At 45.3% G+C, this 72,089-nt stretch overlaps 3 protein-coding genes across 4 annotated transcripts in view; 1 reads left to right on the top strand and 2 right to left on the bottom strand.

The window, feature by feature from the left end:
* Positions 1-550, bottom strand: part of LOC113575591 (sodium bicarbonate transporter-like protein 11) — a 14,042-nt gene extending 13,492 nt beyond the window's left edge. The window contains exon 1 of the mRNA XM_035534379.1: positions 481-550. The gene's annotated coding sequence lies outside the window, so the exon portion shown is untranslated. The remainder of the gene's footprint in view (positions 1-480) is intronic.
* Positions 551-5,980: 5,430 nt separating this feature from the next.
* LOC113575578 (kyphoscoliosis peptidase-like) lies at positions 5,981-11,830 on the top strand. The gene is made up of 7 exons (XM_035535644.1): positions 5,981-6,043; positions 6,737-7,449; positions 7,701-7,815; positions 8,556-8,673; positions 8,866-9,057; positions 9,393-9,583; positions 10,003-11,830. The coding sequence occupies exons 2-7, from the start codon at positions 6,766-6,768 to the stop codon at positions 11,298-11,300; spliced, it is 2,598 nt and encodes an 865-aa protein (XP_035391537.1). The 5' UTR covers positions 5,981-6,043; positions 6,737-6,765; the 3' UTR covers positions 11,301-11,830.
* Positions 11,831-28,174: 16,344 nt separating this feature from the next.
* On the bottom strand, positions 28,175-62,352 carry gfra4b (GDNF family receptor alpha 4b). Of its 2 annotated transcripts, none has more exons than XM_035535195.1 (8): positions 61,877-62,352; positions 39,352-39,627; positions 39,136-39,216; positions 35,615-35,960; positions 34,583-34,692; positions 32,815-32,949; positions 30,596-30,759; positions 28,175-29,802 (listed from the first exon to the last, which is right to left on the bottom strand). In XM_035535195.1, the coding sequence occupies exons 1-8, from the start codon at positions 61,917-61,919 to the stop codon at positions 29,665-29,667; spliced, it is 1,293 nt and encodes a 430-aa protein (XP_035391088.1). In that variant the 5' UTR covers positions 61,920-62,352; the 3' UTR covers positions 28,175-29,664. The 2 variants fall into 2 exon arrangements, with proteins under 2 accessions (XP_035391088.1, XP_035391089.1); XM_035535196.1 differs by lacking the exon at positions 61,877-62,352 and adding an exon at positions 56,863-56,936.
* Positions 62,353-72,089: the final 9,737 nt, after the last annotated feature.

Raw genomic sequence — 72,089 nt, 5'->3', positions numbered from 1 at the left:
AAAACACAGACTCTGCCCGCGCACTCTGCACTTAAAAATTGTCTTTTTAATCAGATCTGCATGGCTTACATGTTCCTGCTTCATCCTTAAGATCCTATAAAAGTAAAAATATTTCTTTTCTCTTCACCGCATCCAAAGCTCTTTACTGGTACTTTAATGGTTTCCTTGACCCCCACTGATGAAAGGTTGAAGTGTTAACTTACACACTGACATAAGTTATCTGCTATTAAAGAAGCAAAAGAGGAGTATCAGATGCACCGGAGAACGAGACCCCTTCTCAGTGGCCATCCTGCAGTTATGAGCCAGAAAGAAAGCAAGACAAGGGAAGAAGGGGTCTGAACTAACCAGCAGCAAATGTTCTCCCCACACCAGCCATGTGAGGGCTGGGAAATATGGCAACGGCACCCGCCAGACTCCGGCTCTCTTGCGGCCCACAGGACACTGAGAAACCCCACACAGCCCAGCCTGTGCTGAACTTACCTGGTGCCTGTGTCTCCCAGATACTCAGGTGTGGAGCTCCTGCCAGGTCAAGCCATCACTTTTGGGGGAGAGAGAAAGAGAGAGAGAGAGAGAGAGCGAGCAACGACTAATCACGGGCTGACTTTCGCGTACTCCACACACTTCAGCCAACTTTCCTCCACACGGGAAGGGTAAGGAGCGCACTCTCCCCCTGGGTCCTTCTGCCCATCCCTGAAGGATCCACAGGTGTCAGGATCCCAGTTCCAGCCCCAACATAAACGTGTGTTCTGTATAGGAACTTAACCACTGAAGTTGATTGACGGTAGAGAGGAGTTTTAAATGAACGTTAGTGTAATAAATATGGTAGGGCTTTATTTGTCAGAGGCAGTCTGAAATGCAGCTTTGGACCAATAGTAGATGTTGTATTTAAACACAGTGATTGTTAATAAAATATGCACCTGTCAAGTAACTTCCATAAATAACCGATATCAGCACAATTTGCATTCCCCATTTAAACAGCAACAATAGAAACATGAAATACATAATAAATGGCAGTAGAATTAAATGGTAATTATGGTATCAATTATGGTGTCGGGTTCATGCAACCAAAATTAGTAAAAATCTAATATGTTCAGTTTGACAGCTCCGCTGTGAAGGACCTGGGAATATTTCACTAAATATATTTCATTTTGCTCACTTTGACTACACAGTAAGAAAGAATGACTGCAATTTTAGACAAATTTTGAGACCAAAATTTATTTTGCGTGCATAAAAAAATCATTGACAAGTGTTTCAAATGTTGAGAAGTATTAGTATTCAAACTGTTTAAAAAAATTTTTTAGCTTTAAATGAACATCTTACTCAGAGGTGGTGGTTTTCAGAAATGAGACGAATCGAATCGAACTGGACAGAAGTAGAGTATTTGTTAGTGGTGTAGTTTAGATGATACTGGGCGTAGAATAAAGGGAGCTTATGACGGACACCACCGAATGGGCTGGTTAATAATAGTGCAATATAAATAAAGTTTATTTTCTTAAACATAGTTGACAAAGTGCTTTATAGAAAACAGAATGAAGAGGGCAGCAATGAATTTTATTACATCCTGAGATCTAATAAGGAATGAATTTGCCAAAATTAAAAGATAAAGAGAATAAATAAAAAAGGAATTTAATGTAAAGACAACTTAAAACATTCATTAAAAGAGAAGGAAAATAAAATTAAATGTTTTAAAGAATACAATGAGAAATTAAGAGTGAGATTAAAATTAAGACAATTTAAAACAATATGATTGTGTGTGTGTGAGACACACACACGCGCACCCCATCACCCACAAAGCCCATTCACCCTCCTCCAGCCAATCAGACACCTCCAGGCTGTCAAGCACCAGTCCATCCACCAATCATAACACGTAAACACTTCCATGTTCATATTTACTGATGATCATACACACCTGGAGTTCATTCCATTCTCCATCTTTAAGTCCACAGGACCAGCGCTTTGCACTGACCCTCTTCACTTTGAGAATACGTCTCGCTGACCTACAAACCCCAAGATTTATTCGCAGTTTTGTTTTTCATTAAAATCCTTTTTCCCCTCTCACTTGTGCCTTGCTCCTTTGCTCCAATATGTCACAACTAAGTTAATTTGCAGGCAATTAAAGACCAATGAAAAATTAACAGAGATATTAAAGGACTAAGTAGTTTCAAATATGGACAGTTTAAATGTTGATTTATGAATATGTTTATTGAAAGGTCATTAAATTAACCTTAATAGCTAATTTAGGAAAAAAAGGACCGCTTTCCTAAGTACTCCAAGTGATCTATTTCATTTAATGGCACTAAGAAATTTCTAATAAATACTATTTTTGTTCAGGCATATAATTTAAGTCATACTTGTTCATCTACTGTTCTGATTTTACTAACATTGATAAACAATGCCCATGCCCTACACAGACATCACCGCGCTCTGTAAAACTGCCAAAGAGGAAACTCGATAGCGTTCAGAACATCGCCAGAGGGCATGTGAACACATGCCCACATTTGCTGGCTGTGTCCAGATATTCAAACTTCTTGAGAAAATGTGGGGCCTTTAATGTTTTGCTGATGTGTCTCTCAAGGTTTTGTACATCTGTGTTTTGGTTTTGGCAGCATGAAGGAAAGGCTGTTACCAAATGCTGGCTTCAGAGAAACACCCCCAGTGTGGACCTTTTTAGAGAAATTGTCAACTATATTCACTACTAGACATTAATGCTAGAACTCATCTGTAAGGGACTGAACCTGTTTACCTTTTCTAAGTTAAAAAAAACTTTAAAACTCAAGTTTAAAAGAAAAATTGTCAGTGCCAGTACTCTGCTGTGTACCTCTGACACATCTCTACAGAATTCCTTGTCAATACTGCAACCTTTCAAGGCATTAATAATTATATTTGCTCTATATATTTCTCATGTAACCTATCATCAAACAATACTTCAGGCATGCTGTTACATGTTTATCGTAATGAGTTTGACGCAGGTTTGAAATGTCAGACCTAGCAAGACTTCTGGGAGTAAATGTCCTAGCTGGGGGTTTTAGGGCATTAAGCCCTCCCGGTGCTTTATGGTTGATTCTGCTACACCTCCGCCTGTCACCAGAGGGCAGCAAAGACAACGAGCCAGCGAAAACAGTGCAAAAGTCCAGGTTGACTTTAACGACGCCTGTTCTAGAGGGACAAAGTGTCAGATTTGATTTGTCTCTAGGTTAATGAATAGTACGATTTGAGGTCCAGATGTGAGATTTGATACATAACAAACTAACAGAAACTCTGGAGTGGGTATTTTTATTTTGGCCTCAAACATCAACAATTTAAGCAAGCGATCCTGAAATGCAAAACCATACTGTTTTTGGCTGATCATTTGAGCAGCACGAAAAAACAAATCTACGCTAGACGAGATAAAAACAACGAACTCGCCTCAGCGACGCGTACCGACCCTGCTCGGGTTGCTCCTCTGCAATATTTGATGAAATAACAACAGTGCCCTCCATTGCCCATAGACAAAATGACACGCAATAATATCTCAAGCAAGCAAGAAAGAAATACACTCACAATATAATATATCAGATCTGCTTGGTGCACATTTTTAGTTTTAACAGCATGTTTTAAACATGTCCTCAATCATCTATGCAAGTAGTGTTTCAGGTGTCAACCCCACGTCCCCGTTACCACTGGTACAACCATGGTGTTTTACATTTACAGCATTTAGCAGACGCTCTTATCCAGAGCGACTTACAAAAGTGCTTTGTCATTTACTCATAGAATATATCCAAGTACAATATAGTAAGTTAGAATTAAACATACCAATGAAGTAGAATTCTGTAGAATACAGGGATGAATGCTGATACCTAGTGTGTTTTAGCACACACTTTTCTCTTAGTCCCTGTTGTTTTTCCTACATTTCATAGTCCTTCCTTTGAATGTTTCCATCTGTTTTCTGCATCTTATCCACCATCACAATCTGAATATATACGTTTGTAAAGCTATATATACACTGTTGTCACACATCATTGATCGAGACCTGAGACGTAATAGGTTAACACATTCTGGCAGGAATCAAGTGAAACCCTAAACCACTTTGTGTTGAATTCAATTTGATTCAGTGTAGCGTCAAATATACCTAATACTTAATTCAGTTAATAACGTTTGATAAAACGTTAACTAAGCCAGCAGGTAGAAATGTAGAAGGCATTTAGATCTAAAAGACTACGCCGTGGTCTCCGCATTGGTCCTTAAACTCCACTGATTTTAACATTTCCACTTCGAGAAAATCTTTGCTATATACAACGACAGGTAGCAGCTTACCTTATTTCGTTTTCATGCGTTCCTAGCAAGCGAGCTAACGCTAGCTAACCTAACGGCCTCGGGCTACTCGCCCACGTTACGAGATAGTTGTGTCCGATACACACAACCATCTCGTTTTTGAATGTGGACCGAAAAACTTTCAAGCTCGTCTGCATATCGAGCTCTCTGTGAAGTATTGTAAATATGTCTCCGTTTCTGGAAAGCAGGTCACAATGACTTCTGCCATGTCATCTCTCACCTTCTCCTTGGTCTTCATGGTTAGTTACTAACCTGCGGTGCCGCTTGGGCACAAATTGCCCGAAGCGGCGGTTATACTCGAGGGCATGAAATGGATTTGGTCTGGCTATTGGGCCCTGCCGCAGCCGTGCGAAGGGCGAAGAAGTGGCTGAACGCAGCTCACGTAAAGGCCATGAACTGAAGCTGACACCACTCTCGGCCAGATGTTGGAGTGAGCAAAAGAAAGGGGAGGACGGGAGAAACACAGTAAATAATGGCCGAGCCCCTGAGATATCCACTTACTTATCCCATTTGCAGTGAGGCTGTCCTGTGATATCCGTTGCAGTAGGCCTGTATCTGGTGCCTAGACGTGCCAGTGCATTTTACAGGTCTTGCAATTATGGGGCTGTTATTTTGGGGGCAGTGCAAGACATGTTAAAAAGAAGTCAACACTGCAGAGGTAGGAGGAGGGAAGCGTTCAGGGGTGCTCATTAATGGTACTGGGCACCAGACACGCACAGTTCTGCTCAGCACAAATAACTACACCTGGTTTGGTGATTGTTTTAAAACTGATGAAACACACACACCCAGAAATGCTAAAAAAAAAAAAATAATGTGCCATAAGTTTAAATTCTGTAGCATTCCCTTGTGTGCCCTTTAAACCTTCAGCAATCATCTCTCAATGTTTATATGTCTGATACGAGCACACGCTGCCTCACGTTTAAACTCTGCACAGTCAGCGTGACACTTATGGGTGCATTTTGTCCTCTGACCTCGACCTCTAGGGTTGTTGCATGCTGTTGTTACTGTGGAAGCATTGGTTTTTCCATCATGCATTTGTCCATTACAAAAACTGTACTACATGAAAGGAACATTATATCACTGAAAAGAAATCCATTTCCTGCAACATCAAGCTGTTCACCACTCAGGAACTCTGACAAACCCTGGGTGGCCTCCGTTCCTCTCATTCTCTCCCTACAGTCAAGCGGCTGAGGGAAAGTTTTTTAATCCTCTATCTGTCCATCTCTCTCTCTTTCACTCTCATTCTCCAACCATCTCTCTCTTCTTCACTCTCCCCATTTCATTTCTCTCTCTTACCCTTTCCCTCTGTCTCACTCTCTCTTTCTCTTCTCTCTCTCTCTCTCTCTCTCTCACACACTCTCTCTCCCCATTTCTCTCTCTTTCACCCCCCCTCTTGCTCACTCTCCCATTTCATTTCTCTCTCTTTCCCTCTCTCTTTCTCTTTCATCTCTCTCTCTCTCTCCCTCTCTCTTCCCATTTCATTTCTTTCTCTTTCCCTCTCCCTCACTCTCACTTTGGGCATTTCTCACTTTCACTCTTTTCACTCTCTAACCCCCCCCCCCATCTCTCAGATGCTTTGTAGTATTTTTAGGGCTGTCATGCCCTGGGCTTGCCAGCCCTGCACCGTCCTGCCCACTGCACAGAGGCTTTATAACCGCCAGCTCATAGGCCCATGCACACACGCACCACAGCACGGGAGACAAAGACCAAAAAGACCAACACCGGCCACCAGGTAAGAGCTCAGGCGTCCCACCAAATGAGCTTCTCAGGGGCTGTGTTTTTAACGCTGAGAGAGAGCAGAGATGTGCCCACTCCATCTGTCTCCTCTTCTCGACTTTGAGCGTTCCGGGCTCATGCCGTGATTGTTGGATTTAAGCAATTTAAAGAATTAAATGAGCCTCAGAAATGTGTTTTTCTTTTAGAATGTTAGACATCTATCGCTGCCTGTCAAATTATACCATACAGATTACAGGCAGAAATAAGTGCGTTATGTGCTATTCTCATCAGTGTTGATCAAGCACCCTTCACCTACCTGGCCTCTGGTAAATACCCTATTTAGCATTAACTGAAAGAGAATTACCGGTGTGGCCATGTGAAAAGCTGTAATGGCCGAGCGCTGAAATTGTCAAAAGAACATGATTGGCACAAATGTGGGAGCAGGCAGCCTGTGCACTCTCCAGCAGGCCATGGTGAATAACAGGCAGCCAGGGAAATGATTTGCCATCATTTTATATTTTTAACATCGAGCAGCTGTACCGCTCTGAAGTTTACCTGTTCATTAAGTGTATTTTTCTTGACTCGGTCATTGGATAGTTAGTTTTCTTCTCTGACCAATCTGCTCTTCCATCTTGAGCAAGCAGTGTAAATCGGCACGGAGACAGCTTTTGCGGATGTTTCTAAGATATTGGCTGGCATCTCCCCACAGGTGTGATCTCAAACTATCATTAGGCACTGATGGAGATGGCAGTTGTTCTGAACGCTCCTCAACCCCTAAAAGGCCCTGGTCGTCTCCCCTCTAACGCCAGTCACCAGTGGTGGGTCAGCGATGACAATGGTAACAACTTCAATGGCACAGGAGCATCAGTGGAGGCATGTCCTCTTTCCGGGATGAAGAGCCAGACATGCGCCTTCCACGGGGAAAGCAAGAGGGGCCACACTCAGGCCGAAGAAGGCCAAGCTGAAAACGCCCGACCGCAGGATCTTGGTGTCACCGCACAGAGTAAACACGCAAGCGGGCACAGTAGTGACAGGTCAAACAGTAATAAGCAGATGTCCCGAGCAGTCCCAAAGCCCCAAGCCCCTGTGAGCACCAGCCCGACCAAGGGCTCTGTGTTTGAACAGTGGGCATCCATGGATAGTGACGTCCAGACAGCACAGACCAAGAGGCAGCTCTCAGACGAGGACAAAGCCCAAGTCTCCACAGCCATGAAGAAGAACACAGTGGGAGGGGCTGAGCAGGAGGGAGGGGCTGAACAGGAGGCAGGGGTTGAGCAGGAGGGAGGGCCTGACTCTGCAAGGTTGCAGGAGGACAGAGCCAATCAGGGCTGCCCAAAGAGGCCTGGTTCCAGGAAGAAACTGATCTCCAACAGGGATGACTTCCACAGAATAGACACACATACAATCAATGCTGGCAAAGAGGTCAGGGGTGTGTGTGTGTGTGTGTGTGTGTGTGTGTGTGTGTGAGAGAGACAGAGAGAGAGAGAGAGAGAATATTCTGAATATGTCTGAGATCACTGTCTGTTGTTATGTGATCTGATATGTAGTTATTTTGGAGGAGTAAATGTTTATTCCATATGTGAGTGATTTGATATGTTAATGTGCCTGCGGTTTAATAAAAGTTTATGTGTTTGAAATAGAATGTGTGTGTGTGTGTGTGTGTGTGTTTACAGCTAAAGTGCAAGAAGATCTTTTCAGTACAGACGATTGCCCAGACTATCACAGAGGGAGCGTCCACGGATTTAGAAAGACTCCGCGCTATCTGGATCTGGCTCTGTTACAACATCGGTCAGTTTCTCCAAACACACACACACACACGCACGCACACACGCACGCACACACACACACACGCACATATTTTCTCAAACATACACAAAATATCTGACTTGCATCACAATGCCAACACAGAATGAGCTAGACAGGGCAGGCGTGATAAAGCTGACATTAGCTGATCAGTGGACAGCTCCCATTTCTTCCTGAACTGCACACTGGAAAGGGTCATGTTTTTTGAACCAGTTTAAACGTACAGTCCCAGAACAGCTAAGGGACACTGGGATTTCCGAGTTACCAATTTTGGATTATTAAATAAGTCTTCCATAGTTTGACATTCCTGCTGATGTACCAGAGGGCATTATGAGTGATAGCTCTTGGTCTTTTTAAGGCTTGCTCGTGTCAGTTTACAGCACTTATTTTTAAATGCAAGTTAGAGAGAGTGCGTGTTTGTGAGTGTTCATGGTGAGGAGTTGAATGACAGATCCAGTAACCACAGAAATGTGATGAGAATGAGTGTAGTGTTTAACTCCTGAATAAATTATCCCTTAACACCCATTACCAGACAGCTTCACAGGTCAGTCAGCGCTCACCATTTAACTGTTTTGACAGCTAGAACATGTAAAAAATTGTTACATTACATTTAGCACAAATTCTTTCCTGCCTAGACACCAAGGCATGTGTTTTTACTGACACTGCTGTCCATGTGCCTTTAAAAGCCGCGGGGCTCTGAGTGAGCATTCTGTGCACTACGGTAGAGTATGACGTGAGCGGTTACCTGGGTCTGACGGAGGAAGCGTGCTCCCCTGAGCGGGTGGTTGAGACCGGCCGAGGGATTTGCTGTGGATACTCCAGCGTCTGTTTACACATGTGCAAGTAAGAGCAGTGGAGGCTTTGGCCTGACACACGTGATCGCGACCTCCAGCCGACCTCCAGTCGACCTCCAGCCGACCTCTGGCACCTGTGCCTAAGGCTGAGATGTCACTTTAAGCATCCATCCATGTCTAATTAGTTAGCGAGCTGCAATGAAGTTTCACGTGGTTGGGACCTGTGCTCGCCTTTCCCCAGGGCGGTGGGCGTCGAGTGCCGGGAGGTGGCCGGCCACGGAAAGGGCGTGGGATACAGGCAGGGGCGGAGCTACCAGAACACCAAGTCCAATCACAGCTGGAATGCCGTGCGCCTGGAAGGCCATTGGTACCTGCTGGATGCCTGCTGGGGGGCTGGGACAGTGGACATGGACAATAGAGTCTTCATGAAGAGGTGACACAGGGACTGGACTCTGCATGGTAGAAGATCGGTTTAGATATCGCAGATGTTGTGTCATAACTGTAGATTCATGGACACTGGGGAAAAATCAACCATTTAGTAAATTGTTTTGTAGTAATTGTTTAGTAAATTGGATTTTTAGATTAAAAAATGCTTTTTAGTAAATTAATTCACTGTGGGACTTACCTTTGACAAGCTGAGACCTTTTTGAAGTACTTTTACAGTGGCCATCTTTTAAAATGAAATAAAACTATAAACACAAACTCTAGTAGATAGATCCTCCACACCCTGACAAGCACCTCTGGGGTGTTGCTGCTTTTTCACTCCAGGTACAATGAATTCTACTTCCTGACTGATCCGGAGGACTTCATCAACTCCCACTGTCCGGATGAGGAGGAGTGGCAGCTGCTGGAGAACCCTGTGAAGCTGGAGGAGTTTGAGAGGATGGTGCTGAAAACCTCTGCGTTTTACCAGCTACGCCTGACACTCATCCAACCCAGACACTTCTTACTCATCACAGGTTGGTCCCAACACTCTAGCATGTTTTACTAGGCTATGATGAAAATGCCATGGGTGGGACATAATATGAGACTATTGGCTTGTTAAAATTAATAATAATAATAATAATAATAATAATAATAATAATTATAATAATGAATACGTACTTAATCCAGATATACAGTATCATACATCATACATTGTGTGTACGTTATGTAGTATAATGTGTTTTGTATGTATATTATATTAAATTAAAAAATATATATTTTTTATATATATATATATATAAAAACCTCTTATATTAAACTCATATTAAACCTCTTATATTAAACTCTTATATTAAAAGGTTATATTAAAAAACCTCTTATATTAAACTCTAGGACTATTATTGAATTATTAAACTAAAGGCATATTATTCAGTAGCTATCTCTTTGTGTTCAGAAAATGGAGAGGCTTCCATATCTATGGGGTTCCCTCAGCCTGTGGACTTTACGTATCAGATCTTTCAGCGCAGCTGCTGTGAGCAGAAGGAGCTGAGGGGCTCCGTGGGTCTGCTCACTGTAACGCAGACCACCATGAAACTCCGCCTCCTGCCCCCGACCGTGGGCTCCTTTGAGGTCATGATCTTCGCGCGCCTAGGAAACACTTCCGGGATGTTTGGCTGGGTGTGCTCCTTCCAGGTGGAGTGTTCCAAGCCCCAGCCGGCGAAGGATCTCCCTGAGAACCCCTACCTGTGCTGGGGAATGCAGCGAAATGCAGAGGCCCTGGGCCTGGAGCCCCGTGTGTGTGGGAGTGAAGTCGCCGTGCTGGGGGGTGGCACGTTCGAGCTGGTTCTGCACACCGCCAGACCACTCATGATGCTGTGTGAACTGAGCCACAAGGACCTGGATCAGAACCTGGCTAAGAGATGCCTGGCCACCCAGATCGAGGCAGATAAGCTCACCTGTCACGTTCTCTGCCCTTACACTGGTTATTACAGACTGTCCGTGTTTGTCCGGGACTACGAGCTCGCTGGGGACAACTTCAGCAACGCTGGTAACTTTATGCTTTACTGCGCTGGAAACCCGATCAACCTTAACGAACTTTTTCCCCCGGCTCTCAGCAACTGGTGCGGCCCTGGCATCAGTACCGACCTCGCCGGCCTGTCCAAGTTCAGCCACACGGAGGCGATAGTAAGCACACAACAGGGACAGTTGGACATCACCTTCCGGAACCAGCACGACCTGGACATTCATGCAGTTCTGAGCAAAGAACAACGGTCGCGGGCAGGACACGACCTGACCCGCCACATCTTCCTCGCGCATGCCAGGACAGAGGTCATGGTCAGCGTCACCCTCCCCGAGCCTGGTGTCTACAAACTGAGCTTGTACGCCAGTGCAGCACCCGACGAGGACTACGCGCCGCTGTGCGACTTTGTGGTGCGGAACGGTGCCGAGGCCGGGCGGCCGGCGTTCCCCCGCACCTACGCGGCCTGGGGGAAGGGCGACGTGCTCCTGGAGCCCCGCACCGGTCTGTTGGAGCCACACTCCCGGGTGCGGCTGCGTGCGCGGGTGCCCGGAGCCCGCAGGGTCTGCGCGCTGGGGCAGCAAACGGCCGAGCTGCACCTGGATGACAGCGGCGTGTGGGAAGGGGAGGCAGTCACGGGCAGCGGCAGGCAGCTCCGGATCGCCGCCTTCCGGGACCTCACCTCCACCGACATGGACATCCTCGTGTGCTTTGACGTGCGGGATGCAGCGTGAGTGGGGCCAAAGCAAAAAAGCAAAAAAGTTTCTTAAAAGTAAAAGGATAGGAAATTTCCAGCTGCTAAATTAAAAGGTTGAAAAAAAAGGAGAGAACTAGAGTGATAATTGTAAATAGCATTTGTGTGAAAACATTTGGCAGGTTTTGTTTTGTTTGTGTGCGCATGTGTCATATTTCTCTTGCGAGGTGTTATAATGTATAAGGTTTCACAGTATGTAATCAATTACGGGGCTGTAAATGTGATAAACACAGACCTACAACACACGCTAGGTTTGTACCCAGTATAAAACTCATTGCTTGGTTATGTTTCAAAAACAAAAGGTTATGGAGCCTAAATCGTGAAAAATGGTAGCATAACTAACTGATGCTCCTAAAAACATTTCATGGTTCTAACCTTTAATAATATATTCAGCCAAAAAATTTCATATTGTCTCAGTATTTTTTTTCTCTGTAATAAAGTACTTTAAAATGTAAATCCTGTATTATGCTCCAAAATTTAAGTGCTTTAACAATCTGTATAACAAATTTTACAAAAAGAAATCAATACATGGGAATAAAAACAAAATTCTAGAGGATCATTTTGCATTTTATTGAAAGTTTTCTAGCTATTGTGCCACGGACAGTAATGTTTCATACAGATAAACCATTCACTTCAGCATAGCCTGAGATTCTCTTTCCCATCACACCACCTAAGTGTTTAGCTCACAGAGAAGTGTACAGCTCCACACTCGCCCCTTAGTCAGTCTGGGAGCCAGTGCTCGAGAGAAAAGCTGAAGTCTCATGGCCACAGGTCATATGTGACGTTTGGCTACAATCACAGCATCATGTGACCCTGTTCCATCATGTACCGCCGCCCTCTGTTCTCACGCACCTGTGAATCACGGGTTTGTTGACTATAAATGCTGCCAGACACTTAAGGTAGTTAGAAACTACCAAACTACCTTAGTTGTTACAATAATACAGTATCATTTTCTCATGGGAATCTCACAGAAAACTGCTGATATGTACTACACATTTCAATCACGTCTGGTGCACAGAGGTTATTGGTTTCTGGATATATTTCCACCAAAACACACTTTTCAATAAAACATCAAAGAACATTGTTCTCACTCTCTTCCACTGTTTCACTGTGCTTCTCACTCTACTATCACACAAATGAGCTAGTGCAGACCATATTGCACAGAGCTGCCTCCATGCACATGGGACCAGGTCACAGCAGTACAGGCCACTGGGCCCAGGCAGGTGGTCGACATGAAGGCGCTGGCTTTGTTTCTCAGCCCGACACTCGTCGTCGGAGGAGCCGGAGGCGGATCATATGGCTTCACGTTATGTCTCGCTACTGGCAGATGGACCCGCCACACATGTGTGTAACGTGTCTGGTGTGTATATCTGGTACTGTGCAGTCTCTTCATTTCTCTCATGCTGGATTAAGTTATCAGCACACATGAGGAAACTGTAAACTGAGGCTTGAATAATTCATCATTTTACTTTCATTTCCATCTAGCTATAGGTCCCAAGGACACAGGCTATTTATGCATATATGTATTCTAATGCATTTTTTTTAAATTCTTTTTAAGTCTCCTTTTGTCTTTGTGGGGGGAAAAATCTCTGTGGCAAAAAATAGACAACTCACCCAGAAGAATGTTCCAGTCTGCTCCACAAGAGTCAGACATTATCAATATTAATCTGGCTTTAATGTTCGACTGGGCCTGGAGACGGTGATAAGCTGCTTCACATGTTACAGTCTCTGAGCACCGATAGCATGTCCAGCATGCCCAGGGGTCATGTGTTTGCATGCTAATACCTCCCCTGTGTAGTTACATAATGTTGGAATCAGACCAGTTAGACAGTCCAGTTAGATCACGTTGGAATCAGACCAGTTAGACAGCCCAGTTTGATCACGTTAAAATCAGACCATTTTTTGACGGCATAGTTGGATCACATTGGAATCAGACCATTTTGACAGACCAGTTAGATCACATTGGAATCAGACCATTTTGACAGACCAGTTAGATCACATTGGAATCAGACCAGTTAGACAGCCCAGTTAGATCACATTGGAATCAGACCATTTTTACAGACCAGTTTGATCACGTTGGAATCAAGCCATTTTGACAGACCAGTTAGATCACATTGGAATCACACCAGTTAGACAGCCCAGTTAGATCACGTTGGAATCAGACCATTTTGACAGACCAGTTAGATCACGTTGGAATCAAGCCATTTTGACAGACCAGTTAGATCACATTGGAATCACACCAGTTAGACAGCCCAGTTAGATCACATTGGAATCACACCAGTTAGACAGCCCAGTTAGATCACGTTGGAATCAGACCAGTTAGATCACGTTGGAATCTGACCATTTTGACAGACCAGTTAGATCACGTTGGAATCAGACCTTGGGCTTGGTTCGGGATTTTTTTTCTTTACCTTTTTTGTTCACAATATAGGCATTTGGTGTGTTTTTTCTGAAGTAGCTACCTGACTTATGAATGAACTACGGGTTACCTTTGTTACCTTATCCAAGCAAAGCACAGCTCTTTTAAAGATGAAAGTGCTCATGCCAGGTCAGTAAGCTCTAGAAGACAGTAATCTACAAAAACCAGACCCAACTTGGCACTGGAGGAAGTTGGGCACCACTCAGGAAAACATTTTGGTTTTCAACTGTGCCACCAAACTCCCTTGTTACAAACAGCTGGAAAATAATGAAATATAAGTCATTCCGTGTTAAAAGAAAAGCAACTGCAGTAATCAGGCTTGCTAATTGATTCAGTTTCAGTTTCAAGACAACAGCAATTAACACGAAGCAAATGTGCTAGCATCTGGGTGAAATACAAGGTGTCCCAACAGTGTTAAGAATAAGAATAGAATAATGATTTCTGACAAATGATGAAATCTAAACTTTACGTGGTGATGGAGTCAAACTCGCACCGAGAGTGAAAATGGGATGAGCTGATACATACGTTTCAAAACTTAGCATCACGGTACAGCAAAAATGTAAAGTTTTGCTTTAATACTCTGTAATGTTGATTGTAAATCTATTACCTGAGATATTGCACACATGGAGTTTTTATGAAGGTCATGTGCATGTCTCAGAAAAAAAACATGAAATGAAATATTAAGAAAAATTAATACTGCACTACTTAGTATGCGCTGTAGCAGGAGTTATACATACAGGACATTAAACATTCAATATTTCATAATAAGAAGATTCGTAGGTAGTCCAGGCGCAGGAGTGGAGCCTGCCTTCCCCACAGTCTGAGGTGACACTGGAGGTTATTCATTATTCCAGTGTGCTGAAAGGCCATGTGGCGAGCTATGTGTCGAGGTGCCAACCAGTTATATGTGACTTACAAGCAAAACATGGCAGCATTAATTCCATTCTCTTTTCTGTAAAACCTACCGCAGGGCTAATTAATTATTGCCTAGTGCACACTCAGAGGAATAGTACAGACTTAGAAGTGGAAAAGCCCTCCAGAATGTTGCTCAGTTGGTCAAATTATCAGGTGTTTGGTGAAATCAACTGGGTGAAAACAGTCACAGCAGGACTTTTAGGTTTGTAACCCGAATTTATTGTCCTCAGCAGAGCACAGGTACAGTGCTTGTGTTGGTCAAGTATAGGTCAAGTATAACATAATGTATTAATAACCTTTTCCTTCTGATGCAGCCGAGATTATGATACAGTGACTTGGGCCACACACATCTGGCCTGTTTATCTTCAGATTCCACCAGATGTACTTTAAATTACATCAAGATTGGATAACCTCATAAACTCTAAAATTAAAAAACCAAACCAAAAAAACAAAAAAACAAAAACAAAACAAAAAAACCCCACAGATGGTTCCAGACTTATATTCCAGATTTTCATAACTAAACCTTTTAATTAATGTCATGGTGGTTAATGAATAATTCCTAATACGAATAATTCCTTATTAATGTTCATTAATACCATGTTTTTATTAATACCATGTTTTTAAGATTAATAACTGAATAATAGATCTGTGCTTTAATTTGTAGAACAACCAATGGCTGGCCTTGTCGCTTGTAACCTAATTAAACTTAAACACAGATCAAAAGTGACATGTCTGAATATCAAATTAATTTGACCCTCTTTTTTTGTGCGTGCACAGTCTGGGCGGTATAATTATGGCTTCCCATCGTCAGCTCTGGAACACAGATCCACGCAGCCGTGACGGCCGCTGCCTGTTACCGCTTCTCTGCTCTGGGTGAGCGGGCCGGAGAAGCAACCTTACATGCCTCCTCTAATTACATGTCAGCCATGAGCCACAGAACCACACACTTCTGTCTGCAGCTTATAATTGAGTCTGTTTAGCTTCATTAAAAGATCATTAGAGGCTTAAAGGCTTCTGTTATATTATTTTAATTTCCCCACTATGACCTTGATGTAAAAACCAAGGAAAGACAACAGACATCGAAAATAACTATAAGGGTGCCCCTGCTGTAGATGCTCCAAAAAGTCTCATGAACCGCGAAGGTAAACAGCCAAGCAAAATGAAACTTACGGAAAGGTTTGTACAAATGCGTCATGCCTGATGACCTCATCTTTTTTAACAAATAGAAGTTATTGCAGTTTCACTGTTGGTTTATCTGTCACTACAATCGTAGGCTAACCTGAAATGATGAGGTCACCGTTCACCTGAAAATCTCTCCCAACATCCTGACAGATGTCCATGCATCTCAGATTACAGATCCAAAAACTATTGTCAATCAAATAGCTTTGAACTCTTAAAGAATATAGTGTTTTTTATATAATATATCGTTGTTATCATCATTGAATCTATCGTAAAATCTCCACATCTGGAGGGTTAGTTCATAAAACATGGCTGCAAAAATACAAGAATAACCGTGTTCATCGCTAAGCTAAAAGTATTTCAGGGGAAATACCTTGTCATGTTCTGATTCTGAGAAGGTTTGAGTTTGGGGAGGCAGGGAATGATTGAAGTTTATTTGATGCTGTCATGAAGGAAGTTTTGTCTCGAGGGAATAACTCATTTCATTGTCTCGAGGGAATAATTAATTTCTAACTGTTTCATTACAACAAAGGGTGATTTATTTCCTAAAGCCACAACACAGTCACTTTGAATATGTGAATATGTGCCTATTCAAAACTTGTAGCGAAGTGCAGAGTAAAAAACAGATACCTGCAGATGTTGAGTATAGTGGTGTGTTCAACATCTCTCCAGTTCATTCAGCATGTGTGTGGGCACCTCATTGTTCTACATGACGTCTTTGTGCCGTGTGCCACCTTCGTCATAAGAGTTCCGTGCGAGTTGTTTGCAGGACAGCTGTGATGCAGTTTCCAGGACCGGGATAGATAGTGTAGTGAAGGCTTTCAGAGCTGATGAGTTTAAGAGCATGCCTTTGTTGCTGTATGCTCTGAAGGAGAGAGAGAGAGAGAGAGAGGCAGAGAGAGAGAGAGAGAGGGATGGGGGGGGGGCGTGGATCTGGAACTCCGTTGCTGTGGTGTTATCATCATCCCACTATCAACAAGCTGATATGGGTCAAGGCTTCCCAGTGCTGGTCCCGGGTTCCCTCTCTGTGGTGGTCTGCAGCCACAGTGACGTTGTTGCTCTCAGTGATGGGCATGGAGTGATGGGCTTGCGTGGAATATCAGTAACAAACACGAGCTGTCTGCCGGGAGACGTGTCCCGTAATTATCCAAGACAAGAAAAAATCTCCTAGCATGTTGTTGTTATGAGCTGATCAGAAACGCGAATTTGTTTATTTAGTTCAATTAAAGAAGCCATGGTAACCAGCCACAACCATCTGGTCGGAATTATCATCAGATCAGACTCTTATGTTGGGAGAAAAGTTCAGATTTCCTACCAAGTGAAATGCCTCGTGGATAAAACCCACTCTCTGTTGGAGCAGGTGTGTTGTAGCACCACCAACTCTGTGTATGACAGGTATGTATTTCCTGGTGAACTTAACTAGACCTCTGATGCCTCCAGAGCCATAGAGAGCAGTCTGGCATGTCCTGCCCTCAGAGAGGCTCGGAGGACCCGTCTTCAGGACTGACAGCAAGTCAGTGTAACCGGCGGTAACAGCCCGAGAAAATAGAGTCTAGCATTAAGGTCATGAGTGGAATTTTCTCAAATACAGCACTGAGGGTAATGGAAGATATTAGAAGATTCTGACACAACAGAAAAAAAATGTTATCTGCTTAGTTTTTTAGACTACAGAAGAAGCAAAGGTGATACAAAGATGTTCCTTTTTTGTCTTCACATTATTTTCAAGTTAGGTGTTAGGTGTTGGGAAAGGCGGTAGATTGTTTTGTCTGTGCGCTCCTAAACCAGAGCTGCAGCAGCTCTCCTGTACCCTCGCCTGACGTCCTGCTCACGGCTGCGGAGGGCCGGGAGCGCCCACGTCACCGCAGTGGAAGCGGCTCCGGTGCATGGCGTGCCTGAGCCCTGCCGGGCACGCGAGGGCTGCAGGGATCGGGAACCTTAAAGCAAACAAGAAAGTCTACCTACAGTCTCCAGTTTCCACAGAGTAATTCCATGTGACAGGTTAAGCAAATGCAACTTGATCGAGAAGCTTTATTTTCAACAATAGTAGCCCCTTGCTTCATGGAAATTACAAAAGAGCTTTGGGAACACTTTGCATATATTTGTGTCTGTGTTTAAACTGATTTAAATTGAGCGTGTATCCATTTTCTGGGGAATTTGTATTATTAAGAATTGACTGAGGGGGTGTATGCTGTGTTATCATCTATCAGTAGAGGATTGGAGGTGATCATACCAGTTATTCAGTAAAGTTTATAATATATCTTACTGACTGTCATTATTTGTCATTTAGATTAATAAACTTCACATTGCTGAATGTTTTTGAATGTAATTTTCCAAAACATTCTAGTTTTTATTAGATGTAATATTCACACAATTCAATTTGGTCTTAAATTTCAATTTTCCCAGCTTGGTACTGATAGACCTTTACTGCTTCCTTACAGCCGTCCTGTAACGTGGGCTTTAGCTCTAGAAAATAAAATAAGATCACTAAATTTGAACAGTAAATTAACACTGAGTTTTACTAAACACTCTGCGCGTTAGCTTACGGTTAAAATGAAACAGCCATATTTCCTGTGGGTAACAGGCTTTTGACGTCATTGTAAAATAGGTGAAACTTTATTTTCAGGCAAAGTAGTAGTGCCTCAGTGAGGGGGAACTATCGGAGAGGTCAGAGGGAAAGATTGATTTCTCCCAACACCCAGTGTGAAACGAGTGATAAACCCAATAAATCCCATCTGACTAACCTCACTATGAGCATCTTAAGAGCAAACATTTGTATGAATACCATGTAAGATAAACAACATCATGTCATGTGAACGTTTCACTGAACAATCCCAAAGTGCAGGGACACAGGGTCCAGTCAGCATGTGTGCCATGTCTGAGCCACAGAAGATCAGCATCACGAGAGCCACGCGACGTGCCCTCGGGGTGCGTTTCAATCGTCACACTGATTGGATAGGGAAGCGATCTGAGTCGATGTGGTAACTGTAAGATGGTAACTGTAACATGGTAATGCACGCGACAGGAGCTTTTCCCAGAGGGTAACTCGCGGCTAGCACCGTGGCACACGCGATGCCTCACCGGCAGCAGAAGCAGCTCCAGCTGTGAGCACGTGTGACGGCCACTTCGACCACGTGTGATCTCCACCCCCTTTGCCAAATAGATGATTCAGCAGCACCATTGTGCTCCGTCAGCTCCGTCATATACAAAACATGACACATTTTTTCTTGTGATTAAAAAACCCCAAAAAACTCATCTGGTAGTCTGACTTTGTTCCTTGCATAGTTAGTCAGACACCTTCATCCTTTTCTTGGCTTAGGTTAGCTTTGCAGAGCTTTGGTGGAGACTTGGTCAGATATATAACTGCTGTGTACTGGGGTTAAAGATGTAGTGGTATTGCAGTGTTGTGCGCGAGGTTTCCAGGGAAACAAAACCTTTTGGACAGAGGTCCTTCATCACCTGAACACTTATTTATGCATATATCTGCATTTATACTCTGAATTGCCTTTTTATTAGAGACATCTAGTACTGTGTCAGGCTTCATTTGGTCTTCAGAACTGCAGTAATTCAATGTTGAAATTATTTTTGCATAAATCTTGGTCCACGTGGGTTGGATAGATTCTCACAGTTGCAGCAAATTAGATGGCGGTACTGACTTGCTCTGAGCAGATCGTTCTACACCTAATCTCAGAGATGCTCTACAGAATTAAGCTGTCATGTTCCTGGAACCGATCCGTGACTATACGACCCTTGTCATGGTGCGTTGTCTTGCTGAAAATGTTCTTCTGCCAAATGATAAACAGATGAAGGGATGAACTTGGACATCCATGATGCTTAGCTAAGCCCTACTGTCCAAATGTCCATCCACACATATCAGGAGACCCAAGGTGTTCCAAGAAACCATTCCCCACATCATTACTCCACCTCCACCAGTCTGAACTGCTGACACCTGACAGGAAGTGCATATCGATTCATGCGCTTTGTCTAAGATTCTGATCCTCCCATCAGCACGGGGCGACAGAAATCTGGACTCATCTGACCAGGTGATGTTTCTCCACTGCTCAGTGATCCAATTTTTGTTCTCTTTTGCCCACTGGAATCTTGCCTTTCAGTTTCCCTGAGACAGCAACAGCACTCAAACTGGTCATCTACAGTTATAGCCTGTCCATGCTAAGGAACCACGTGTTGTGTGTTTGGACGTGTTAGTTGGAGCGCCAGCGTTACGTTTGGCTGCAGTCTGCTTGACGCCCGTTCATCAAAACAACTCCTGACATCCTCCTCTGACCCCTTTGGCTGATGAGTTGTTTACACCCGCACTATAGTCTAGCTCCGATGACCACGCCCCATTCCAAGTCCTTCAGACTGCTTGGTTTTCCCATTCTAATGCGGATTCACACTGAAACTGATCCACAGAAAACTCGCCCACCTAATTTAATGCTGCACTCCAGGGTCACATGTCCAATTCTCACATTCCTAAAGGTCAGGTGTTATTCAGTGTGTATATAACTGAAGAAGATGCACTGCACTTAACTTAATCATCTAGAGGTATTAACATTGTAGCACTACATAAGCTTTCCCAAGGAACAGGACAGTGTGGATAAAGGCCATTCATCAGCTGTGCAAACAAAGTGCTTCTGACACTCTAGCAGGTGAAACCAGTTTCTCTTCAAAACATTAGATGTTTAAATCATAACATTCAATTCCATGGTGTTCTAATATACATTAAATTGAATATCTCATAATTTAACTTAAGCCTTGGAATAGCGTGATGACGTATTTCCAGACAATGGGGACACGTAAACATTAACATATATTAGGCAGCTACTCAGTATGACTGCATATTCTAACCACATTCCCTCAATTATCGATAATATTCATCATTATCTCATAATCTCCACCATTTCAGACACTGGTACTAATCTGACTCTTCCAGTATCAAGATGAGCAGAGCTATAAATTCCAAACACACATTACACCTAAAATAACCCCCACCTAATCGGATGAAGTGGGCTCCTTCCTTTGGGTAAGAGAGCGGGATAGTGGAGTTCAGCGCTGGCGTGGGGCTTGGAGCAGAGGTGGTCCTGGACGCTGCAGTCGCAGGCATTTCCCACAGAAGGGGTGGGCAGAAATCACAGGAATGAACATCCCACCCTCCCCCCTCCTCCTCAAGGTCGCCGTGGCTACAGAGGGGCAGCCTAGCAGAGTGGGGAGACTAAAATGTTTCCACTCATTTTAATTTTGATCCTTCTCCCGGTTTTCGCTGCCTCCACGAGAGACTGTGAAGGATGATCCCAGAGTTTTGATGCTGAGGTTTGACGCTACTCTTCACACTCTGCAGGCCTAGCCAGAGGAGGGACTGATGGATGGAGGCACACATTTGTCATATAATTGCACTGTCAGTCATTTTAAGGAGGCTGATAACACACTAAGCTCGTGCGGTACAAGTGCAGAAAGCTCCGAGCACCGCACGCAGGACTTCACTGGACACGTCTAGGAGTCTGGCTCTCTTGAGATGGGATCAGATCTGCAGCATGAATACGCCAGATTCTTGGGTACCATAGCTGCAAAGTTTTACATTGGCTTTGGTTATTTTAAGTGTGTGAAAACGTTGACTGAAGCCAAAGATGACACGATGCAATGCCTTGGATTAGCAGTAGGGGGCAGTGTCTCTACAAAGCTGAGCAGATTTAGGAGAAAACTTTGAAAGGACTCTCTTTCTCTTTCTCTCTCTCTCTCTCTCTCTCTCTCTCTCTCTCTCTCACACACACACACACACACACACACACACACACATAAAAAAGGTAAGTATAAAGCGATATTTTTCTGCTGATTGGATGCTTATACAAGCTCTGTCAATGGCATTTCCATGCCTGAGATTTAGGTGAATCATTGAGGCTGCTATATATGCCTCGCTGTTCCTCTTCTTCTCCTCCTCTTCCTCTCCTCCTCTTCACCTCATTGCATTAGCAAATGGGCATGCAGAGTCCATCGCTATTAGCAAATGAGATTTAAGGCACTGGGCCGTGTCGAGATACGATTTGATCAAGTGAAGCTGGAGCTGGTGAGCCTTGATGGCGATGCCCATGTAAACCTGGAGAAAGAGAGAGCTTGCGCACATCAGTCCAGGATGTAAGAAGACCTATTAGCAGCTAAATTACTAATATATTCGTCTGATTGTGTCTGAAGCTCACTTGATTGCTTTGGTAAAAGGTCTGATTGCAGCCTGGAAATGGTGTGCACCCAGTTCACAGGTGATATATTCCCCCCCCCCCCCCCCCCACCCCCCATTATCCCCCTCCGCCCCCGTATCTAGTGGCGAGCCGCCAAAACATCCGTCCTGTGTTCGCTTCTACCGTGAGGTCGACCTCTCTATAGCTAACAAACGATAGCAGATCAAAGGCTATGATTTCAAAGTCAAAGCCAGAGAGATTTAGCTGCCCAGGAGTCAGACGGACAGAATGGACTAGCGCAGGGGTGAAGGAGCACCGTGGCCCGGCTCGGTGGAGATCGGCGCCGCACTTGCGGCCAGTTGTCCGCAGAGCCTCTACTTGGCACCAGCTCGGGGGAACTGTGGAGGAGTCGAGCCGCTGCGAGCACCACGCCTTGACAGGGGCGGGCGTCTGTCTGCTGTAGCCCCTGAGCTGGCCCGCTGATAGACACACAGCTGTAGCCACTACGGAGAAGGGCTGCTTTAAGAGAGAGAGAGAGAGAGAGAGAGAGAGAGAGAGAGAGAGAGAGAAGACATGCCAGTACGGGAGCCGAGCCCCAGCGTGGAGGTCCATGCGGGGGCCTTGTCTAAGGGTGCATCTCTCCTCACTCCAGTCTACAGAGATCCCTGTCATGCAGGAAGACATGAAGCCTGGTGAGTCTACGGGTTCTCAAATTTCAGCACACGGTCCAATCTCACCGTCAGTGCATGAAACAGAACCCGCTGTTTACACAAATCACCAAAGTTCAAACTCATGCTAGAAGTTTGATACAAAGTCAAGTAACCTTTTTATTTTTTATAGTTAGAGAGCGATCAAACATTTCCAAAACAAAAACTTGACAACTTCAGTTGTGATCTGTGATCTGACCTGCGCATCTCGACTCAGCGGTTCATTTCCATAAAAGCCTGTAAAACCTTCCTCTGCTGTGCTGTGCGCTCAGCAGTTGCCTCTTTGGGGCTTTTTACTCATCAAGAGCACCGTTGACATGCTGAGTTTCTATTTGCCCAAGTCGGCGACATGGCAAATTCCCATTAGCAGTTACGTAAGGGAGCAGGGCAGCCTCTGGAGCGAGGTGTGGGAGTTAAGCGTTTAACCCTCATCTTTGTCCGTGTGAACCCGCCCCGCCCCTGAAACAAGCTCGGCCGTGCTGTGTCCGCCACACGTTTGTCAGCCCGAGTAACAATTTCCGGCCCCCCCGCCCACCCCCCCCAGTTCACGCGGCCACCGAGCACTACGGTGGATGCGACCCTGGGCCGGATCGAGCTTATACGAGCAGCATTGCAAATGAGCGTGTTATGACATAATTCCCGTACTCCACGTATTTGTAAACACCTTCATGCATGGCAGAGGTCGCTTTTTTTCCGTGCCGTGGGCCAGACGGGGAAAACAGAGAAGCGAGCTTAATGGGACGAATGGAACTGTTTCCTTAATGACTGGGGGGGGGGGGGGGCAGCGCGGGGCAACGCGGGGCGATGTGAGCCATGAAGAATGCATCGGGCTCGGCAGGAGGAGGGCGTGGAGGCGGCAAGGACCATGCTGAAATGGCCCTCAAAATGCAGCTCACATTTGTGCACTCGGAGAGCTGGTGAATAGCTCCTCTTAAAGGCACTGCATTTAAGCATTACATTCAATATGACATCTTGTGTAAGGACAAAAGAGCCTTATTGCAGGCCTGCACGGTGTCTCTGCATAACAGCGTGGGAAAATTACCGATCTGGTACCTTCCGAGAGCGAGCGCAGTGCCGAAGCCCCACGCTCTTTTTCAGGATTAGGTCCGATTTTGAAACCGTCTAAATCAAATCTAGAAGTGCAGAGAAGAAATTTAGGGTTGTGGCCAGAAAAGGCAGAGAGGCTAGTTTTTTTTTCCCTCCTGTTTTTGGACAAAGTTTTGAAAGGGAGTTAAACTCGGTGTTTCTTTCCTTATCTCTTCCAGTGGACACGTGTAGTGTGTCCCGCACAGTCCCAAGAGGTGTGGGACCACAGGAGGATGGGTAGACGTCTGGGTAGACGTCTGTGCTGTAGGATTGGGCTCCCACAGGCCAGCCCATCTCCCCGAGGGAGCCTGGTACCACGTCGCCACACAGCACAAACACATCTGCCACTGTACACACAAAAGCTAGGCAAACACACACATGTATGCAGAGACACACCAAGTCCGAGGCAGTTACGCACACGCATGCATACACACACCCCATGGTCTCTCAGGCATGGAGGATAGGCGGAAAACTGAGTTCATGCAAGTGTTTGCTAACAAATCCCTGCGTGCGGTGCTCGACCCAGTGCAGCTCACTGGTGGATCTGAAAGGCTGTTGTTTCAGCTGGAGACTGAACTGGGGCTCACAACACGGAAGATTTACTTCTCACGGCTGTAGAATAAGGAAGGTCTGCTACCCACAACATGAAGCCGTGCATCTGTGCTTTTATGTGGATGCCTGTAATAGCTGCGAGGGCACGGACCAAAGAAAAGAGCCTTGTTAAGATTTATCTGCATTAATGTAGCGCGTAACTGCAGCTGAGTAAACCATTTCTCTCTTCCTCTCTCCTTCTCTCCCACTCTCCCTTTCTCCTCTTTGTCTCTCTCTGTTTGTCTCTATCCTGTTTTTCTCTCTCTCTCCCCCGTCTTTGTGTGTTTGTTTCATTCTCTGTCTCTCCGTTTCTGTCTGTCTCTCTCTCTCTCTCTCTCTGTTTCATTCTCTCTGTCTCTCTCCGTTTCTCTCTCTGTGTATCTCTCTCTCTCTCTTTCTCTCTTTCTCGCATCTTATCTCCAGAGCTACACTAAAACCACCTGCACTAAAGTGAGGGACCCACAGGGAAGTGCCCACATTCCCTTCAGCACTGGCACAGGCAAACCAGATGGTGTTGCCATGATTTATTGTGAACTCAGGAGCGTGCACGGCTCACGGGAGCGTGCACGGCTCACAGAGAGCCATTACACAAGAAAGCCGATGCTCAGTGAAAATGAAGTCAGCGTGTTTCGTGAACCCGCGCCCCACTTTGACGCAGTGTTTACAGCGCCGGGGAGAGAAAATCGATCATAATACCCCCCTGCAAACTGTCTGGGGGAAATAACACGTGTGTGCTGACATATCCTTAGGAGAGAGAAGGGGGGCACTGGGTAGGTATGCAGTCCGGGTAAAGGCACGGTTTCGACACCCCCCCCCCCACACACACACACACACACACAAGCTCACTTCTCAATTGTTTGTATTGATCGTGCTTGGCTTTAAGATGTCATCGAGGATGAACCTCGGAGAAAATGGGTTTTCTACAAAGAGAATGTTATCGCCTCCTTTCGAGGAGCTCCTCTACGTCTTACCTGAAAGACGCGTCGCAGAGATAAAAGGAGAATAGCGGCACAGACATGGACAGCGTGAGAGGGTAAAGGCCCTGGGTTGGTATTTTCACTTACGGGCCGTACGGTTTATGGTGATCACCCGCCAAAAACAATCTCTTCCCAACATTCACGCCCGTGCTTCCTCTGTCTGGCCCGGAGCACCTAAATGTCAGGTGCATATGATATGCAAATGCAGGCAATAAAGACCAATACCGCAGAAATTGATCTGTCCTTCCCACACGGAGCCCTGCGAGTGCTTCTCAGCTCCGAAGCGAACGTCCATGGAGAGGGAACGCCGGCTCCGGTTCGTTATCAGCTGTCCTGATCGTTAAAAGCTGGTGACATCCTGAGGGGGCTGATCAAAGCAGCGCTCCGCTTGGCACGGCCGAGCGGCCGGGTCAAGCAGGAAGTTGAGCCGTCAAATGCCCTCTGACTATCATTTGCATTAGAGATGAGGCTGAGCACGTCTGAGCCATGCTGACTTATTTATAACTCAAAACACTCTGAGGAGAGAAGCTCTGTTTTGTTAGTTTAACCCTCTCGAGTGCAGCATTATTCAGAGTTGTTGCAGTAAAAGATACAGTTCTCTCTATAGTATTATGTAATATTATTAGAATATCAATATGCATTTTCAGCGACCTGTTAGTCTTCAGGTAAGTTAAGGAAAAAGTAAAGAATAGTTTCATCTTTGTAATGGCGTCGGCGCTCACAATAATAGTTGCGATTCGCCGAGGTGAAACCAGCACCCTAGATGTGTCGTAGCCATGCACCTCGCGGTCTGGCATGCCGGTATTCTTGAGCTCCAATCCGGAAAGGGCAGGGAAAACTTCTTCTCCAGGATAAATGTTCAGGACGGTAGGCGGCCCGGTTGATTACAGCGGTGGAGTGGTGAGACAGACCATGACAATGGCATGTTCCTCCTGCAGTACGGCTCAATTAAATGAAGGATGAGAATAATGAGGCGACAGGAGGGTGGAGGTGGCAACGCATCACTTCCTGCCTCTGGTCCAGGGCTCTTTTTTGACATGCGTTGCTTTTAGCGCAGCTCAGCAAATGGATGTAATTGATTTTTCCTGCCCTGCCATTATGTTGAGTTTATCTGCCACCCAGTCAAGATCCCGTGTGAAATGGGTTTGTTGAGGGCATCTGGGGTATTTTTTGTTTGTTTGTTTGTTTTTGTTGTTGTACAGGTGGTTAATTGGTTGGGGTTTTGTTTACAGTGTCAAGGATACTCAAATCAAATCAAATCATTTATATAATGCTTTTTACAACAGATGTTGACACAAAGCAGCTTTACAAATGTCCGAGTCCACGCCCCCAGTGAGCAAGCCAAGGGCGACAGTGGCGAGGAAACAGACCCCAGAGCATGAGGAAGAAACCTTGAGAGGAACCGAGACTCAAAGGGGGGGCCGTCCTCCTCTGACCAGATTAGTGTAAATTAATCTTTGGTATCAATGCATTTCATAACAACTAGGGGTTTGGACTTTGTAATAAGTTTTTTTATTATTAATTTTTAATGATAAGTCTGTAGGACCTGTGAAATGGAAGAATGCTCATTAAAAGCTTGTTTTCAGACTGTTCAACCATTCTCAGAAACCACATTCAGCGTTTGTTTTGCACTTCAAAGTTAGAGTTTGAAATTTGAATAAGCTCTTTTCTCTTCTCGCATGTCATTGTTGTCACTCCTGGATTTTAAATGAGTTAAAAAAAAAAAAATAACTTTGAACTCTTAAAAAAACATTAATGTCCATTGAATAGAACATTACAGAATGGTGCCTTCCTTTTAGCAGTCTGACAAAATTTTAACAAGACAACTTAATAAATCTGTGATCAAAATGAATCAAAACCTTTAGCTAAAAGCATTGGTACAGCAATGCAATTTGATAGCAGTGAGCAGAACCAGCGGGAGGTCAAGGTCAAGGTCAAAGCTGTTTAAACGCAGCACACGATGAAATCCAGAGTATCAAGGTAAGAGGGTTTTCCCAGCAGCGCTCTCTTCACGCATCCCCTCCGAAACAATCATGACACCTTTGTTTTCTACAGAGTCGGAAGAAATGACACAGAAGTTGTTTAACCTGATGGAGAAAGTTAAACCTGGTGGAAAAATGTGCTACTAAAAGCTCCACCACCTACACGTGTGAAGCGGGTGTAGGCAACGCAAACATTACTTTCAGACGTGTAAGGCAGCACTAAAAGCCACATGATTAGCAGGCAGCTGGTCGAACTCTTTTGTTTTCTTTTTCTACCACTTTCTCCTGAGCGGAGAAAGTCGCAAGTCTTGGTCCAGGTTTTAAAGGGTGCTGACGATCTTTGCTATCTGCCAAGAGAAAACTGAAAGGAAAAAAACAAAACAAAAAACCCTCCACACAACTGAATCAGCAACACAATCAATCATACCCTCGTCACCACTTAATAAAGGAAGTGCAGTTTCTTTTTTATAAGTAAATGTCATAACGGAAAATCTACTGAGCTCTGTGTTCATGTTTGAACGAACACCTGCAAATGACCTTTTGATGTAGCATGTCTTAGCCTTGTCATGAAGCTTATCAAAACGTTCTCTCCCTCTCCTGAGACCCAGCTTTCTACTCCCTACCAATAAGCTTGGTTGCGCTACCAAATAATAAACACATTCTGCATCAGGTGGAGAACCTGTGCTATCTCTTTCCTCTCCAGGAATGGCCTCCCCGCCCAGTGACTGGGCACTGGACATGATGGTTTAGACAGACACGTGTATTTCATGGACATGACAAATTTCCCCACACTTCCAGTTACTATCTTTTCCCAGCTAATGAAAGAAAAGCAACAGGTTTTTTTATGAACCAGCATCCTTTATTGGCAGACACTGAGGTGAACCTCAGAATGGTCCCTAATTGGTAGCATTTTGCTGGTGCTACAAGACGTAGTCTGACCAGCGGCGGGTCCTCTGTCCAACACACCCTCCCTGAACTCTGTGTAACCGTTACAACAAGGTTGCCGTGGTGACACGAGGTAACATCATAGAGCGATGCGCATCCATACACACAAAACAATTGGTGAGAAAATGCACAAGGCAGAAATCAAAGTTGTTTTTAGCAGAAAAACACGTTGCACTGTAGCTATACATGTTGTGGCATAGCTACAAGAACATTGTAATACTGCTTGTAGATATTTAAATTACCAGTGGAAATCTTCTATTTAAATAAACACTGTAAGAGCGATTTCAACACTGTATGATTTACCTCAGTGTTGGGAGAGGCAATTCAGAAATGGCTATTTACTGTATATGGTCTCATCACCTTTAATTTTATGCACAATCGCTGCTCTTAAACTTTAGTCCTGTTGTGCCAGAACGCTACACAGTTTAGCATTTTGTCTACCACACTTCACTTTAACTTCTCAGATGATATCAGGTGTGTTGGAGAAAGTAAAACTTCCAAATACGCAGGATTAATCATTGAGAATGCTGTATTAGACGAAAATATTCGTAGGAAAAGTGCTTCGCAGTTGTGGAAATCTCAGAATGATCCGACCAGAGTAGCACAGAGAATTTCGCATTTTCCGAAGGCAAACGCTCTTTTTATGTCTGACGTGGGTCAGGCAGAGAAAGTAGGTCTTCTAGAAAATGCACAGCACATCTCAGAATGATCTAGAAACAGGTATTCACTGGAACACTGGTTGAAGCTCAGCTGGACTCACTGTTTACTTCAAGCCTGGGCTTCGCCCTTCTGGTATGGATCAGAACCAGCATACGTCTTTCTCCACAGTCAGCTCGAACAGAATGCTGTTAAATCCCAGTCTCCTTCAGGGCTACCTCTAAATGCTTGATGGGATGTGTGAGAAGCTCGGGGAAAAAAACAAAAAAACAAACAGAAACACGAGACGTCCGTTCTTTCTTCCACACTTTTTATCAGCAGCCAATTTCAGAGCATTGACTAGCAATTTTGGATCTCAGAATTCAACAGATGTCATCCTTCCAAAGCCGCTCAAAGACGTCACTGGAGCTGCTCACGCACAAACACATCTGCTACCGGTGCTGCGTAACATTATGTACATATGTACAAGTATGACTCCTAGTTGCGCCCAAGACAGATGCAACCATACATCACATCCATGAATGAATGGCGTTGCGTTGCGAGCTCCGCCCCCCCGGCTGGTGCTCACAGGACTTCGTTCTTCCACTGAAACGCAATGATTACATGATGGGTCAGACGTGTTGGAAACGTCCATCTCCTTCAGTCATCGAATTTAAAAAGTACTGGTGCGTTGGCCCAGGGTCTTTCTAGGAGACGCCCCGAATGTCCGTCGGCTCACGTCAGTAATGGGAGGTGAGGAGGAGGAAGAGAGGCAGGAGGAAGGCCAGCAGTGGCAGCCCCACCTGGGCAGTCACATGACCAGAGTGAGGGCTGAAGGGAACAGTGGTATCACCCCAAAGTCTCTCATTCTCTGTGTCCTAAAACACAAGCAAAGGTCAAAAAAACCAAGATGTTTCTTTAAAAGCACATTTTAAAACATCCATCCAGCTTTGTACTTCTATCTCAACATGTAGTACAACAGCACAAGCTAAGGGATAAAGGTGAGGATGTTGAATCAGTTTCGACCAATCACGGCTGTGCACAGGATGGCCCTTTTAGAATGAGCTATTTTTGAAGGTCAGCTATGATTGGCACTATTATTTGTGGGGTTTTTTTAAATTTTTTATTATTAGTTAATTTTGTAAATACAACACTTACAGCTGTTACTACAGCAATGATGATTATTAATAGACCTTCACATACAAGAGAAGGTCAAGAAGCTAATTACAAGTACTGAGGAAAAAAAAAACCTAAAATCTTTCAAATGACTTAAGCTCGAACAGCCATCTATGGAGCTGGTCACTAAAGTGTTCAGTGCCTATTATTATGGGATGTCTGGAATACAGGGAACTCTACAGACAGACAGACAAGCAGTCAAGCAAACACTCACAATGACCACATCCACAGATAATATTCTCAGCTGCTGGGATATTAGGTGCCAGCAGCTTCAAAACACACACCTTAACCCAAGGCAGCAGGCTGCAGCAGTAAACACAATCTTAATAGCTCGGCAGGGTCATAACGTGATCTTTTCTGGTGTAAAACTCTGATTTATACGTGATCCATCCAAATGAAAGGATTTCGGAGGTTCTCTTTTTGCGTTAGAGATATGCCGTACCGACAGCAGCCGCAAACACAGTAGTCTCCCTTTCTGTTCCTCTTAACCCTCACCTGTGTAGGTATGGCTGGGCTTGCTACGTTCTCCTCCGTATCCATGGAGACGAACCCCAGAGTGGTGTGCCTTGCCCCCCTGTCCGTCACAGGGCTTAGATGTTCCAGTTGGCTGGGGGTGGGCGTGAGGTCCATTCCATTCCCAAACGTAACCAGAGCGTTCCCTATTCATGCAAACGGACAAACAGGTCCGGAGTCAGAGCTTGGAGTGGCGACATTCCAGAGAAGGTGCACCGAATGACCCTGTGGTGCCGGGGAGCTGTGTTCCGCTCAGCCCAGCTCCTGCTGTTCTCAGCCAGCCATTTAAATGCAGGGCGGGGGGAGGGTGCTGGGCGAAGGCCTGAATAGGGACGAGTGCTCAGTATTCCTCTCGGGTGGCCAAGCTGCACCTGCCTCCACACTTCCTTTACGAGGCCCTCAGCCAAAAATGGCTCTCGGGGCCCTCCGGCGCCTCCATGGAGGCGCCACGGCGACGGAGGGGACCGGAGAGGGAACAGGAGACGCTTAGTCGCGAGCCGTCTCTGTTTGAACGGGGGAGTGGATGATGAAGAGTAAACACACTGTTGATTATGCAGAAGGGTTGTGGCAGGCCTGGCCAGGACGAAGAGGAGAGAGGGAGAGAGAGAGAGAGAGAGAGAGAGAGAGAGAGAGAGAGAGAGAGAGAGAGAGAGAGCCCTGGAACGCAAGCAGGCGCCTTGCTCCTGGTCTCGCGTGCTGTTGAACTACGTAGCGGTGGAGGCCAAGAGAGAAGGAGAGAATGACAGACCCAAGTAGAGAGAGAGAGAGAGAGAGAGAGAGACAGAGAGAGATTCTCTCCAAAACTCATTAATATGCAATAATAATTGCATATTTTCACATCCGGAACCACAGAGAGGAAACGTGAGATTCTTTCCTCACTGCTGTATAAGACTGATCCATAAAATCCTGACAAGATGATTTTTTTCCTGCTCTATAAAAATCCTAATCTAAGAAGCGCCAGGCCGACGTGTTCGCCAGCCGATAGGGAGAGAGTGAACGCTCCGGGGGGGAGGGTTTGGGGAGCCCCAGCTGTGAAGCACGATGGGCTGGTTAAAGGGGGAGAACTCGTGCACTCCACGCGCCCGGCTTCAGAGCACACTCACCCGCAATGCGTGACACTGCAGAGGACATGCTCCTTACACACTAACGACGAAATGCCAGCGTGTGGGCGGTGCACGCTTCAGAAATGCCGCCGATATCGCTAAGTGAACTCTTCGGAGAAACAGCTGTGCTGCCTACCTTTTGTCTGGCACTTGCAAGAACGTTCACAAGTGCAAAAGCACCTGTTAAACAAACATGCCACTGCTGCACTTAATTGGGAAAAAAGAGAAAAAAACAGAATATTCCCTCCAACCATGCAGCTCATTAAACAAATATGAGATTATGATACCAATACTCAACATTTTATTGCAAGTTGTGTTTTGCACCAGGCCAAGGAAATTCTGACATAATTGCAAAGGCAATTTGCCTGTTATTGTAATGGGCTTTCTTTTCTTTTTTATGTCAGTGCACTTCTGAGGAGAAACAGGAATGTATAATGTGTCTAGACCTGAGACACATCTGGGGTGTAGCAAGCCAGATGTACTGTATGTGTTTCATACAGTCTCTAGATTATCAATCAGTACAGAATCATGGTAATGTAAACTACAGATGCAGAATCACTAATACAAAATGCACAGTTTTGGTTCAGCTAGACACACACACACACACACACACACACACATATATATATGTGTGTGTGTGTGTGTGTGTGTGTGTGTGTGTGTGTGTGTGTGTGTGTGTGTGTGTGTGTGTGTGTGTGTGTGTGTGTGTAAAATCGGAGCACTATGGGCCGTGACCCCACAAACTGGGAGAACGGCTACAGCTGATCCCAGGAATGATATCTGAGATCTCAGACCAGAAGAGTGCAGTCCTGGGAACAGCTAAGATACTACACAGGACCCTCAAGCTCCCGGAGGACCTGAGCTTAACTAAAAAGAAACTGCCCAGGGAACGGTTAATGGAGAAAAAAAAATGTTAATGTGATTGGATAAGTACATAAATGCTCATGCTACAAATCCAATCATTTGACAGGCCACAGATGATGATAGTAACATTTACAGGTTCCTTCATTTCACAGATGTGACAGGGGTGATGTCCAAAAGTAGTCTTCACTGGTTAACTGATGGGAACAGTAGTGCAGAGGAGAGCGCAAGACTCACTCAGGCAGACGTTTTCAGTGAAGTAATCGAGGAACTCTGTGCACTGCTCTCTCTGACTGCCTGTTGTCGAGCATGTGCACCATGGCGACACGTTGGAAGTGGCATTATCGACGTAGTTCGGGGTGATGGAGCTCCCTGCAGAAACCAAGCATTTTTATCAGAATCAGAGCCCGGTGCAAACATGCCAGACCTGTTTGGCTATCATCTAATTAACAATGGAGTCTCGCCTAGTGGCTTGCTACCCATGTGCTTAGCGAATGCAATTTCGATGAATACAAAAGTCAAAATGTTATAAGTACACGGTGCTCCGACAAGAAGACCAAAACCACAGCCCACAAGTTGTACATCGCCCGTTGGGTCCGCATCACACAGAGAGCAAACGTTAGCTTAACGTCTGCCGTAATGCAGAGCTCTGTGGGAGACGTCCCTAGGTGATTCGGAGAACCAGGTGTGTTTGAAAAGGGAACAGATGAAAATATTTGGCGCAGTGCTCCCTGTGGACCCCCTTCTCACTCCCCTCTGGAGACTCCAGTAAATTGGCTTCAGGATGACCAGAACTCTTCAGCAGAGACTGGCCATTTTTCAAAGCGCGCACTCCAATTCTGGGCCCCCACGCACCAACTTACGTACAAGGGGGCAAGGATGTGATCCTTCCTGTTGAGCTGAGACACTGCGACAGAAGACAGCACTGTTCACAAACGTAACGACGAGTTGATGTCCTTCGTCGCCTCAGCTACTGGAGGTCAGCGCTATACCCGTTAACCTTTTGAACCTGAGCTGTACACCTCTGATCTACACCTACGCTCATGATATCTACACTTGTTTTCTACCACTGCAGCACATACGAATCTCCAAGCTGAGTACAGCAAACACCCTTTTTGATTAAAGTATTTATGTGCAAAAAAAACCCCCAAACTTGAAATTGTTTGTCAAAATCCTTTATATTCTCTCTGTAAAGCAAAATATAGCTGCTGTCGGACGCTCTGTGTGTGCGCTCCATGTGTATGAGGAAGCTCTGTATGTATAGAGACCATACAGCCACGTAAGGTCTGCAGTGTCTGAGCCATCAAACACAGTCTCACACACTAAGCATGACACAACAACTTCTGTCCTCGCGGCACAGTGAGAACAGCTCACCCGTGTTGCATGCCTTGAACGTTTGAAAGCGTCTCATTGCTAGCGCTGCAGTCTAATAAAGCCCCTGTATTGTGTGAGTTGGAGCTGTAGGGTGCTGGTGGCAACACCTTTGAAATGCATTCAGTCTGCCTGCATTTCTGTTTTAGTGGCCAGGGAAGAATAGCCCTGTGTTCAGAGGGGTTATGATATAGGGTGCATTTCAAGCCAATCGCCATCAAAGGCATTTCACAGAACAATAACAACTCTCACACTTCACACAGTGAATCTGAGAGGTCTTATTTCCAATTTCAAAAAGTGCCCCCCCCCCCCCCCCCCCCGCGCTTGCTTCGTCTTCTTCGTTTCTCTCTACACACACGTCTTGCTCTCTCTTGCTGTACCTGCTGACTGTCCTGAGTTCTCCGAGGCACGCCCTCCACTCCAGCCTCCCTGGGCCCCATCTCCCCTCTTATCCTGTTCCTTCCTCCACATCCCTCCGCCCTCTTTCTCTCTCCATCCGCCGCCCCCGCCTATCCTCTCTCTCCTTGGCTTTCCCCTTGACCTCAGCTCTCGGCTCAGCTCTCTCTCTCTCTCTCTCTCTCTCTCTCTCTCTCTCTCTCTCTCTCTCTCTCTCTCTCTCTCTCTCCGTACCTACCTATTAGGCCGGTGTAGGCGAGGAGACACGCGGCGTAATTCCCCTGCTTGCATCCGCTGCCGGACTGCCCCTCGGGCTGGCAGTCGTGATGAAACTGGGCCAAGCGGGACCTGCGGGACGAGCAGAGCACACAGTCCTGCTGACCAGCGGAGGCCCAGGGGGCCTGATGAGGAACACTAGCAAACAGGGCAGTCAGTGTTCTCACTGGGGCCTAATTAACCACCGACAGGCCCAATGCTGATGTATCACAGACACTGCGACTTTTCCACACTTACATTTATAAACTCACTAATAGCTGCGGTCATTTTTTTTCTCTCTCTCAGCCCTTGTCAGACCAAAGGCCGTTAATAAAACATGAGAACAGAACAGAAATCACCTGTCCATTCTATCTGTTTTTTTTAACCATTTTTTTTCTAGGAAATCTCAGAAAAAAAAAGGCCTGTTTCTGTAGTCCCCCTCTGTGTCTGTCTAGCTCCAATTATGCCAGGAGGTTTCCTTTGCGTTATTTATGGCGGTGGAGCTCAGACTTGTGCAGTGTGACAGTGCCACGCTGAATCTTGGGCACCACAACCATTAGCATGACTTGAAGAGGAGCAGGTGCGGATGGTCCTAGCTAAAGCTCTCCACCAGCCGTACATCTGACCCTGTTTTCTCTTTAAGCAATAAATAAGATTTGTTTGACTTCACGAACTGCACAAAACCAATCATACGTCTGAACTTCAGAAGCTGCCTAGAAGCTCAAAGGTTTGTTTGCTTGTTTCTCCCCTGCACTTTCAGTTTATTAAAAGCAAGCAGAGGAGAAAGGGGAACATTAAGAAACGAAAGAAACGTAAAGAAAGTTGAAGAATAAACCCTTAAAGTTACTTTTAGCAAAACGCTCTTGCGCCTTTGCCGGGGAAGAAGCGGTCGCGCCTGTCTCCTGGAAACGAGTGCTGCTACATTCAACGGTCCGTGCGAGAGTTCGCCCGAGGTGCAACAGCCCAGCCGTGGGGCACGCGAGCGGGGCCAAGGGCCGGGGTCGCTGGCACTCACCTGCACACGTAGTCGGCCCTGCACAGCCTCATCTGCGTGAGGCAGCTGGGCTTCTCCGGTGCCTCATATGAGCAGCTGGGCACGATGGTCTGGCGGCGGCGCTCCGAGCAGGCCACATCGGCGCAGGGGCAGAAGAGCAGCTCGTGTGTGTGCTCCGCCGGCACGCGGTCGAAGAAGCGCCGCAGGGCCTTGTTGCAGCGCGAACGGTTGCACGGTCCACCGCGGCCCGATGGCTTGATGCACGCCGACACGTACTCCGTGCGCAAGCGCTGGCAAGTGTCATCCACGTTGCACGCCTTGGCCGCGTCCAGGCAGCGGTTCACTGCCGACACGCCGCTCTCTGAGTCTGTCAGGACCGTGCAGAGAGACAGGGGAAAGGAGTGAGTTTGTTGGCGATGGGAGGACGCAGGTTAAAGTACCAGAAAACTTGGCACCGAATTTTTTTTTTTTTTCTGTCGACATATCGTCACAAAAATAACCAAAAACAAAACAAAGAAACAAACAAACAAACAAACAAAAACATAAAGTGCAGGTAAAAGCAAGGGGAAATGAAAATAATCTCGGCATCAATCACCCCCTCATCCTCTTCCCTCTTTCATTACACGCTCTTTCATACACGTCTCCCCGTGGTCGGCAAACAGATGTTTTGGGCCAAAAACGCAGCTGAACCCCTATCTGCATTATTTGAGGAAGCGGCTTTGTTGGTGCTTGTGGAGCTGTGGAAAAACACGAGCCCTCAAGCGAAGCCCGAGTCCAAGAAAACCTCTCACACAGCGGCCGAATGAAAGCGAGGGATCGTTTAAAGAGATAACACGATGAAAGGAAATAAAAAACACAAAACTAATACACATTTGTGATGACTGGCCTTATCTTCCTGCTTGGTGGTGGCCGGCGTTAAATTTTTCTCTTAAGTGAAATGTTAGGAGATACCCAGACATCCAGACACGTGCGTGGCTAACTGTGCTCAGAGATATATAGGCGCTTTTATATTCCTGTAGTGTCTGCAGGACGGGGGCAGGACGGGGGCAGGATGAGGGCAGGAGAGCTGTGGTGTTTGGGGCTGGTAGACCCGCTGCACGCGTGCAGAGAGACCAGACACAGTCAGGCGTGGAGGACTCCAAGCCTGACTTGCATGAAAGAGCTGCACTAAAGCCAAGTCCTGTCGTACTTCTCATAGGGCAGACAATTCAAATGCACGACACACAAGCTCCGCATGTTTCATGGCATTACATAGCATACGCTTAGCACCCAGTTTATTAGAAACACCTACCTGGTACCTACACTCACTGGCCAGATCACTCGCTACGTCTGTCTTATAGGGTTAAATGTACTGCTCTGTCATATCTGTTGAAAAGCACAGTTCATCAGGGATTCTTTGCCCGACCAGTGCTGGTCAGAAACTGACCACAGTGACCAGTGCTAACTTGCTGTAGTGATGGACCTTTCTCAGCACAACAAAACACTGAAATAACTGTGGCCTTGTTACAAGTGTCAAACTGATAGCAGCGTGACAGGGCTTTTTATATGTGTGGTTTGAACAGCTGGAGGAAATGACTGTAGGGTGGTTGGTGTTTAAGGAACATGTAAACACCACTAAAATATCTGTAGGTCGGTTGGTGCATTTAGGGTACATGTAAACACCACTAAAACGACAGTAGGGGGGTTGGTGCATTTAGGATACATGTAAACACTTCACTAAAATGACTGTAGGGTGGTTGGTGTTTATGGTACATGTAAACACTTCACTAAAATGACTGTAGGGTGGTTGGTGCATTTGAGGTACATGTAAACACCACTAAAATTACAGTAGGGTGGTTGGTGTGTTTTAGATACATGTAAACACCACTAAAATGACTGTAGGGTGGTTGGCGCGTTTAGGGTACATGTAAACACTTCACTAAAATAACTGTAGGGTGTTTGCCGCATTTAGGGTGAGATATTATGATGTTTCCACATTTACATTTTTCCCACCATCTACTGCTGTATTCTCATTACCATAAAAATGAGTAAATGAATCCGCATGAGTGCAGAGCTCACGTTATTCAGAGACTCATAAAATGGCCTCTATTCAAAAACAGCTTCTTTGAGTCCTGCCCCTGTTCAGAAATTGTCTTTAGGGATGGAATTGATTTGCATGTGTATTCTTGAAAGTAACCCAGACTCTAAAGACTGTGATTTGGTTCAGGAAAACAACTTGATGCTTTGCAGATACTCTACAGCATTTAGCCAACACTTTTATCCAAAGCGACTTACAATAATGACTGAGTAACGTTGAGGGTTAAAAGTCTTGCTCAGGGGCTCAACGGTGGCTACTTAGTAGTGGTGGTGGTGCCTGAACTGGCAACCCTGTGATTTCAAGTTAAATACCTTAACCACTGAGCTAACACTACAGCTGTCTAACTAGCTAACACTGTCTCTGACAAGACACTTACAAGACAGTATCAGTGTGTCTATAAATCCTTTCACTTTTATTACAGAACAATTGGTCTGTTAACTACTGTTGCAAAAACACTCAGCAAGCTGTGTCACCCGCCCAAACTCCCCAATGGATTAGACTTGTGCTCACAGCAGCTGGACAATTTAATTAAGGCATGGTCAACTTGTATAGCAGCGTCTGTGACATTAATGATGGGTGATACTAAATTCAGGCAGGATTTACCTACTCTGTAGATATGGCAGATTTGTGAGATTTGAACACCGCGCAGCTACCAGAGCAAAGAGCACACAAGTTAGAGCTTTGAATGTCAAATGCATCTTAAGTAGAATTTAAAACATTTTTTTTTTTTGCTGTTATACTGAACATTGTATATTATGTTAGTGACAAAAACTGAACTGACATTTCTTGAAGGTTTGGAAGATGTGTCTGGCCAATGGTTTTCTCAGCCCCGACAGCACATGAGCGGAGACGAGGTCGCTGGCTGGAGTTTAAGGCACAGTCTGGACTGAGCACAGGTGCTCTTTATTGCATACATTCACTGTGATAATGCTACACTGCTCAGCTGGTGTTTCTTCTGTGAATCAGCTGCAGACCTAGCAGATGATAGTAATGCCATACACGTGTCCTGCACCAGGGGGGCCGAGGCTGTTATCGGCTACACAAGAAGGATTTACTTGTACATACGACACAGTTGTTTCTCAAATATCCTCCTCTCAGTATTCTTATGTCATGACCTCTAATATGTAAAACTAGCACTCATAGTGTCCCCAACAGAACAAGGTCAATAATCATTTTCTTTTCATGACCAATAACTCTGAAACAATATCAATAATGAACAGAAATCAGGCAATATAAACCTTCATACATAAAGAGCCTGGTAATACCCATGTGAATCTGTTCAAATAAACCAAGGACGATAAAGAAATAAATGAATGGGTTTTTGTTTAAGCGGGTGATAAATTTGTCTTTGCAACCATCACATGAACATCTCTCCAGTCTACTGTACGTTCATAAATGATTTCTTTACCCAAGGTACACGGCAGGTCAAAGGTGCATGTTATTCCAAAATAGCTCATGGGTTCACCTGCAGTGATAGAAGCTAGTCGGACGTAGTCGTAACCTCTGGCCATGGCTTCATATGGGTAGCTTTCCACCAGGTTGAGGCCTAGGGAGACAGGACAGGTTCAGACACCACAACCCCTCAGTAAAGGTTAAGCAGGTTTTGCATTTACATTGGATCGTGGGTTAACAAATGCGTTGGGAATTTTGCCGTGGGCGCGTACTATGAGCGAGCTCTCACCGTGCATGCCGGACTGGTGGAGGCTCCAGTATATACTGAGGCAGTTCTTCTCCCTCTTCATGCCACGTCGGCACTGGCAGCCGTGCAGCGGGCTGGACAGCAAGGCGGACACAGCGCTGGCACACTGGCTGCGGGCGCCGGGGCCCAGCTTGACGCTGCCGTCACCAGCCACGCACTGACGCAGGGTCCGCAGACGAGGGCTACAGCTGTCATCACTGGAGCATGTGTCCCCCGCAAGCAGGCAGTCTCTGCCTGCACAAAGCAGCACCTGCAGGGCTGCTCACACACACACACACACACACACACACACACACACACACACACACACACACACACACCATCTTTAGGTAAGCTCTGTGGAGTCGTTTCCGGGGTCTTGAGTGAAAGAATGAAAGGTCAAGATTAAGCCTTTAAGACCACCACGGTCTTTCATGCTGTAGGTCTTTGCGCTCATGACTGTTCAAAGAATCTGTTGCCCAAATGCCCTGATGTTGATTAGAACCTAACAGGAGCCAATAATTACTGCACCAGAGAGATGAATGGTTCCTTCATTCAGGACGCATTAGAATTATTGATAACATTTCTGGATTTGCATCAGTTGGCCATGTTGCTTTTTTTCCTAATGAAAAAAATGTTTCAAATGTAATAGTCTCTTCACATTAAGAGACAAAAGGGTAAGACACTATAAGGTTCTTCTTTAGAGGTTTCAATTTTACATTTATCTGACATTTTATCCAAAGCAACTTACAATTGTGACTGAGCACAACTTGAGTAATTGAGTGTTAAGGGTCTTGCTCAGGGGCCCAACAGTGACAACCTGGCAGTGGTGGGACTTGAACTGGCAACCTTCTGATTACTAGTCCAGGACCTTAACCACTGAAGTTAATTTAATAAATCCTTTTGTTGTCAAGCAAACATTGTGTGACCCTCAGAGATTTCAGAAGGCACTGAGCTGACAGTACTGGTGACTTAAGTCCATGTCACTGAGAGCCTGTCAATGGCATCCATGGCAACTTGCGAAACAATAGCTCCTTAAATAAACCCTCAGAGCAAGATTCATAACATTTCCTCATCGTACTGAAGAAATCGATGCATGTGGAGAAGTTTTGAACGGAGGATCTAGAAAGTATTGTTACAGCACCTTCATTACAAAATTTAAAAAGATAAAAGAAAGAAAACCTCCAGTTTTGAGACGCCTTGCTGGGAGAATGCGATATGGCACTTCACCCACTGGTTTTGTTCATATTTCTCATGTTTTGAAACACATCTACAGAACAATCAGTGCATGTTACATTCAATTCATACCCATTTTCAAATAAAACATTACTTTTGAAACAACATTTTCCTTATTTCATCTCTTTTCTGAACAACAGTGCCTTTGTTTCGTGTAAAACATATTTAAACCATATGCCATTCTTAACACTAAAAATGAAAATAAGAATATATATGAATATATATATATATATATATATGGATCCTAAAATATACCTTGGACAGTACCACCTGAACTGCTGGATCATAACATATACCATGGACCATACTGCGTGAACCTCTGGGTCATGACAGACCATGAACTTTGGGGTCATAAATCAAAATATATGCAGAGTGAAAATAGAAATCTAAAATTCAATATTTTGGTCAACATTTCAAATAATAGTCAGCACCTACACTGTTGAAACAGTAAAAATATAAATTTTTGTAAGTCCATAGTCAAGAAAACTATTTAATTTCATTTTTAATTGTTTTTTTTTTTTGTAGATACATTGAACCATAGTTAAATGGACTGCAGAATGACATGTGATGCAGTTTTGGACCTTTAATCTAAAAAAAAAAAAAATATATATATATATATATATATATATATATATATATATATATATATATATATATATATATATATATATATTGTTCCTACATAATTATTAAAAAAGAAAGAAAAGAAAAATTAAAAAAGAAAACCTTGGTTTTTCAGAAACCTCCTCGTGAGACTCTGACATGCTGTTTTATCCACTGGCTTTGCTCAAGCTGATAGCTCAATAATTTCAGACACATCTGCAGAATGACATAACCACGCATATTTGAGCAAACTCTCCGAACTTCTGACAGGGGAGCTGTATGCATGCGTTTCCACAGCGGCAGAGTGAGTTAGCCACCAGGAAAACACACACGAGTGTAAGTGGAGATGACAGGAGACAAAATTACTTTTTTTTATATCTTGTTCTCGCACCGTTCGGCATCTGCAGCTGAAGAGGATCGGAGAGAGATAAATGTGTTTGATACAAAGCTGGCTTAGCAAAACTGAGATGAAACCATGCACATCCGGATAATGCATTAGTTCGATTAGATAGATTATACCAGTTCCCTATATCATCTCTTTAACAAGATGTTGAAGGTGTTGGGGCATTAGAACTGTATTTGCATATGTTGGGTAAAGATTTAATGCAGTCTTTGTTTATAAGAGCCTCATCAAATTTGGTGAAAATTGTTGTCATGAAAAAGAAGGAGAAGAGCTTGGAAATGAGAGAAAAGTTTGGAAATGGGAGAAAAGTTTGGAAGTGGGAGATAAGTTTCGAAACGGGAGAAGAGTTTGCTTGTCAGGCACTTCACAGGGGGGATCTGGCTTCTTTAATGTTGGTGGATGATAATTAAAGCATTAATGACTGTGAATCAGCTCAGCGATTTACGTGATACTTTCCTTGTTAGGGGAGAAAAGCTACTCCTCCGTGCAGTCCTGCGTCTCTGCGTTAAACATGTCAGCACAGTACAGATGAACGGAGTTAATTTATCAACTGGAGTTCCTGCTCCAGTCAAAGCTACCTAACCAAGCCTCCTTTGAGAGACGCTTTGTTAAAATGAACAGACTTAAAGGAGTTCATTAAAAAAGAAAACAGAAGAAGAAGGAAGATGTTTGCATCTTTCCCACTGCACTGATGGGCCAGTGGCAAACCGCGAGACTGTCAAATCTAACAGATGAAATCATATCTTCAGAATTCATCATAATGAGAGGCAACATGTTCAAGTGCACTCAAGCGGAGAGCCTGACATTCGGCAGTATGCAGTGGCCCACTGCTCGGTGGCACTGTGCGTCCTTTGATCATCTGAGATGTGTTGTGCCACCAGAGATTGTCCCATCGCTGCATGAGACAGTCAACAACGGCCAATGCTGCAGTCTGCTTTCCCGTATGCCAGCATCGCAGTGCCAAGCTCAAGTCCTCCACGCGAGAGCTATTTGCATTTGCATATGCTGTAGCAGCAAAATTCACTGGAGCCAAGTCTCTGTAGAAAACAGAAAAGTCTTTTAGGCTTTATTTATTTTAGGCTTTATTGTTTTTAAACAGTCATGGATATATGCACACACACACACACACACACACACACACACACACTACAAGCTTCTACAGCTTATCATGGAAGGTGATTGCTCTGCTAGAACCATATTGATCCACGAACTACCAACCTGTGATTGCATGAATTTTATAGTCTACAAGGGTACTTTAATCCCAAGGATTATCAACTACAAATCTGCACATGTCTGTTCTAGTGGGTCTATCTGCTATTTGCTTGGGGGGGCTGTCAACAACTTTTCCTGTGAAACATCTTACATGAGTGGACATAAATTTTGCAGTTCTTGTGATCAAACAAATCTCTCATTTGGGCGGACGGTCATTCCGGAGAGCATGGATGCAGCCGGAGACCACAGCCCATCTCTGCCACAATCCGTGTGGGTTACGCTGCACTGGCGGAAGCTCGATTAGACGGCGTACGTCATGAATGCAAACGAAGCGCTTGATCTGACATTTCCAATAAGCCTGTCTCAGAGTACCAGTGGGTTTAGCCAATTAGCCATGTCAGTAATCAATTCCTCCGGAGCCCGTGCTAAGTCCTCACTTATCCTAGCACATAAATCAAAGACAGATTAGCCGATCAGTTACCCAGATGCGCTGACTTAATGGTCCACTTTAGGAAAGATGCAGCCAGAAATGAAAGCTAATGAACTCTGGTAGGACGATACCGATGAGATGCCTTTAGCCCTCCGAACAAAGCTCTCCGAGAGGGAAAGACAGCTGCCTCATTTTACGTTCAGCGGCAGACTTATTGTGTTCAGATTGTGGCTTCTCTCGTCTGTGTTTTTTTCCTGTTTAGCCAGGGTCTGATGTACAACCACCTGCTTTACGGCTTTGCAAAGGACGGATACACTTCTCTCCGGAGTCCGGGCCGGAGCAGTCTCCTAGCGGTGTAGCAGCATACAGGCAAAGCTCAACAACATGTCTACTTTACCGAGGTTACTTTAAGAATGTAGCAAAATGAAACATGACTTTGTTGTAAAAGTGGCCAGGTAGTTTGAAGCAAGGAACTTGGGTCTCTGTAGTCATGGAATATGGAGAGATATGCATGAGGGTTGGGATATGAATATAATTAAATTTGTTGAATTGTACAAATGTGTTTTTTTTTTTAAATAATAAACCCATTGCAGTAGACTTAATTAATAAAGCATTCAAATATTTCTCTCTGTAGACTAGATTGCCTTTAACTGAGAAATCAAACAAATTGTAATATTAATAAAAGAATTAATGACTTTAGAAACTCTGTTACCAGTTATGAGGAACTAGAAGAATCACAAACACATATCAGCTTTCACAGACCCAGACACGGGTTAAAGCTCAAAGGCAGTGGGACGTCTGAGCGACACGTTCTCGCTCCCGCTCTCATTACTAAACGAGTCCCTCGCTGCTCCTACAACATGTGACAAGGGAGTGCTCTTTTAAGTGTGTCTGAGTGCCAACGTCTTCCACGTGACACCTGCCTCTTCTCTTCTCTCACAAACAGCCTGACACCTGGAATGACCTCGGGGTGTTCACCATCGGTGTCCGACTTTGTCTGCTCTATCACCGCACTAGAATAGGCTAAAACATTAACATTTAACCCGATCAAAAGTTGGAGAGCTATGAGAAACTAAAAAGTTTAAAAGGCGCCACCAAACACAGCCAGACTAAATTAGTCACTCTGGCCCAAAGCTACTCAAATTTCTCTTAGAAATTGACACAGCAAAAACATTTTACTTTGTTTCCAGAAGGCTGTAATCTCAGTTTACCCAAACAGCACGTGAGACCTCACCATTTTCTAATACCACTGATTTAGCCTACAGCATAGGCAGGTTTGCTTGTACAGTGTTTTGATGGAGAAGCAATTTCCCAAAGTTAGTTTCTGGGGAAATATGTCCGTCTGTTCCTCTGCACTGCAGATTTAGGGATAAAAGGTAGGAGATATTTTATCTCCTTCTCACCACACGGAAAAAGTTTCACTTGAAAACCCTCTTTTTTCCGCCCACTCGGTTTGCGCTCGGACTTATCATCGGAGTAATCGGGCTACTGCTCGCAGCTGCGATTCTGCAGACCTTGGTTCTTACAAAAGAAAATCAGTTAAGCCATAACCGTGTTCATCTGCAGCTCAAAGAAAGCACTGTGAATTAATGACCTGTTAAAATGCAGAAAGCATGCCAAAACGAAATAAATTAATCTAAAAAAAAAAAAAAAAAGATGCTTATGACAAGAGTGCTTGCCGAATGTTGAGTAAGTTGGCTGAATGCAGAATCGTGCGCGATTTTCTCTCGTTTATGAGGCCAGGTGCTTTTGTTTAGGGGACGTCTTTACACTGGGGCAATTTCATGACCAGTGAAGTGGACAGTCGAGGCATGTTTTGTGTTTCCTGAGCGTTCAGCCTATTCTGAGGCATCAGAGGCAACCGGACACGAATACCCCACACCGGCTGTGAATTCTGGTGTCAAAAAGCACCAACCCGTGCACACTGCAGACATTATCGTAACCTCGCAATCGTAAAGCCTCCAAAGCACGGGTTAATGGACCCGGGCGTTCCCCCGCGCAGTGCTGCGGTTCCATCCAATCCCTGCATTCCGCCTCGCGGATTACTGTTTACTCCTGGCAGATTGCTGTTTACTGTGATTTATCGGTGGCCGTCACTGGAGCCGGACGGGCCCCATAATCTCCCTCGGAGGCGTGTGGGTATGTGCCTCCACATAACAAGCGCCGGACCTGCGGGAACGGCACGGAAACCCCCGGGTTTTTGCGCGACGGGCACCCGGAATGCCTGTATCTTCCTCTGAGGCCATCCTCATTAGGATAAATCGTGGCGATGCAGAAGTGAAGATCCGGAGCGCATCCATAAACACCCGCACATATTAGCTTACTGTGTTGCCTGGTTACGTTGGGCAGGTGAAAGAAAGCAGCAGAAAAAATCGCAGAGAAGTTAGATTGCATCTGATACTATAACTCAGAATGGATGCTACACCATCTTAAAATATCATCCATGCACAGAATACGGATGGAAAAAAAAATTAATGCAACCCGGAGGAATGATTTATGAGTGGACGTTCCAGCGGAGGGGTGCATTTAGAGTCACTTGTAGGTTATCAGAAAGAGCTCCTGGACAAGCGCGGGTGCTGAGATCCGACAGCGGTGGTGCGGGCCAGCCCGCGGCAGTCTGCCAAAGCCCTTGCTCAGAACCACTGGAGCAGGAACAGCAGGTGGAGGTGCACGGTTCTGAGAGAGTTCCACCTCGACACACAGCACATATCCTTATTTATTGAAATGGGAGAGGCAAAGGCACACACATACACACATGCATGTGCACACGCTCCAACACACCCACCCACCCACACACACACAACACGATTTCACAATTAACCGCATGCAATTTGTCATCTCAGAAGCTGAAAATCAACTCTGGAGCCATTTAACCAAGATAATAGGTAGGAGGTCCCAATCTGACGGCGACCATTTATTCCAGTCGCTCAATACACGTGCTATTGGGGGGGGGGGGGGGGGTGATGTGCAGAGTGAGGTTTGTTCCACAAGCTGCACAAGCAACTGTTAATGTTGGAAGAGAACGTAGGGGTCCTTTTAGTAAAATGTCTGCTGTGTGCAGAGCCAGGGTGCATCATGGCTGAACTGAAGCAGAAACATACACAAACAAACAGGATCCTGATATGGGTTGGGAAGTGGAGTCGATTAGGGTCTAAGGGTGAAGTACTAGCCAGCCCACGCGGATGAAGCTCTTGTAATTGCCTACCAGGAAGCCACTCTGACCACCATTTTCATGTCCTGACCAAAACAGACTTCGGTACCTTAGATGGACAAAAGCATCCATAAAAAGAAAAGTTTGGACACTGTGCCCTGCCACATCTGAAAGAAAGAGCCACTTTGAAGGAGAAAGGAGCTTTAATTTGAGTTTCTCTATCATTTGTAAAACAGGCCTTAATTATGAAGAGTGTATGATAAAATGGTGGTAGCATATCCTATGTTCAACCTGATGGCCCCTCACACTCACCCTCAATGTCACTTTACAATAGTGAGTTATCTGAGACATACGGTGATTGACACTAAAGCATCAAGATGGTCTGTTTCTTCATAATAGTGGTAATTAATTAACTTATCACATTGCCCTTCAGTGTGTGTGTGTGCGCGTGTGTGTGTGTGTGAGTGTGTGTGCATGAGGGGAGGGAGAGCATGACTCATCAAAAAAAAAATTTCTTTCCAGCCAGTACCAAACAAAGGGACACATCATTAGCATCAGACAGTGTTTAATGAGGACTGGCAGTACTGGAGAGGACTGGGCAGTCAGGATCTTTGCAGCATAACACAAACATTTAAAGCACGAGAAGCCATTAGGGCCCGTGTGAACATGGCGTGAGCTGTCAACTAATTGGGTACCATCACTTACTCAGAGCCCCAGTCACAAGCGTCACACCATACGTAGGACATGTCGAGGGGGCTGTCAATTAGTCCCAGACTTCCATCCCGATTGGACAGGACCTCCCCTGTAATTATCATGCGTCATTCATGACATTCCACCGTTCAAGCTGCACTTTGCAATTTCCATCTTTTCGCAGGCCTCTAAGTTTTGTTGCGTTGGCTGTGTACTCAGCCTTGAGCACTGTCAGCCCTGAGTTCACCGTGCTGCGGCTGGTGTGAGGCCAGAAGAGCATGACAGCATGATGGCACCGCCATCACGGCAAGTCGTCTGTCACCATGGGTAACGGCTGGCTGTGGGGGCGGGGCCTGCCATGCTAAGTGTTCTATCAAAAAAAAATGAAGACACTTTCTCTGATGAGAGAGAAACACCCCGGTCTGTTTCTCCCTCACACACCCACACCCACACACACACACACACATACACACACTTTCTCTCACCCTCCCTCTCTCTTTGCCCTGCTCAGCCTCAAGGAGTCATTGATCTTATGAAATTAACCCTTTCGACCACTTCCATATGGTTCATCGTCTCCATATCTTAAAATACTCACATTGCAAAATGGCAGGCTTTTAAAATCTGTTCACTACCAGCTGGGTAACTGGAGGCGAGTGACTGCGCACCTGGACCAGAGAGCACTGCAGCTGTTCTCCATCTCGTCGGAGCGGTGTGCTGGAAGGGCATGTGCACGTTTGCCTATGCTGACTAATCCATCCCAGGTTGTTCTCCTTGTAGCAAATACTCCACTGCATTTATTCCCCCCCCCCTCAACCCTTTCATCTCCCTTGCTGATCTACTGAGGGATTCGTCAGCTGGTGGGGAGGGGGGGGGGGGGCAGATTGGAACAAATTACAGGCACTTCAACCCGCCGCTAAGTCAGAGGAACGGAAGAGAATGAAAATGACTAAGACTCCTAAAAAAGCCAACGGGCAGGGATGTTGTAGAGAGCACTTTCCGTCCCCGGGGACAGCGTGGTGTCCCCAAGTGTCTCGCTTCTGCGTGTTGGTCAAGCGGAGGATGGTCAGGCACTGGAGACGCAGCCACAGATTGGGCTGCAAAAAAAAGTGCTGTGGAGGCTTTGCTGGGGCCGAGGATATTCTGCACCACTGTGTTCTCACTCTGCCAGACGAGGGTCCCGTCACGCACTTACAGAAGTGAAGACAGCTCTGGGATGTGGGACTCTGGCAAACTTTGGTGGGTTTTTTTATAACTGTCTGAAACATTGCAAATGAATTACATGGGAGGATCACGGTCTGTTTTCCGTAACAAAAACACATGTAGCGCCCTTGATTCTGAGAAAGGCACTATATAAATGTAAAAAATAATAATAACAACATGATCTGACTCTGGTTACTTCTTTTTCCTTAGGAATTAGCATCGGAAGGCGGCGGTTGTTATAAAAAAAAAAAGATTTCCATCTAGTTATTAAATCAGGAATTATGATCTTCCACACATCAGGAATGTGTATAAGCTCGATGCACGCACACACGCACACACACACACACACACACACACACACGCACACACACACACACACACACGAACACACACACACACACAGCTAGGGGCTCGGCGAGAGGCAGAGAGGCCAAGTAGAAGAGAAAGAGTGGGGGGTTTCGGGTGTTAGCCTTGGCCTTAGCCATGAGTTATGCGTGCTCTCACTAGACAGGAAGGCCGTATCCGCTGCACCCTATCACAGTGCAGGAGAGCACTCAGTCGGGGGTCTGCGTCACCCCAGGGCAGATGTGGCCAATCCTCCAGCACACTGAGACCATCCTTCTGGCTCCCGTCCAGCTGTCCAGCTCCCAGAGGGGGGACCAGGTCTTCCTGCCTGCCTGCACACGTGTTGCCATTAGTGCTAAGGAAACCAGAAAGAAAGCTCTTTGCTGCTTGTCTCCGTACAGGACTCGCAGCATGGCTACCTGAGGTCAGAGGTCAGAGGTCGTACACCCACTCACTGTACAGGGGAGTGCGGCAGCAGCCACCTATGAACCTTGACACAGGTGGTGAGATCATATTATTCTGTCTAATGAGCCATTCAGAGAAAAAAACTTTATTACAAGAATTTAAAGGATCATTTATTCTCCCAGACTGTCATTATGTACAAATACAAATACAGCCAGTAATGAAGCTTCATTGCCTAGAACAACATACATATGATTTTTTCTCCATCAGTGTAAGTGAAGGAAGGAGATGGACCAAATGTCTGGACTGAGGCTGGACTGAGGCTGCACTTTGACATAATCAATCTTGCCTTACACACGCACTCGACGAGGAGGACATTGCCAATGCTTACAACTTCAGCTCATTCCACATACACAGGGCAGACTGTTCATTTTGGAAAACCAGGCAGCCTTGACTGCCAGCGTTCTATATGTGCCAACTTTGAATATGTACTCAACGGCCTCCTCTCAGTCTGAGGACACAATATTTAAAACGCCAGTTCACATTATTACTGAAGCTATAATCATGCACGGGAAGGTTTTATTGAGAGAGAAATGGATTAAAACACTTTGGCTGTGGTTTTTTGAAGCTTGTGGAGAGACATCTGAAAACATTCACACAAACGCTTGACTAATTGCACAGTAGTGTCAAAAAAAAAGTGTGGAGTGTTTGTCATTGAAAAAAAAGGACAGATAAATGACGTGCGCTGGGAGTGCTTCTACTTCTTCCCTGTCCTTCTACGAGCTGCCCTGAACTTACTGATGAAACCTTCGTTCGTGTGTATGTGTGTGTGTGTTAGCTTGCATGTTTTTAAAATATGAACAGTGATTCTGGCTAGTTGTGTAGCTCTCATGAAAGGTCTCAGTGTCGCCCTGCATGGAGTCAGCATGCCCCTACCCGCACACACTCACCGCACAGCTCACCCTTACGAGCAGGTGTTGATGCGTGCGCTTGCGCCAGCTTCACACCCCACCCATGTCTGAAGTTCCATGTTCCAGCTTCCAGCGTTTCAGAAGAAAACCCAGGGCCTGCACTTCACTTTTCTTAAAAATGCATTTGGAGACATTCAAGGTCTCTGTATTAGCCTAAAAAGATCACGTCAGTGTCTTGTAATAGCACTTAAGCCGACTCTATTCTGGACGTGGACAGATCATAATCAGGAGCTTGTTGTATGTCTGCTAGGACGCTTCATCTCACACTAGTTTCTTGCACTGCCGTTCCCCTCCCCTTCAGGGAGGGTGTCAAGGCTGCGTCGTTTCTCACATGATGGAGAGGATAGTGGGGTGGCGGCTAGCCTTGCTGTGATTATAGCAGAGTCAATCTGGCCAGAGCCGAGCATGTGTGAGTGCGGTGAGACTGTTGAGAACAGTGAGAATAGTGAGAGCGGTGAGAATAGTGAGTGTGGTGAGATTAGTGAGAACAGTGAGATTAGTGAGAATGGTAATATTAGAGATAACGGTGAGAATAGTGAGAGCGGTGAGAATAGTGAGTGTGGTGAGATTAGTGAGAACAGTGAGATTAGTGAGAATGGTAATATTAGAGATAATGGCGAGATTAGTGAGAACGGTGAGAATGGTGAGTGCGGTGAGATTAGTGAGAACAGTGAGATTAGTGAGAATGGTAATATTAGAGATAACGGCAAGATTAGTGAGAACGGTAAGAATGGTGAGTGCGGTGAGATTAGTGAGAACAGTGAGATTAGTGAGAATGGTGAGAATAGTGAATGCGGTGAGATTAATAAGAATGGTGACATTAGAGATAACGGCGAGATTAGTGAGAACAGTGAGAATGGTGAGTGTGGTGAGATTAGTGAGAATGTTGAGATTAGTGAGAGCAGGGAGATTAGTGATAATGGTGAAATTAGTGAGTGCAGTGATATTAGTGATAATGTTGAGAATAGTGAGAGCAGTAAGAGCAGTTAGATTAGTGATAGCAGTGAGAATAGTAGTGATAATGGTGCGATTAGTGATAATGGTGAGATTAGTGATACAGTGAGAATAGTGAGAGCGGTGAGATTAGTGAGAGTGGTGAGATTAGTGATAACTGTGTGAGAGTGGTGTGCGAGTGGTGTGAGAGTAGTGTGAGAGTGGTGAGACAGAGAGGCACTGCACACACATTTTATATCTTAGATCTGCTTTACATCATGATATCGGGTGTGCATCGGGTGTATCGTTAGGCAAACCCCACATGACAGAATGTAGCTATGAACAAAAAGCTTGTATGGGGAGAACAAAAAGAGCAAAGTGGGTCATTAGAAGAAGTGCAATACCTCATGTGTGTCTGTCTCTGTTGATGTCTTCCTGTAATAAAGTAGATGTGTTTTACCACTGCATTCAACACGAAATAGGAGTGCTTCAATACACGACCCAACACAGATAAAACACTACCCTGCCCTGTGGTGAATCATGCACACACTGGCTAATGTGGCCACCACACAATAGCAGCAGCCTCACTACACAGCTTAGCTCATGGGCTGGGACAGGCCTTTTTGGTCTCTTTTTTCACTCAGGGAAGATGCTCAGGTAAACTGCAACCTGAGAAGCCGGTTCAAAACAGAGAATAGCAAGGACCCACAAAAACAAAAAACAAACAAAAAAAAGCCTCAATTCAGACATGTCCAGCAGTCTATATAACAGCTTGGCTCAAATGCCAGTGCTAAATGAGCTGCCATCGACTTATATTGTTAATGGGAATTTTTTGTTCCTCATCTCTCAGTTAATGGTAAAATCCATTGTTGGATAAATGGCTGGAATGTGAAGGATAAAGGCAGGCAATGCGCCCGGAATGGCGTTATCATCCGCCCATGCTCTCAGCACCCGGCAGCAGCTGTATAAAATACGGCCACTGTCTTTCCTGACAGCACGTGTGTCCCTCCAGGCTTTGGCCTTTATTTAAGAATCGGAGACTCCCACCAAGACAGACCCTAATAGAAACAGTTTGTCACTTTTTAAGAGAAAGATGGCCGCGTCAGCCTGCACAGCTCTGCGCGGAGATGGGAGACATGCCTGTCGTAAACGTCGTCAGCTTGCGCGCCAGCAAGGCCGTTCCCTACGCTGACCTTTTCACCCGAGCGGGTCCTTCTGCGGTGGCACCAGTGCTGTGTGTCACAGGCCAGACGCTGCGGTATGGGCCGCTTCCTCTCGCCCCGGTGGATGTGTCCAGCTTCTGGAAAGCCTGACGACATGTTTCGAAATGCATACGGCGCTGATACAGCTCCTCTGTTAGGGAGTGGTGTGGGGGTGGTGTTGGGGTGGAGGTGGTGTTTGGGGTGGGGGCTTATGGGACACTGACATGCTTTTGCTTTTCTCTCCTTCCCTCCAACCTCCTTTGCTCCCATTTTTCCCCCCTAAGAAAAGAAACGACTCAAAATCGGTCCACAGGACGCTCATCCTTAAAGTCTATAGTCTGCTGTCATCTGTGTTGCCGTGGTGAATTCCATTAATTTGGGCATCGGTTGTGTGAAAGTTCATTAGTGAAAAGGTCAGCGCTTCTGGGTGTCCAGTGTGAGGTACGGGGCCACTCTGCTGCCCAGCTCATAGCCCAGGCTAATTCCCTGCACCTCTGGCCAAGCAGAGTGTAAACGGGTCTAATATGGATTGATCAATCTCCTGTGGCAGGTCCTTGGCACGGTGCCCTACCTTCTCCAGCGCTCTTCACAGGGGGACGTCAAACGCTTACTGACGTTCCCTCCGTCCACTTCATCTGGCTCTAACAAGCCGAGAGACATGGGAGTTCATGGCTAGGACCTAGGACAAATGCAGATCCCTTAATCTGCTAGCTAGGCAACCTAATATATCTCTAATGTAACGTGATTTGGCTTTGTGTTAAGTCGGCGAAATTCCAAACCAGTCAAACACCTGCTGGGGACTCCTGTATCTTTTGCTAAGGCTGGCGCAAGAATGATATTTATCGAAGCCAAATCTCTTCCTTAGTGGTGGGTCATCATTCATGTTTTAAGTTTTGCTGCTTCATTCCTTGCCTTTGTACATATTCAGGAATAGGAAAATAAAAAAGTTTGACTTGGCATCATAATAAATATGTGGGAATGGGGAGATATTCCCCGGAACATTAGCAGGTCGCACTCTTCATGTTACCACTGCCTTTAATATTAACGGCGGGGCAGGGAGGCAAGGTGGAAGGCTCCCTCCAGCAGAGGGAGCCGTAAATCCGCAGGGGCCTCAGCCAGACAGGTGCCCTCTGCCTCGCTCCTCTCTGCTGCCCTAGTAACGGCTTGTTTCCCTTTCGTGGGACGCTGGAAAATGGGTCTGTTCCTGGCTGCTGGCCCGGGGTCAGCCGAGACCGTTCCGGTGCCGCGTGGGATTCTGGCCGAACGTCAACAGACTCCAGTGTCTCTTCTCCTTCCCGAATTGCATCATGATGTGCATTTCCAAAAAAAAATTTAAAATCATTGTTGAGATTAAAAAGGAACTTCTGGTCCTGCCCTTCCTTCACTCCCCTCGCTACACGACTCTGTGAATCTGTGACAAGTGCTATCAGATTTCTCTAGTCATGCATTCTCGTCTTCCTGATTAGCATCCCTGGGACTGAAGCACTCCGCGCACACTTTAGCGCAGGGGCTGCATTGACTTTATTGATCCAATTCATTAAAAGGCCACCCACAAAACGGGAGAAACCACAGAACCTCTAGACGTTTGCCTCTGCTCTCCGGAGCCCTGCGCCAGCCGATAAGAGAGAGCTGCAGTCTGCCTCGGAAGTGCCAGGTAATTTGCCACCCAGCAAACACGGGCAAACATTTGAGTAGCCTGCAGTGATTAAATGCCACAGATACCCAGCCCACACTTACGATTGTGAAAGTGACTGATAATAAAGAAATAATGAATGAAGAAAATAATACATGCATAGTTTGAGGATATGATACCCCCTTGATATGAGGAGCTCATTCATCCTGGCTGTCAGAAAATGTTACGCCACGGGTACGATGAAACCAGACAGCTGCATCCATCACAGTGTTACCAGTGACATCCACTCAGTATTTTCTATTTGTTTACAAAATTCTCTCTCTCTCTCTCTCTCTCTCTATGCTGCTTGTGCCCCCATACTCATTTTTCTTTGGCATATGTCTTTTGCACTTGTGAATAAAGAGAGAGGGATAAAAGTGTCTCCCATTAGACATGGATGTCTGGTGCAGTAGCGATCACCTGAAAAATGCATCCAATGGCTTTGGCGTGGTTGTGCACCAGGGGGAAGGAATGCAACATGTGGCATGCGAGTGAAAGACTGTCACGGGAGAGTCCAGAGACACGACGCCTCGTGATAGGAGGAGCTAAAAAGTCATGAGGCAGCCATTGCCTCTCAACCGAGAGACGCAGAAGAAGGATGGATGTGGCGGAGGATGGGCGGGGCGGAGGACAGCCATGGTGGAGGACGGGCGGGGCGGAGGACAGCCATGGTGGAGGACAGGCGGGGCGGAGGACAGCCATGGTGGAGGACGGGCAGGGCGGAGGACAGGCAGAATGGAGGATGGACGTGGTGGAGGAGGGTGTGATGAAGTATGGGCATTGTGGAGGACAGATGTAGTGGAGGACGGGCGTGGTGGAGGACGATCGTGGTGGAGGACGATCGTGGTGGAGGACGATCGTGGTGAAGTCCGACGCCCAAACTCTTCTAAAGGAAAACCTGCATTTGTTGAGAAAAAGCTCTGAGGCCTAATTTAAGGCATGATTGCTTCCTGGTATGAGGGTCAGTGAGGTGCTTGTGCATGTCTGTACAACAGAGCCTGTAGTCGGGGGCTCAATTATGTAAACAACGTTCACCTGTACTGAGCTTCAGCGTAAAAGCCCCACACACGAGAAGACAGCAGCTGATCGGACTGACGCTTGGCATACTGCATAAACCCAAACATCCCATGAAGGAACTTGTTGAAATCAATAATCCTCCCTGTCTGCACAACGCAGACGAAGACCACAGCTCACTGCTGCCACACACGGCTGTTTGTTCGTGCTAAACGGCCACTTGCTCTGTGGAACAGCCAAAGCCCTCTATTTGAAGTTGGGTCACAGAGGCACTACACCTATCTAGCAGAAGAAACCAGCTCTGTTTCCTATTTCTCTTTCCCACGCACATACACACACACACATTTTTTTTTCTTGGGTAACTGTCAACAGTCGCTCAGCTAATGAGCCTCTGTTTGGCCCTTAGAGGACACCGTAGTCTTCAAACCCTGAAGCCATCCCCTGCATTTCTTAACAGGACTGGTGGGAAAGGGGCCCGGCTTTCATCCTGAGCAAATGCCTCCGCGTTCTCGAGCACCGTTTCAGTCTGTGGGGGTAATTTCCAGCTCACTGCTCAGTGACCATTTTAAAATGACCTGTCACCGAGATTAATCCAGACCCAGGAACCTTACACTTCGCCCAACTGTGACTCCATCTACCTCCTTACATTATGTACTGTTTGGAGCTATTATGGTTTAATATTGTAGGCAGATGACTATGTGCGATATTGAATAATGTCAGGATGAAAGGTCAAAACCATCAAACTGACTGACATTAGATGAATGGCAAAGAGCCTATTCAACTGCTGGGTTTAAGGCATCTATAATTAAACATGAGGACAATTTTAAAGGCCTTGAATATGTCAGGAGCAAAGAGGCAGCAGAAACAGCCAGGTAGCACACACATTACGAGGCTTTGGGTCCCCATGGTTTTAATATCCCTCTCTGTCAGGCCCTAGAATATGGTCAAAGTCCATTAAGTCTAAAAGTAGCCCTGCTGTTCAGACGCTTTGATACTGTGTGCGAAATCAGAAGTGGATTGAGAAAGTCAATGAAAGAAGAAAGGGGTCTAACTATTCTGGCGACAGTTTCAATCAGGAATCATAACAGTTAAATGAGCCTGCTGGTGTGGTAGAATTTGAAAAAAAAAGGATTTTGAATTAAAAAAAAAAAGAAGAACAATGATAACTTCTCAATTATACTTCTCAAAATGACAACAGAATGACAGGATACTTTGTGCATAATGGGTCCTAACAGTTAGAGGTCACAGGTTATGATCCATATGAATATATCCCTGCTATCAAGACTAAGTGATATATTCTCCCAACAGTAATGCGATTCTAATGGCTGCACCAATTGAAGACCGCGTCGTCTCTGATAAACCCTTTATTATGAGTGATGTCAGTTTCAGATGAGATCCGTGAGACGTTCGTTTCAGGGTTGCCAAAATACGCCTCCTGATAATGTTCTCTTTCTCCCGCTCTGTTTATCACTCGAATACAGCGAACACAGATCACAACTCACTGTGTATCAAAGGTGAGGACTCGAAGGCCATCAGAGTGTAACTGTAGAGGAACGCGGCCTTTAGTCTGGAGGCTACTCTGATTTCTCTGATGTTTAATAAGAGAGACCACAGAAAGCAGCTGCTACGTATTTTTTTATGAGCTATCGGAGATCGGAGTCTGCCGTGTTATCGATGCGAGGAAAATGTCTTTGTGGCCACTTCATTTTCACCTTTATGGTTTACTCTTTCTTCTTCTTCTTCTTCTTCTTCTTCTTCTTCTTCTTGCATATATCTCACCTAGCAATGCATCGTTATCGCTAAAGTTTAAAATTGAAAAGGTCTCCAGATCCGGTGCCACCAGGGATCACGTCTTATCCATGTAAAGTGGAGTGTTAATATTCACCATGCTCACCTTAAGCTTAAAGTCCTTCACATGAAAAGGCAATGGTCTGACTGTGATTAACTACATCGGGTTGCCAAATCATTTAAACAAATGTCCCCGAAGGTCCCACTGTATGTGCAGGCATTTGGTTCATTAGCATGTAATGCTGCAGGAGGCGAGTCTCACCGGGCTCGTCTGCGCGTCTGTCATGCAGATGAGAGTGCATCCCGCGTATTTTCTGGATGGTAAGTCTTTAACTCTGGGCTGGTGTTGGAAACCAGTGTGGCCAAGGCCCACTCTACCAAAGCACAGAGCATACTGCAGAATAAAGGTCAGGCAGGGTAACAGGGGCCCCAGCGATAATGACATCTCCACGCACACCTTCCTCGTGGGATAGGACAGAGAAATAAAGCATTAAACCCAAGATTTTTCAAAGCCATGTTCATTAAGAAAAAGTGTGACTGGATGTGCAAAACCTTGGAAAACCATGGGTTTCCAAAATCTTATTAACAAGTAATAATAATAATAATAATTTTATATATATATATATATATATATATATATATATATATATATATGTCATAACATGCAATACGTTATAATACATTATAATATGTTATAATAACATAATAACATCTAATAATATGTCATACGTACTGATTAGCTGAAACCCCATATTTGATCTTTTTTTTTAATTTTATGCGAATAGTGAAATCTTGGCATTTTTCTCTCGGTGGTCTCTCAGTGTTTATGGAGGCTTTTGGTTATCAAGGTCTTGTAAATTGTTCAGCAATGGTAAGTCCAGGTGCCTGGTCTAATATATGAGCTCCTCTGCCACTGAACTAGAGGGCTTAATCAGTTCACCTACATGGTGGCGCACGGATGGAGCACGAGTGGAGCAAACGTGATTCACATCCACAATGTCAAGTAGCATGTTAAGATCATATGACAGTCCTGAACTGGTCTGAAGCTGCTGAGGTAAACACGTTAAACTGACGCTGTATGTAATGGACAGAGTTTGGGTGTCTCAGCTCAACAAGGAGAACCTCCTTCATGACTCTTCTGAACTAGCTCTCTTCTTGATCCAAAATGTTTGTATTCTTGTCATTAAAGACGTGTCCTTGGTTCTTCAGCTGTATGTAGAGTTCTGAACCCTGACCTGAGGGGAGAGCTCTCTGATGCTGTTTCATCTCACCGATAGACACGTCTGAGCATTCCTCACCACACTGGAATGCGCCATGCTGTTGGCTGCACGGCCTTCCGATTGTACAGGTTTCTGTCATTTTGTCTTGCTGCGTTTTAAACATGCTAGAAGGTGATATTTGTTGAAGATCGCATGCATGGACTTGACCAGGCTGTTCTCACTCTGTTGCTGCCTCTGCCCTGCCTCCCTCTTGTCTGCTCTCGCTCTGTTGCTGCCTCTGCCCTGCCTCCCTCTTGTCTGCTCTCGCTCTGTTGCTGCCTCTGCCCTGCCCCCCTCTTGTCTGCTCTCGCTCTGTTGTTGCCTCTGCCCTGCCTCCCTCTTGTCTGCTCTCGCTCTGTTGTTGCCTCTGCCCTGGCTCCCTCTTGTCTGCTCTCGCTCTGTTGTTTCCTCTGCCCTGCCTCCCTCTTGTCTGCTCTCGCTCTGTTGTTTCCTCTGCCCTGCCTCCCTCTTGTCTGCTCTCGCTCTGTTGTTGCCTCTGCTCTGCCTCCCTCTTATCTGCTCTCGCTCTGTTGTTGCCTCTGCCCTGCCTCCCTCTTGGCTTGTCACGCTGATCAACATGCATGACTTTTCTGTTTTGCCAAAAAGGCCAGTCAGGGTAATCACAAGCTTCCGTTGCTTCTCTGAGAGCTTTGCCTTGCATGTGTTTGGACTTGGTCCTCGACGACATATTCGCAGACAAGTTCAAGTGTAGAGTTCTAATATCTTGTGTGCTTGTGTGCCAGCAGGTGTTTGGAATCAAACAGCAAACTGTGGTTGGTATGAGTGAACTTCCTGCAGACTTCAGTATCGAGTTACTACCCTCTTTTAAGTGTGCTGCACGGTCTGAAAAGGCCAGGTGGTTGATTTGCACATCTATCAATATCAACTCGATGTAGCTGTCCGCTGAGTTGATGTGATTAGTGAAGGTTTGCACCTCCTGGACTTCGATCTTGACCTTGGTGTCATCCGGACATGTTGAGTATTGGCTAGGTCTGGTTTCCAGGAAGCTGTCTTGTGTTCAGACTGACCACAGCAACCAGCTGTGTTTTTATGTGCAAAAAATATCCTTGCATTTTAAGTGACAGTGATGTTCAGACATCAACTCAAGCAGAGGACACAGTTGCAGGTTGAGTTCAGATCTTGGACATAGAGTGTTATCCTGTATCTTGTATTTCCTCACAGTTTCCATTGCATCAGTAGTTGCTGTGCATGTAAATTCAGTAACAACTCAAAATTTGTACTTAAATATTGGCAACTACTTTTTCTTTCAAATTTCAATGAATGCATTTACTCTGAGGTAACATCTTATATTCCTATTCTTAAAAGACTGTAGACCTCACATGTAAGACAGACTAGACTGACTGTAGACCACAGAGAAGTGAGACAGGCCAGACTGACTGCAGACTGCAGAGAAGTGAGACAGGCTAGACTGACTGTAGACCACACAGCAGTGAGACAGGCTAGACTGACTGTAGACCACACAGCAGTGAGACAGGCTAGACTGCTATAGCCACCTGAAAGGAAGCTGTCAATACTACTAGTTGCCATGTCAATAAAATTAATGACATAACAAGGTCAGAATTAACATATGTCAGTCATTCAATTGGCTAATGGACACTGATAGACTTTCTGCTTCACAGGTTCTTTGAGTTCAAATCGACTCCTGGCTCAGCTAATCACAAGGGAAGTGGTTGCTTTTCTGTCTGCTCTGGTAAAAGGAATTAACTCCGGACTAAGTGTATTAAATATTACATTAGGTAAGCATTAACTTCCCTCCAACTCCTTACGTGGGGCTGATCCACCAAAGTCTGCAAGGCTCCTGACTCTCTTTTGATTTGTTTTTTAAGTTCAGCACATTTAGTGGTGACTTCAGGACTGTTGTGAGGCACTATCCAACTCCAGTAGCCCTACAAAGTATTACGGGGTATCAAACGCAAGTCTTCGCCAAGTCTTTTTGAAGGAAATAAGTGGCACGCTAATGCAGCACTCCAACTCTGTACCACAGACACAAAAACAGGGCAGATGATGGATTTTCAGCTGAAAGTCAAACAACAGCCATATCATGACCGCATGTTTAAAGGACAAAGCTCTCAGCAGACTCGTATCCGATGGTGAGCCTGTCCCCGTAAGGCTAAATAAATCTGCCGTTCTTTCCTAGAGTTTCAGTAAGGATCACTCATGGAAAAAAGCACCAAAAAGTTCTCAAAATAATCTTTTCATCTCAACTGACGGACCTGCCTTGCTCAGGGATACAATTACAGGATGTAGCGGAAAGCCAAGAATATTATAAGAACCAATTTACACAGTACATATACATTCGGGTTCTGAATTATTTACCACATTTTATGAAAACGAAGAAAATGGATATTGCAGAAAACAAATAATTCATTGCTAAGATACATTACCTTGCTTCAAAATTATTGACAATCCGGTTTTATTACTTCATACAGCACCGTTACAAGAATAATTTTACTAATTCCATATGTACACTGTACAAGGCCGTAACAAACACAGCTGGATCTTGGGTCTAATGAGTTTCTTCCTGTACACCTTCCAACAAGCCTAGTGCTATGGGGCAGACGTGTTAAGGTTTATTCTGAGACTGTGACTCTAAAATGAGGTGTGATGCTTCAGGTTGTTCTTTGGCTACCTCGACACCTTACTCTGTGTGTAACCAGGAAACGAGTGTTCTCATGACTTATTCCCGGCCAGGTTGTTCCAACTGTTCCAATGGTCCAAATCCTTGTGATTTTTGCTGTAACCGTAGTTTATTCATTCTCTTTGTGCCAGAATCATCTGGGCTTTCTCCATTGCAATGCTCCACAGGTTCGATCTAACACTGAATAAACAAGCACAGGGGTGTGACCAAGGAGAACACAAACTGTGTGAAGCTACTTGTCAGATAAGCCCTTCTCTGTAGAAGAAAATGCTGCACGGTCGTACCTTCCAGTTCTACTGAGAGCGCTGCAGTGTCAGTCTTCGGTCATAGTTACACTTGGATTTCAATTTGATTCAATTTTTACAACATCTACGTCAAATATGCTTTGACTTTTACATGAGCAAAACTGTGCATGTGTGTCTTGTAATATTTATACCCCTAATGAAACAGGTTAGGATGGAAACTCACACCATGGTTTCTTAATCATTTCCAATCCATCATTTTAATGGTTTTCTGGATGTCAATCATTCCTTATTTATTTATTATTTGTTTATTTATTATTAGAACATTTTTAATTTTCAACTTTCTCATACACACACACAGAGAGAGAGAGAGAGAGAGAGAGAGAGAGAGAGAGAGAGAGAGATACACATGTTGCATGTTGTCTAAAAGTCTCATTAAAATACCAATTCCAACAGAAACATTTATCAAATGAAATCTGTAATCAGCTCACACAGCATACTCATTCACTTCAGGTCAGTCTGAGTGCTGAGATATCCCTCCGGTCCGTGTGGAGCTACGCGTTCAGCGGGCTCGTATTACACTGACCCACTGAAAATCGAAAAGTGCGACATGCTGCATGCCTGAGAATCTATACCCTAATCCTGGCGGGCTGCGTGGCATTTCATATTCTGTTTATGTTTCAGTACACTCCTAAACAAACGAAAAATTGCTTTCGATAAAAACAATTAACACCTAAAAACTCTTTAACGTTGCGAAATCAAATTACATCGTATTCAAACTTGTCTTCACGCAACATCCCTACAAAAGGACAGCCGTATCCTCGCAATCAACTTAGCGGGACGTCTTTACTAACAATATTTTAGGACAGGTAAACTGACGTTGGTATGTCACCGCACTCTCGTTACTGACACATTTTCATAAATAATTAAAATCCGGTTTCAAAAAGTGTGAGTTTCTCACATGTAGATTTAACCTGTATTTGATATCGACTAAACATACGTAACATACGTCCGTACCAGTCTGTACAAGTCCTGCAGGAGCTAACTTCATTATTGCCAGTGTTCCAGTGGGCACGGTAAGTCACAGCCTACTTAATGAGCAAGGGAGTCACATACCTGAAAACAATAGATGAACGAAGTAGATGCTAATCAGGTCCATTTCTTTAAGATTTCTGAAGAGATCTAATTCCAAATATCGCACAGTCGCTTTGTTCGTATATCTGACGTTACCGTGTGAAGTACGAGTCCCTCGTCCGTGCGGAGCACATATCAAAATGTGACGCAAAACGAGTTGGAAACGCGCAAAATTCCAAACGCTTTAATATAGGTCGACGTTCGCCAATACCCTACAAAAATAAACACTAAATTATGACCTGTACCGCTGTATTTAGAATCAAGGTTTTAGTGAAATTTGTCCTCGGTTAGGGGAAGCAGAGTCCAGTAAGCTTACTCTAATATTTCTCCGCGTCCTGGAACATACTAGCGATCATATCACAGGTCCCTTCAAACTCCGCGGAGGAAGCAACTGTTGGAGACGCGGAGCTCGGAGAGCGTGAATGCGCGTGAGCTCTGGCGAGAGGGAGACCGCGCGAGCGGACGCGCGAGCGGACGCGCGAGCGAGCGGGTCAGGTGGAGGGGCGTCGAGTAAAAGCGCTCGCGCGAACTGCGGGCTAGGGGTGTGCAAACTGAGCGTGGTTTCGGATGAATCATTTTGTCGTCCACATACTTGGCGCCCTTATTTCTCCCCAAGTCTTACAAGGAGGCATGGCGTGGTAGGCGTGTGGAGTACCTTTGCAGCTCAATGCATCTTTATAGACCGAAACCGTCTTTAAATTATAGCCTAATCCTCGTGAAAGGGCGCTAAAAGAGGCACCAGCAGCGTGCGCGACCAACGCTGAAAGACGTTTAATGAGATTCCCTGGATCGGAATTGACACCTGGTGAAGTGGGTTGGTTCAGACTAGCCTCGGGCTGTGTGATTTGCATTAATACCGAGTGACATTGCTTTTTTTAATCATTATTATTATTACGCGAGATCATGGGGAATTGGGTTGCTACAGATAACTTTCTCACGTTCACATGTTAGTAAGGAAAAGCAAGCCATGGTTAATGGTCCCGAAAGGACTTAGTGTGCGCGAGCGTTCCAATGCGGTAACCAGTGGTATGAAGTAAACGATTAATACAGAACTAAAAGTCATTCTGGGGCTAAACTTGAATAAAATCTAAATAACTGGAACAAGATGTAGTTTCCAGCTAGAAATGGATGTCACGTGGGAATGTCTGTGTGTTCTGTTGCATGGAGATTTTGTCTTATGTAGCTAATCTTAGTATCCCTGTCTATGTTTGTACAGCAATGAGCACAACCAGGACAGAGATTTAACAAGTCAAAGTACAAACAAGTCTAATGCACTTTGAAAGCCAGAAACACCAGTGATGTGTTTTTAGATCTCAGAAGCTGGAGTTTTAAAGGCAACATAGACCTGCCATTGTTGATGGCAGCTACAAATAACCTTTCTGTCACTGATGCCAACTTGAAACATGGGGTTTTTCCTTTCCAGGAATGCAGCAGTGTGCCTGGCCTATGTCTCAGTGGTGCTGTTCCACGTCTGCGCCCGAGAACCCCCCACACCCCGTGATGTGTCTTAAAAGCCAGCCAGATGTCTGCCCGGTGCTCTCTGCTGAGTGTGTGCAAGACCTTGACGCCAAAGTGGGCAGAAGATAGTTGCTGTCAGGCTGCACTCGCCTCCAGGGCCATTTGTGGTCATAACGGTCACGGCACTGGCTGACGGAGTGAGATCTGCCGTTATGCTCATAATTACCGTAACCCTGGATAATATAAGAGACGAGGAGTGTGTGAAACTCTGGTGTGCCTGCACCCCATTTATGTGTCCAGCAACCAGCCCTTGGTATTTGTCAAACACACACAGCAGAAAGCCCTGGAAACAGGGTTCTCTGCACTCATTCCTTCCTGGCCCATCCTGTAGCAAACGCGGCGTTGACCAACACTCACAGCCCCTTACTGACAGCTATTCCACTGCCTGAATTCCACCCTGGTTTTCACAGCGGACTTCAAAGCGCACTGAGTAGGCGAGACTTTCCATTATTTAACTGGTTGCTTAGCAGTGTTTGTGGTTTAAATATGCATTCATAAAATGTATATATTAAATGCATCTTCTAAACTCATCAACTCAAATTAATTAAAATGCAAAACTTAAGGCAAGCCCACTGGAAAATAAAAACACAGACTATTAGAAAATCTCAGTCATCTAATCATGGCCATGGCACAACAGCGTTGGCTTGGAGGAGTGACTGAACAAGCTCTCGGTCATTAGCTGATCATGGGGTGGATTGAGTGCTCGCCCAGATTCACTGCTGCCCAGCTGCCCGTCCTGCGAGGTCAGATCCGGACGAGAGCGAGGGGCCACTCCGCAGAGCGTTCGCCGCTTTGTATCCGAACTGGCGTGTGGATGTTAGCTCTGGGCTTGCTGGGTGAGAGAGGACAATGGAGTACGAGAGATCTAGGAAATTGGATGGGTCTTAAGAGATGGGATCTCTGACTGGCGTGAAACATGAAAGGTGGTGGTGGTGGTGGTGGTGTGGGGGTGTTGCTATGAGTGCAACATCAGGACGTAAGAGGGCAGGTGAAATACCAGCAATTACTTGAAAATGGAAGAGCCATCTGGACTACGCCATTCTCCACCAGGCCATAGGGGAGGCGAGTGATACCTCACGGCCATAAGTGCTGCTGGACTCCTGGATTGAGAGTACTGCAAGAAGAGTGGGAGAGAATTTTATAATTTTAGAGTTTTGAAGACTGGTCAGGTAATAACATGCTATTTCACAGCTCAACACTACAGCTGGCAATAGGATGTGACTTTATTTTTGTACTTCTTTCTTTGCCACGGGGATGTAACACGGGTACTCTTGTCTACTTGGAAAATGAGTCAATAAGTGAGATAATTGAAGGGGAGAGACCGTGACACGAGTATTCCCAAGTCTCACTTCTGATCTCTGCAACACACCCCTCCATTTCCTCCTCATCTGCACCTCTCCTCTGGCTCTCCGGTGCAGGCAGGGAGCTTGGGGATGAGGGGTGAGGGGTGGGGGATGGAGGAGCTGCTGATGCAAAGCAGAAGCTGTCCACAACCCTGCCTACGGCTGCAGCCCAAGTTCTCACGGTTCTTCCCCAGCCTGGAGTTCCAAAACACCTCATCACTCCACAGTCACCTCCTGAAGGCCTGCTCCACACATGGTTTTTTGGGTTTTTTGGTTTTTTTACAGCAAACATAATGAAATAAAATGCAACTGTGTATATACACATCAAGGATCTTATAGGTTACCCAAAGCTCCAGCACGTTACGATCACTTTTAGACGAAGGAAACTCTCACAGTCGTGCCATACCATGTCCGCATCTGCTCTTGGAAAGACCTCATCCAGTCACAGGAAACCCACACTGCCGTGCAAACACATGCGCACCTTACTAGCTGGGCGGCATGCTTCAGTGACATCCAACTAAGTGAGCTCCGAGCGCATGCTATGAATTATTAAAAATCACCTTCAGGATCGTTCGCCCCAGCCCATTTTAGTAATATATATTTGAATTTGTAAACGCCGCAAGGAAGCAGCGACCTCGGCGTGCGGCTTGCAGGCGCCTGGTTTTATCTGTAGGGGAACGTGGCCACATGGGGCTTTTATCCACAGAAGAACGTGGCTGCGGAGGACCGGTGCACGTTGCCATGCTGCTGGTGTCTCCCCCTGTCAGCTCTGACCTACCATGCCCTATGTCACCTCCACTACAGGCTCGACAAAGGCCAGATGAACCAACGGGCGTCCTGGTGCCGGAGCTCGGCCCACCCAGAGGCCATGTAGCTGTTCTGCGTGTAATATATAATTAATAACTGCAAGGGACAGCTTGAAAAAGCCAAAACTAACGCAGTCATTTTTGAAATGCCATCTTTCCCCTCATCTTTAACCTTTGTATTAGAAAGTTCATCTAAATATAGCTCAATACATCTAACTGGACAAAAGGCTGTTTCCCAAAAGCCATAAAGCGCAAAGATTTTAGTGAGATGGTAGAATCGGCATGGCTACGAATGGTCTCTCTCTACCAATTGAGATGATCTCAACACTACAGAGCCTCTGGGAAACTGGTCGCAGGGTGGAATTGGTGGAGCGCTAGATATATAAACACTGCAGTGATATGCCCTGCCAAGTCTAGAGGGAAAACATAATTACATCAAAGCCGACTTGTAAGCGATACTTTCGAGATGCAGACAAACGTGCGGACAGGCACGTTCGGCAACACCTCATAATATCCCACGTGGTTGGACCATTTCACGGGGTGTCCCATGGTGATGATGTCATGAAAAGGCATCACTTACACACGGTGTGCAGATTATCCCTTTGCACATAATCGACGCCTTCTGCGATTGAGCTGCTGACTGTATGAGAAAGAAAACAATCAGAAATCACTCTGCAGATGGCTGGCCTCACTTACATAAACATTTATTTCCCCCAAAAATTATCTGCCAATCACACCACATGGTGAAAATGAATTTCATGTTTTTCCTGCAAAGCAAGTGGCAAATGAACCTGGAAGGGAAAATAAAGGGCCGTTGTTTCCCTCATCGCTCCATTTAGGCAAGAAGGTCATGAGATGATTCTCTAATGTGGGAGTTTAATGCATCTTAGCTGGGCTCCAGGAGAGGGTATCAAGCATCTACTTCCAGGAGACTCCTTGCTGGGTTTCCCTGTCTGTATTCACACTCACAGACATAGCGTCCGGCTGGTTGTCTTAGGGTAGGTTACAGTGGTTGGGATCCGTCTGCACGTAAATACAGTCTACACACATTCAGGCATCTATAAACACCTCTACAAAGACACACACACACACACACACACACAAATGCGTGCAAACACAAATGTGCACTTCACACATGCGCCCGCATGCATACACGCGCGTTCAAATTTCAAATCCACAGGTAAACGCACTACAAACCTTTCCGCACACCTACACAGGGGAACCGAGGTAAAACGCACATGCCGTGCAGTCCCTTCTCCCCTTCTCCCCTTCTCCCCTTCGCCACGTCCCTCCCCATCTGGTCTGAAGTGTAGACGTAAGACATAATGGCACATCTCCCTTCCCGATGCCGTGTCTGTTGCTTCTGAGCACCTCTAAAGCTTCTCACTCTCTTCAGATGGTACTTCAGATTTCATCCATTATCACCGCTGTAATGAGAGAATAACTGCTAGGCGGGCAGCACCGGGCCAGCAGCACGTCAGCATCTCTGGCTGCTGTCTTCTGGTGAACTCGCAAAGCGATCGCTCCCGCTGTTTTCGGATGGGGCCCTCGACGTCTGCTTATGGGGTGAGAAGGTCGTCTCAAGCATCTATCACCCGTCGCTATGGTGGCCAAAAATAATCAGATGGCACCTGAATCAACAGCGCCGCCAAGGTTTAAAGGCTGTTATGTATGCGGTGGGTTGAAGCACTGCGTGCAGCACACAGGGTCATGACCTTTGACCATACCAGATCCCATCATCCATGCTGTAAAATCACTGTCGCATTTACTATTTGGTATAGCAGTGCATTTGTACTGCATCCGTAGAAGACCTCATGGAAGTGAGTCAGCAAACATCTGACTTCACAGAACTGACTTGACCCAGAATTGGGTTCACAGCTGTGTCAAAGTGTGTGGGATGGAGGGAGCTGAGTGTGTGTGTGTGTGTGTGTGTGTGTGTGTGTGTGTGTGTGTGCTTTAGGAGAGCGGGAGTCACAATTACCCAAATTAAGGGAGAGCAGCTTGTAATGTCAAAGGTCAAAGGGGGCTGCTGGTCAGGACAGCTCAGGGTACAAAGCCACAAGACAGCGATAGAAAGTGCTTTGTGAGTGGCACAATCCAAACATTAAAAACAATCATATTTTTTAAAAAGATTTTTTAATAAACGCATATAAATACACCTCCCCCTCCCCCTCTCTGCTGTGCTTCCATTCACGAAAAGACTTTCTCTGCTTCTTACACATCAGAACTATTGATATTTCACTTGCCACATCATTTCAAAATGTCATTTCCCCCCTCTTTGTTTTTCAGATTGCTGTCTTTAATAGACTCAAGAGTGAGCCGACGTGACAAGAGTGGCCGTGTCTTAAGAACGGAGATGCATTTGCATTTTATAATGAGTCTGCCATCCTGGAGTGGACGCCATAAAGTGTCCAAACGGAGTTTTGCTCATCAGTATGTTTACAGAAGCGTCTGATTAACAAACCAAGTGCGTTTAAAACACAATGGCTCTGCCTCCCGGAGCCTTTTTATAATATGTAACACCAAACTCGTGAACCCTGTCCTGTGTACAACACTGACCAGGTTACCCTGATTTATCTGGACACATCACCACACTTGATGCATTATTCCCTGAATTTTTTTTATATCTTTTATAGTGCAACAATAATTTCATCATTCCGAGCGTGTCATTTTTATCCTCAGTACCCCACCACCACCATGCTATCCCATAGCTAGCTTCATTAAATATCTAGGAGGCTATTAGAATGCCTGGGTGGCTATGGAGATAGATGCCTAGCAACAATGGTATTTGGCATCTTGAAGTTAAAGCAGGGTATCTCCCAGGTACAGGCTGTGGAGCGTACACAGTCCATTACTAACAGTTTCCGTAATGGAGTGTTTGTGTTGGCTTACCAGAGCAAATATTTTTTTTTAAAAGTGGCAAAGCCTTGCACATCCAGGTGAATCAATATTAGAAACAAGTGCAGAGAGGATGAAAGCAGGTCAGAGTGAGTTCATTAGATCTCTATCTCTGAGTCCTGCGGGACCTGCATTATAACAATACTTGCCATACGGCTGACTGAGACACTATAAATAATAAGGCAATATACTTGTGGTGTCAGTCTCATAATGCTTAAATAAATAATTGGTAAAAGTAGCAGTCCTGGAACTCCAGATGTGCCGGGTAGAAATCGGTTGTGTCTGGTTCATATGTAATATTTCAGTCATGCACTCTTAACAACCTGAATGGAATTTTCTAGAACAGGGTAAATTAGTGTGAGTAGGGTAAGTGACGGTGAGTTCAGCGCCGTCTGAGAGAAGATGTGGTATTCTCCACACCGCGAATCTGTCAACGATAATAAGGAAAGAAAGACAAACAAAAACAAGACCAAAAAAAGTCACTTTGTTTCGAATCATGACAACTCCGAAACCTCCGAATAACAGAGCCTGCTCAAGAAAGAGTGAAAGGATTTTCAGTGTCAAATGTCAGATATTAAAGCGCTGCCACAAGTTCAGATTAGCCGAACTGACGGTCGGATCCAAGCAATTAGGTTTTGAGGGATGTCCCACTGCGTAACCCGAGACAAACAATGACTGGAAAGTTGGCACAGGAAAGAAGAACTCCAGTCAAAGCCGTTCCCTATAATTATGGGATATCCACTGGAGCTGGACTCAGAATCACCCTCCTCATGCCACTGAGGACAGATGAGCATAAAGTTCTATTACCCACACCACCCCCCACCCTGTCCAAACTCACTTCTCATTCATTACATTAAGTGCATGTTTATTGTGATCTATTGCTATATGCTTATTCCAAAGGTAAAAATGACATCACCGACTTCATTGATCTCTGTGCTATCATTATGTTTTTATGTTGACATATGTATTAGCTCATCTTTGATCGTGTGTAACCACTGCCCCGTGGTTCTCCTTTTGTCTATTATGTCTTCATTAAATATACCCAACATGGGGTATTTAGGCGTGACTGTGTGGTGCTTTGTACTTGTGTGCAGAACCTGTTCCTCTGCTGTGATATGTTGATGCACCAGCATCACAAACTGGTTGAAATCTGCTGATGGTCACTGGTCAATAATGGAGTGTGTCTATCCACGCACAAAGACTGCATAGCTGTGGAGTGGCAGTTTGCATGTTTTCTTGTAAAATGAACCTAGCAGGGTTAGAGTCACTGGGCTGGGGATAAGTAATGTTCACATATGGTCTGCAGAGGCCTATGATCATGGCACTTTGTATCGCTGATGAGCCGTTTCCTCAAGCTTATCTGAAATGAAGTACCATACTTAGACATTAGCCTCTTAAACCAGGACTTAAGTATCTGTGCCTTTTCTAGTTCAGTTAAACGGCTTTTTAGGAAGTTCTGATGAACTCCGTTTAAGAATGTACTGTTTAGGTCCTGAATAATTACATTAATTGGTCATCTACTATTGCATTCATGATATGCTCAATTAAACAACCAATTTTAACGCTCAAGACCTACACAGAGTGACTTTAATGCAAATTTTAAAAATAAAGACATAATCAGTGCAGTTTGGTGTGAGATGTGTGCTGCAATTAGCTAACGGGTCTCACCATTCTGTGCCTTGCTAACCGAGGCCACCCAGCTTTTAAGGTCTGGCCTGTGAGGGGCATGAGTCTCGTAAATTTAAAAGCGTGTTCAGCTGCCCAAGGAACCCTGCCACATGCTTCTGGTTCGGCTAATTGATTAGGTCAAAGGTCAGCGGCTGAATGACAGTAGCTGAGGGGTGGAGGAATTTCCTGTTTCAGCATCTATAATTCAGTGGTTTCCTGAGCCTGCTCTTTTTTGTGCAGGCTCTGAGGGAGGGGAGGGGGGTCCAAACTGTCCGAGCCAGCCGCCTGCCAACAAAGCTAGCCCCTAAGGGTCTACTGAACCACCCCTCCCCCCAAGGCTCAAAGGGTCAGCCGTCCACACACACGGCGTAAAGCCCAGTGAGTGTGCGCCTTGTCTATGTTCACTCCAGCAGTTTGATTCTGGTGTTGGAAGAGGCTGAATTGCAGCATTTCGAACCGAATCCCTCTCCTGAGGCCAGGGATTGAAAATGGAATTATTAATTGGCCACAAAAGAGACATTTTCACTTGTTCTTCAGCAAATAAACTTTTAAATGGAATGAACTAAGACTTTAAAACAATGCATTCCAATATATTTCAAAATCACATTCCAGTGAAAGAAAACACTATTTAAACACTGTAGACACTAAATGGTCAGAAGAGAATAAAGAATACACACGACCAATTAAAACGTTTATTTCTAAAGAATGCACATGTTCTCAAAGGTGACCTGTACAACAAGCGCCTGGCCCTGAGGGGACTCTCAGCAGAAAGCCACTAGTCACCGTGTAACTAGCGTAGCCGGCAGCTGATGGCCATCCCTAGCCTGATAAGTTAATGGACTGGATTTTCCGTCCTCTACATGGAGACAGGAAGTAATGAGTGGGGACAATACCGGAGGATCACAGCAGACTAAGGAATTTCCAACACAGCAACAAAAACAACTCCCAAAGAGTCCGAGAGTTCGCTTCTCACTCTGCCTGCATTATACACTGCCACTCTAAACAGGTTTATAGTAAATAAAAGGCTAAACGTTTCCCGGGCAGGCGGCGTGCCGGACCGGCAGGGTCGCCTTGGGCCGCACAGCCGCCGCTTTTAATCACGTTGCCGGAGCTTCTCGCTGCCGGTGCTGGTTCGTGTAAGGACGGCACGGGAGGAAAAGCTTTGAAGCGGAGATTCCTGCTGCAGACGGGAGTGAGCGGAATAAAACCTCCTACACGAGCGCCTGAGCGCGAGGCAGCGGAGGCGAAAGCCGTTGCTTTCCGCCATGTTTCGTTCACCCTGTGCTGAAATTTACCAATGATTTGGTGGTTCTACAGCAAAGTAACTCCACAAATTAAATATTAGATTAAAGCCGACTAGCTATGCTTTGAATAAACATTTCATACACAAATTCATCCAGGATCGTACAGTGAGCCATTTTACCCCCAAAAAATAAATAAATAAATAAATAAATAAAAGCTTTATAGGGGATTTTTTAAAAGCTTAAGCGATCGTTGCCGCTGAAGCAATTTAGTCCAGTGAGATTGTGAAGAGTTTGTCAGTAAGGCTGTCGGTGAGGTGGTGCTATATGATTACAAATGAGGGGAAACTATCATTTTAATAAGGTACGGATAGAAAAAGAGCGAACGTCTCCTTGAACACATCGCTCGATTTCAGATCTCAGCGGTATGATGGAACGTTCGGGGTCAGAAATGAGGAACCCTGACATGCCTTGTCGTCTTTGCTGTTAACTTTAAACGTGCTTTAATTTCACTAACATAAAGAACAACAGGTCCCTTGCACTCTGTGCAGGTTTCTCACAGATAACACGGTTTGTATTGCACTAACTGGCTAATCAAATGCTCTCCAGTTTTCTTCAGCCTCATGTAATATGTTTTGTTTTTTCCGGTACAAGAAACTGTTTGAAAATAAATGACCTAATCACTAAGTCTACTGAACGAGTAGTTTTCTGCCAACAGGTG

The sequence above is a fragment of the Electrophorus electricus genome, chromosome 2, assembly GCF_013358815.1.
Source record: "Electrophorus electricus isolate fEleEle1 chromosome 2, fEleEle1.pri, whole genome shotgun sequence".
NCBI classification, from domain to species: Eukaryota; Metazoa; Chordata; class Actinopteri; order Gymnotiformes; family Gymnotidae; genus Electrophorus; species Electrophorus electricus.
Note: the sequence above shows the minus strand (reverse complement) of the source record. Positions and strands in the feature narration are given on the sequence as shown.

Excerpts from the sequence above, each read along its gene's own strand:
- LOC113575578 (XM_035535644.1), top strand. The coding sequence starts at position 6,766 with ATGGAGATGGCAGTTGTTCTGAACGCTCCTCAACCCCTAAAAGGCCCT. Across the intron at positions 7,816-8,555 it reads CTGGCTCTGTTACAACATCG|AGTATGACGTGAGCGGTTAC; the intron begins GTCAGTTTCTCC and ends GCACTACGGTAG. Across the intron at positions 9,058-9,392 it reads AATAGAGTCTTCATGAAGAG|GTACAATGAATTCTACTTCC; the intron begins GTGACACAGGGA and ends TTTTCACTCCAG.
- gfra4b (XM_035535195.1), bottom strand. The coding sequence starts at position 61,919 with ATGGACCTGATTAGCATCTACTTCGTTCATCTATTGTTTTCAG. Across the intron at positions 32,950-34,582 it reads CGCCTACACCGGCCTAATAG|GGAGCTCCATCACCCCGAAC; the intron begins GTAGGTACGGAG and ends TGGTTTCTGCAG. Across the intron at positions 30,760-32,814 it reads CACTGAAAACGTCTGCCTGA|GGAACGCTCTGGTTACGTTT; the intron begins GTGAGTCTTGCG and ends TTGCATGAATAG.